Genomic DNA, 72,089 nt, shown 5'->3' with positions numbered 1-72,089 from the left:
GTCACCATATCCAGTCAAACCACAAGTATGCTTCATCTCCTACAACTTCTTGAAGAATTCGCGTCTTACTTGGCATGTGGGTCCTCGACATGTGGCTGTCCAAATCAACATGTGGGACCATGTTCACTGTGATCATACTCATTTCTCACCGATGTTATTTCCCACCTAGGAATTTCGTCATTTCGTATCGATTTTGGGGCATTTCCTACCAATTCCTCGGTAGGAAATACCCGTTTTTCTTGTATTGTAATATGATATTTTATTTTTCTTAAAAATATCATTTCTTTAATATAGATGTGTGCTTAGCCGTTACTAATTTATTTTAATTAATGTTATATACTTCTCAATTTTCTTTATCTCACCCATTGGGTACAAATTATGAAATATTGTTAATTTATTATCATTTTCATAATAATACCAATCTAAAATATATATATATGAATTGAACACATGTATAACTATTCTTTAATACACACAAATGTGAACTCTAGTTATGTATTTTTTGAGCACTAGCTATAAGAAAATATCATAATTTCGTAGAAAGTTTTGGAATTATTAAAATTATGAAATATTCTAAAAATGTTGTATGAATAAAATAAATATTTTTAAAAATTTTACTCATTTATTATTAAATGATGTTAAACTCAGGTGATATATGTAATAACCAACAAAATTTGTACCATGTATAAATCTTAGTATGTTTTGCACAGAATCATCTATATTTTCTTTAATTTTTTCCGGTATATGAAGTACAGTTTAAAGTTCTTCCTAGGCATTTTGATCTATCTAATTATTTGTATGCCATTTAGTATTCATAAGAGGTATTGATTGAAAACCATTCTTATTTTAGCAAACCCCATAGTAAATCTAGTGGATGAAAGGTTAAGAGAAAGCAGCTGGCACACAAGGTTACATATCTTATTAAATGCCTATAATAGAATTAGTATGATCTCTCTTCTCCTAACTTTTCTATAATTGTAAGTTTGAGGATTGATGATTTATGTGGGAGTTATGAAGAAAAAATATATATGTTGATTTAATCTTCAATGAGGACATCCTTTTTCCTTTTGGTATTCAATAATATTAGGAAACAAGATATATTATCACAATGAGGAAATCTGAAATTGTTAAAATGTATTATGAATATATATATATATTCATATATATATATATGAATATATAGGTTTAAGATCAAATACAAAATTCTTAAGTACAAGATTACAATTTTTTTGATTCTACTTATATAACACGGGTTAAACATCATTATTCACTAATAACTTAAATTATAATAAATAAATGTAATTTATTTCTTCGATACTTCTCATTCGCCAATATTAAATTAGTTCACCTAAAAAATATTGGGTACAGAAATTATAAAATATTGTTAAATGATGTTAAATTCGAGTGATATTTGTAATAACCAAAAAGTTTGTACATAATTTGTATCGGATTTATAATCAAAATTTATTGGTCGAGTGTGATTAGTCGGGTGAATTTAGTCTAGTTATTAGTAAGCCCATTTGTAAAAATCTACCCTTAGAGACTTGAGTTGACTGTGTAGTTTGATTTTGAATTCCAGTTCCAGTTTGAACTATCACAACATCAGAGGTCTTCTTTGCTTGCTTATCACCATCATCGGAATTGGTATTCTCCTCGAAACTGATTCAGGTTGACACTTTATCTTTGGTACTATCTCCCCCTTTTTGGCATCTAGACTTTGTGGAAGAGAGCGAATAACATCCAACTTAGAATTTGTTGTAGTCTGACTTGCTTCCAGAGCTGCGAGCTTCTCAGAAATTTGATCCTGCTTAGCTTCCATGTAGAACATCCTCTTGATCAAGCCATTATGTTTGTTTGTTCCTTTAATAATCACTGAAAAATCAACAATATTTTCTCTAAGATCAACATTATCTTTCTTGAGTGTAGAGACAGAAGAATGCAATCCTTTAACTAAAACTGTTGTGGCATTGATAGATGCTTCATATCAGTATTAGAAACCAAATGAACAGAATGATCAACTAGAGTCTGAGCAGATTCCAGAGAGATCTTCTCACTTGGTAGTCCCAAGAGTGATTCCATTCATAAGCCCTATGAGTATTAAGAGTGGGAGCATGACCAGATGATGAACCAAAAATAGACAATTTAGATACTTCTATTCCAACTTTCAGAGCATCATCATCAGGGATCATCATCATCATCAGAATCATCAGACTCAACATCAACACCAGAAAATTTCTCAGGAACATCAAAATCAGTGTCAGGAACTATGCCTTTGAGCTTTAAATTAGGATTTGACTTAGAAGGTTTAGTTGCCTGTGAAGATCCTGAAATACTACTAAAAAAGGCCAATATACATCAGTTATGAACTGATGTCTATTTCCTTCAAAACCAATGTCTACACGGGTGTAGAGAAAAGTATTTTTTTGACATCGGTCCAAAACTGATATGAAATGTCATCCCAGATATCAGTTCCTTCGATTTCACATCGGTCCAGAACCGTTGACAAAAATCACCCCAGGCATCAGCTCCTTGCAATACTGATGTCAAATATGTACATAAACACAGTTTTAGGCGATGTCTGGTTAATATACATCAGCTATAAACTAATTTTTTGTTATTTAAAAACTGAAATTTTCGTAGCTGTAGAGAATGGGCTTTTTATATCAATTTTTTAAAAACATTTGTTATGTAGATAAACATTTTATACATAATTTATAGTTATATAAACTGATGTTAAATATTTGGCTGATTAAATTATAGACATACAAAAAAATAGATAAAATCAAAAACCAACCAATAGTATTGTATTTAATTAACCAATACATAATTTTCATTACCAAACCAATCCAAAGGATTTTAGTAAACAATAGGAAAATAAAAAACATTAGTAATCAAAGCCTAATTTTCTTAAGAATAATGTCAGAAGCATGCGTTAAGAGCATGGACCATGGCAATTTCGATGTCTGTCTTCTTCAAAGCTGGGGCATCATTGTCACCATATCCAGTCAAATCACCCATTGGGTACAAAATTATGAAATATTGTTATATTGGATTACTAATTTATTTTAATTAATGTTATATACTTCTCAATTTTCTTTATCTATCACCCATTGGGTACAAAATTATGAAATATTGTTAATTTATTATCATTTTCTTAATAATACCAATCTAAAATTATATATATTATATGAATTGAACACATGTATAACTGTTCTTTAACACACACAAATGTGAACTCTAGTTATGTATTTGTTGAGCAAACTCTTCTTTCACACACAAATGTGAACTCTAGTTATGTATTTGTTGAACACTAGCTATAAGAAAATATCATAATTTCGTAGAAAGTTTTGCAAATTTTAATAAATTATGAAATATTCTTCAATGGGAGTTATGAAGAAAAAATATATATGTTGAGTTAATCTTCAATGAGGACATGCTTTTTCTTTTTGGTATTCAATAATATTAGGAAAGAAGATAATTTATCACAATGAGAAAATCTGAAATTGTTAAAATGTATTATGAAATTAAAAATAGTATTTACCTTAAATAAGTTTGTTTTGATAAGAGGACACATGAAAAATGAGAATCCAAACTAATATTTTTTTTTAAAACAAATCAGTTTATTCACATCTAATCAATATACTTGTCCCACCTATTCCTCCATTTTTATTCCTTATTGTAAGCTTGTTGTAGCTCCTCTACTCCTCCTTTCTTTGGTCTGCCACTACATATTTCTTACTTTCTTTCCCCTCATTTGCCCTCTCCTACACCAGCATCTCTAATAGAAGCATTGGTTCAAATCTGAAACATAGGATGCCGATCTTGAAAACATATGTTGTCTTCAGAATTTGGACATGAACTAAATATTTTTTGAACATTTTTTTCAAATTATTAATCCTTCAGATTTATTTGGTGAATATTAGGTTTTTGACCGAGTCTACTACTACAAGTCTTTTATAAATATAAAAATACAATAATATTTAGAGAAGAAATAAAGTAAAAATATTTGGATAGTGAGTCTTAGTTAGTAAACTTAAATAGTTTAATTTGAAATTAGCACAATATTGAGGATGCAATCAAATGTCAATTTGTAAAGATTTGCTCACACACACTAACCACCTCAACAAAAGAAAAACTTGATACCACAGTTTATTCATGAGTAGGGCTACAATGAAGAGAGTTATTATGAACAATAGTGGAGATCAACTCGTTTAAGTGAACTCAGTTCGTCTCGTCTCCTTAGTCAAAACGATCTTAAACATGAAAATGAGTTCGGATGAGTAAAGAGTGAAGCCGAGCTTTTTTCTTTTTAAACTAGTACTCGGCTCGTTAAACTCGACAATCGCTTGGACTCGGTCCGGTTTCGATAATAATTTAGCTGGATTCAGCTCGAACTCAGTTAAAATTTTATTTTAATAAATTATTTATAATGATATATATTACAAATGATAAATTATTACTAATCACTAATATATTTATAATATATTTTTCCTCGTCGTTTATTAATAATTTAATTATTATGGAAATGTCGTTCATATTTCGAAATTTAACGCTTAATTTTTTCATAAGAGAACTATCAAACATTGTAATCATGATTTATTTGTCTCCAATTTTTTCATAATTTCATGAACATCATTAAATAACCTGTAATTTAGATACACCCGATTTTAGTAAAATATTAGAACATAATAAAATTTTGACCTCTATATTTTAAAAAGTAATGTACGATTTCTAAAATTAGCATTTTCTAAACAGTGTAAAATAAAATTGGACATATTCTTAAACCTCGACGTCAAAAATAAATATATATAGATTTAAGAAACAAGTGTAGATCGATAATGTTTATATCATTATAAGAAAAGTTTATTAATCAATATTGAACATTACTATTCTTTCGGTCGTTACACTCTGATCATCTCGTTTCATTTTTTTAAAAATAATTAATCTCGGCTCGGTTTAAGAAAGAACTTGACTTGTTTGCAGCTCGATGAGTTTGATTTGATTTGCAAATGTAACTAACTAAGCTGTAAGATTATAGTCTTTGTACCATATTAGACACTTTATTACATATGAATTTACACGTACTTTTTATGAATATTTAAATTAATTGTCGTAAATTTATGTAATTGTATTTTAATTTAAGTTATATACGTGTTAACCAAAGTTTTATATGAGTTTTATTTATTTATTTTTTTGTAATTTGTAATAAAGACAGGTTTGCATGCACCTATATATATGTTGAGTTAATCTTCAATGATGATGATACCTTTTTCTTTTGGTATTCACTAATATTAGGAAAGAAGATAATTCACAATAATAAGGAAATCCTAAATTATTAAAATGTAATAAGAAATTAAAAATAGTACATTTACCTTTAATTAGTTTACTTATTTAAATGAGAATCCAAACTAATGAAAATTTAGAAAAAAATGAGAATCCAACTAATGAAATTTAGAGAAAAAATTACTTTATTCAAATTTAATATATTTGTACCCATATTCCTCAATTTTTATTCCTTGTTTTATGTATCACCTCCTGAAAGATTGTTCTAGCCAGGAGATGCCACCCACACATTCCTCATTTTCCAATTTGCCCCATTCACCATCTCTAAAAGCATGGGTCAATTCTGACTTTTTTGATAGTCCTTTGTTCATAACATTTATTATTTTAATTCAAATTTTTCTATTTAATTTTGAAAATTATGATATATTGTTTATTTAGTTTATGTTTTATTAATTTTGATGATTATCACTTTGATATTCAACGGATCAATAACTAAACAAACTCTAGAATTCAATATGATCTATCTTCTCCTAACTTTTCTATAATTGTAAGTTGAGGATTGATGATTAATGTGGGAGTTATGAAGAAAAAATATATATGTTGAGTTAATCTTCTATGAGGACATGCTTTTTCTTTTTGGTATTCAATAATATTAGGAAAGAGGATAATTTATCACAATGAGAAAATCTGAAATTGTTAAAATGTATTATGAAATTAAAAATAGTATATTTACCTTAAATAAGTTTGTTTTGATAAGAGACACATGAAAATTGAGAATCCAAACTAATAACTTTTTTAAAAAAATTCACTTTCTTCACATCGAACTAATCAATATATCTGTCCCACCTATTCCTCCATTTTTATTCCTTATTGTAGATGGCTAATACCAAGCAAATCCCCTAGTAAATCTAGTGGATGAAAGGTTAAGAGAAAGCCACCGGCACACAAGGTTACATATTTTATTAAATGCCTATAATAGAATTCTATGACCTTATTGCCTATAATAGAATTCAGTATGATCTATCTTCTCCTAACATTTCTATAATTGTAAGTTTGAGGATTGATGATTTATGTGGGAGTTATGAAGAAAAAATATATATATTGAGTTAATCTTCAACAAGGACATGTTTTTTCCTTTTGGTATTCAATAATATTAGGAAAGAGGATAATTTATGAAAATGAGGAAATCTAAAATTGTTAAAATGTATTATGAAATTAAAAATAGTATATTTATCTTAATAAGTTTGTTTTCATAAGAGACACATGAAAAATGAGAATCCAAAGAAATAATCCCTACCCTAGCTTTAAGATTGATTATAGACGGTCAGATGGAGGTTTTCCCATCCCCATTTGTTCCTTCAAACTTTTATATACATCTTCATTAGGAAGTGATAAACAAGAAATAAATCTCAAAATATTTGAAGAAGAATTATAACTAGGTAATTTAAGTGATTATTTCTCTTTTAATTTTTTCCTGTATATGAAGTACAGTTTAAAGTTCTTCCTAGGCATTTTGATCTATCTATTTATTTGTATGTCATTTAGTATTCATAAGAGGTATTGATTGAAAACCATTCTTATTTTATTTGTAGATGGCTGATACCAAGCAAACCCCCTAGTAAATCTAGTGGATGAAAGGTTAAGAGAAAGCAGCTGGCACACAAGGTTACATATCTTATTAATGCCTATAATAGAATTCGTATGATCTATGTTCTCCTAACTTTTCTATAATTGTAAGCTTGAGGATTGATGATTTATGTGGGAGTTATGAAGAAAAAATATATATGTTGAGTTAATCTTCAATGAGGACAAGCTTTTTCCTTTTGGTATTCAGAAATATTAGGAAAGAGGATTAATTATCACAATGATGAGGAAAGCTGAAAATTGTTAAAATGTATTATGAAATTAAAAATAGTATATTTACATTAAATAAGTTTGTTTTGATAAGAGACACATGAAAAATGAGAATCCAAACTAATAATTTTTTTTAAAACAAATCACTTTATTCATATTTAATCAATATATTTGTCCCACCTATTCCTCCATTTTTATTCCTTATTGTAAGCTTGTTCTAGCTCCTCTTCTCCTACAGCCATGAGACGCCATTCATTTACTCCTCCTTTCTTTGGTCTTCCACTATATATTTCTTATTTTCCCATTTTCCCCTCTCGTACACCAGCATCTCTAATAGAAGCATGGTTCAAATATGAAAACATAGGATGCCGAACTTGAAAACATATGTTGTCTTTAGAATTTAGACATGAACTAAAATATTTTTTGAACATTTTTTTCAAATTATTATTCCTTCAGATTTCATTTGGCGAAATATTGGGTTTTTCACCGAGTCTACTACTAGCAGTCTTTTATAAATTTAAAATACAATAATAATTAGAGAAGAAATAAAATAAAAATATTTTGGATCGGGAGTCTTAGTTAGTAAACTTAAATAGTTTAATTTTGAATTTAGCACAATATTGCTCATGCAATCAAATGTAAATTTGTAAATATTTGCTCACACACACTAACCACCTCAACAAAAGAAAAATTTGATACCATAGTTATTCATGAGTACGGCTACAAATAAACAGAGTTATTATGAACAACACTGGAGATCGGCTCGTTTAAGTGAATTCAGTTCGTCTCGTCTCCTTAGTTAAAACGATGTTAAACATGAAAATGAGTTCGGATGAGTAAACGAGTGAAGCCGAGCGTTTTTCTTTTAAACTAGTACTCGGCTCGTTAAACTCGAAATCGCTTGGACTAGTCCGGTTTCGGTAATAATTTAGCTCGGAATCAGCTCGAACTCAGTTAAAATTCTGTTATAATAAATTATTTATAATGATATATATTACAAATGATAAATTATTACTAATCACTAATATATTTATAAATATATTTTTCTCGTCGTTTATTAATAATTTAATTATTATGGAAATGTCGTTCATATTTCAAAATTTAACGTTTAATTTTTTCATAAGAGAACTATCAAACATTTTAATCATGATTTATTTGTCTCCAATTTTTTCATAATTTCATGAACATCATTAAATACCTGTAATTTACATACACCCAATTTTAGTAAAATATTAGAACATAATAAAATTTTGACATCTATATTTTAAAAAGTAATGTACGATTTCTAAAATTAGCATTTTCTAAACAGTGTAAAATAAAATTGGACATATTCTTAAACCTCGACTGTCAAAAATAAATATATATAGATTTAAAAAACAAGTGTAGATCGATAATGTTTATATCATTATAAGAAAAAGTTTATTAATCCATATTGAACATTACTATTCTGTCGGTCGTTACACTCTGATCAGCTCGTTTCATTTTTTTAAAAATAATTAAACCCGGCTCGGTTCAAAAAGAACTTGACTTGTTTGCAGCTCGATGAGTTTGAGTTGATTTGCAAATGTAACTACTAAGCTCCGTATCATATGGTAAGATTATAGTCTTTGTACCATATTAGAACTTTATTACATATGAATTTACACGTACTTTTTATGAATATTTAAAATTAATTGTCGTAAATACATGTAATTGTATTTTAATTTAAGTTATATATGTGTTAACCAAAGTTTTGTATGAGTTTTATTTATTTATTTTTTTGTAATTTTGTAGTTAAAGACAGTTTGCATGCACGTATATATATATATATATATATATATATATATCTATGAATATATAGGTTCAAGATCAATACAAAATTCTTAAGTACAAGATAAATTTTTTTTGATATAAATCTATTCTAATTTTATGTTGAGTTCTTCAATATAAATTGGAATAATTTAATCCAATAAGGACAAACTGGGTATTTGTACAACATCTCGATAAGTCACTATCTAGTTCTCGATAAGAGTCAAGAAAGTGACATCTGTACTTGAGTTCTCTATAGGTCATGAGACTTCTCTACAAGCAAATATTAACAGTTCATTATTCACTTTTTGACAAGTCACATCTCTACCCTATAAATACCCAGACATCTCGACATAACCCCTCTTTACGCTTTGAGATCTCAATTGACCTAGTTTCTGCAAAATTTCACCAATCTCTTTCGTTTCAACTTTTTCTTTCTCAAATCACTTACCCACTAAAACGCAAACTCTTTAATGGTTGCTAACAATATGAGAACTGTTATTTCCAAGGATGGAACCAATTATCTGGCTTTTGTGGATCCAACTCAAGAACCTGATAACTTTAAGTGCTTTGTCAAGTTCATTTCTGATTCCTATATTTCAGGAGGATTAACTGTAAACCCAGAGCTCTACCTGGATGTCTTGAACGATTTCTGGAGCACTGTAGTCATGAACACCGTTGTTCATGAGAATCAAGCAGTTTTCATGATGGTTAACCGTACAATTAGGGGTATTTCTGCGGAGTTCAATGCCGAGGACATCAACAAGGTCCTGTGTATTCCTATAGACAACTTTGTTGAAGCTGCCACAACTCAGGAATTGGTTGAATTCATGGACTTTATCAACTATAGTGAAAAGATGGACATGTCCAGGCTAAACAAGAAAAACTTGAGGAGGCAATGGTAATTTGTTTTTGACTCCATAACCAGGGCATTCACATGCAGGAAACTGGCCATGATAATATTTATGCGAATACTCGAGTTAAGCACCACACATAAAGTGTTAACCTGTTCTGTGTTTATATACTACATAGCTACAATCAATCCCTATCAAATACAAGATATGTTACGGTATAACTCTTCTACTTTCTATACATATCTAAATCAACTTACGATCCTACAAATCAGCACCTCATGATTTATCTCGCAGAATTGACTTATCCACTCAGATCCTGACTAGTAATCTTATCCTGACGGCTTGCCATATCCTGACTGTCAAACAGATCCTGATTGGCTTAACATATTCTAATTCCTCTCTCAGATCTTGACGCCTTGATAAATCGATCCCTGACATAGATAATTATTAAAATTTCTCCGCCAATTTATGCTTTTGCAGAATAAGCATAAATTTCTAAAGTAATGTCTAGTGCCAAAAACCAAAGAGATAAATTGTAGAGTACAAAGCATACTGTATTTTAGACTTTAATTTTTATATTTATTGATAAACTCTACAGTATCTTTGAACAAAAACTTTAAATCTATCATCAAACTTTTTCAACAATATCTCTTCTAATTGATATTCTAGTTTTTCCCATATCCAGATTAATTTGACAGTTGATAGATAGAAGCCCTTAAGTTTATGATGGGAATTCTTGCAATCATCAACTCGTCCAGTGTCACATAACAAGCATTAGAACCATCAGGATTCATGGTTTTTTGTCTGTGTAAGAACATTTTCAATAATAGCTCCTCCTTTCGTCATATTGACTTCTTGCCTTTTGAAATTTATGTATGTGGGAATATATGATCCAAATTAATATTGAGCATCATCCAGTATCTTTTTTCTGATATTGGCAAGAATCATGTTCGACCATAACCTTGAAGTTTCATCTTCAACTCTTAGCAAATAGTGAATGTATTTCAGTTCCTTTGTTGACATGATCATCAGTTCATCAAGTGAAAGAACTTGAATTTGATCATTTTGCAATAAGAGTAAGATCTTCTGTTCAGGTTCTGAACCATCATGTTTGTCAAGTATAATCTTCACAACTTTAAGTCTTTCCAGATGATCAACAATTACTTCCTGACCAGGACTATCAGCAAGAGTTTATATTGGTTCTTGATTTTTGGAAATACTTGAGCTTTTCTTTCTGCTATTTCATGTAACATCTTCTTATCTATACTCCTCCATCTATTCATTTGAGGTCTTTTACGCATGTTCCTGTATGCTTGATTTGCTTTATCAACAGCAATTCTGATTTTTCTTCCCGTGCTCTTTTATCTCTGTCAAAAACCATTTCTTCTTCCTTAAAGTTTTCAGCATTAAAGGCTTCACAATAAGCAGAAAGAATCTCTAAATCCACTCGAAATAGAATTTCTTCTTCTTCAATTTTAACATAATGAGGAGTTACTATCACTCTATCAGTGTCAGGAAAAGAATCAGAACTTGTTTCTTTGTTGTCAGGAATTGAACTTGGAGTAACACGAGCAGCTTCTAAATTAGATCCATGTGATCTACCCTTAGAGACTTGAGTTGACTGTGTAGTTTGATTTTGAATTCCAGTTCCAGTTTAAACTATCACAACATCAGAGGTCTTCTTTGCTTGCTTATCACCATCATCGGAATTGGTATTCTCTTCAAAACTGATTCAGGTTGACACTTTGTCTTTGGTACTATCTCCCCCTTTTTGGCATCTAGACTTTGTAGAAGAGAGAGAATAACATCCAACTTAGAATTTGTTATAGTCTGACTTGCTTCCAGAGCTGCGAGCTTCTCAGAAATTTGATCCTGCTTAGCTTCCATGCTGAACATCCTCTTGATCAAGCCATTATGTTCGTTTGTTCCTTTAATAATCACTGAAAAATCAACAATATTTTCTCTAAGATCAACATTATCTTTCTTGAGTGTAGAGACAGAAGAATGCAATCCTTTAACTAAAACTGTTGTAGCATTGATAGACGCTTTCATATCAGAATTAGAAACCAAATGAACAGAATGATCAACTAAAGTCTGAGCAGATTCCAGAGAGATCTTTTCACTTGGTAGTCCCAAGAGTGATTCCATTCATAAGCCCTATGAGTATTAAGAGTGGGAGCATGACCAGATGATGAACCAAAAATAGATAATTTAGATACTTTTATTCCAGCTTTCAGAGCAGCATCATCAGGATTATCAATGTCTACACGGGTGTAGAGAAACCACAAGTACCCAGTCAAACCACAAGTATGCTTCATCTCCTACAACTTCTTGAAGAATTCGCGTCTTACTTGGCATGTGGGTCCTCGACATGTGGCTGTCCAAATCATCATGTGGGGCCACGTTCACTGTGATCATACTCATTTCTCACCGATGTTATTTCCCACCTAGGAATTTCATCATTTCCTATCGATTTTGGGGCATTTCCTACCAATTCCTCGGTAGGAAATACCCGTTTTTCTTGTATTGTAATATGATATTTTATTTTTATTAAAAAATCATTTCTTTAATATAGATGTGTGCTTAGCCGTTACTAATTTATTTTAATTAGTGTTATATACTTCTCAATTTTCTTTATCTATCACCCATTGGGTACAAAATTATGAAATATTGTTAATTTATTATCATTTTCTTAATAATACCAATCTAAAATTTTATATATTATATGAATTGAACACATGTATAACTATTCTTTAATACAAACAAATGTGAACTCTAGTTATGTATTTTTTTTATCGTAGGTAACCCGCAGCCGCTACCCTTCGGGTGCGCACCGGCTAAACCCTACGGGTTCACGTAATAGCCTGCAAACCACGTGAACCAAGGTAAACCGCATTTAAGCGACAGGCTCTGGATCGGGAGGTATAATCATAGATTCTCCTCCCGTGGGATTCGAACCTGTGACCAAGAGGTTAGTTTTCCTCTCTTTAACCAACTGAGCCAACCCTTGCGGGCAACTCTAGTTATGTATTTTTTGAGCACTAGCTATAAGAAAATATCATAATTTCGTAGAAAGTTTTGCAATTTTTTAATAAATTATGAAATATTCTAAAAATGTTGTATGTATAAAATAAATGTTTTTCAAAATTTTACTCATTTATTATTAAATGATGTTAAACTCAAGTGATATATGTAATAACCAACAAAACTTTGTACCATGTATAAATCTTAGTATGTTTTGCACACAATCATCTTATTTTCTATAATTTTAGAATTATTACCTTTTTATTAAAAAAAGATCCACAATCCAAATATTTTTGAAGACTCCAATAAAAACACGTTGATCGAATGGAGTTTATGATCCCTACCCTAGCTTTAAGATTGATTATAGACCGTTAGATGGAGGTTTCCCCATCCCCATTATTCGTTCAAACTTTTATATACATCTTCATTAGAAAGTGATAAACAAGAAATAAATATCAAAATATTTGAAGAAGAATTATAACTAGGTAATTTAAGTGATTATTTCTCTTTTAATTTTTTCCTGTATATGAAGTATAGTTTAAAGTTCTTCCTAGGCATTTTGATCTATCTAATTATTTGTATGTCATTTAGTATTCATAAGAGGTATTGATTGAAAACCATTCTTATTTTATTTGTAGATGGCTAATACCAAACAAACCCCCTAGTAAATCTAGTGGATGAAAGGCTAAGAGAAAGCAGCTGGCACACAAGATTACATATCTTATTAAATGCCTATAATAGAATCAGTATCATCTCTCTTCTCCTAACTTTTCTATAATTATAAGTTTGAGGATTGATGATTTATGTGGGAGTTATGAAGAAAAAAATATATATGTTGAGTTAATCTTCAATGAGGACATGCTTTTTCCTTTTGGTATTCAATAATATTAGGAAAAAAGATAATTTATCACAATGAGGAAATCTGAAATTGTTAAAACGTATTATGAAATTAAAAATAGTATATTTACCTTAAATAAGTTTGTTTTGATAAGAGACACATGAAAAATGAGAATCCAAACTAATAATTTTTTTTTAAAACAAATCACTTTATTCACATCTAATCAATATATTTGTCCCACCTATTTCCTCCATTTTTATTCCTTATTGTAAGCTTGTTATAGCTCCTCTTCTCGTACAACCATGAGACACCATTCATTTACTCCTCCTTTCTTTGGCCTGCCACTACATATTTCTTATTTTTCCATTTGCCCTTCTCCTACACCAGCATCTCTAATAGAAGCATGGTTCAAATCTGAACACATAGGATGCCGATCTTGAAAACATATGTTGTCTTTAGAATTTGGACATAAACTAAAATATTTTTTGAACATTTTTTTTCAAATTATTATTCCTTCAGATTTTATTTGGTGAAATATTGGGTTTTTGACCGAGTCTACTACTACTAGTCTTTTATAAATATAAAATACAATAATATTTAGAGAATAAATAAAGTAAAAAATTATGGATCGTGAGTCTTAGTTAGTAAACTTAAATAGTTTAATTTTGAATTTAGCACAATATTGATGATGCAATCAAATGTCAATTTATAAAGATTTGTTCACACACTAACCACCTCAACAACAGAAAAACTTGATACCACAGTTATTCATGAGTAGGGCGATAAATAACAGAGTTAGCTATAAATAAACAGAGTTAGCTATGAACAATAGTGGAGATCGGCTCGTTTAAGTGAACTCAGTTCGTCTCGTCTCCTTAGTCAAAACGATCTTAAACATGAAAATGAGTTCGGATGAGTAAAAGAGTGAAGCCGAGCTTTTTTCTTTTAAACTAGTACTCGGCTCGTTAAACTCGAAATCGCTTGGATTCAGTCCGGTTTCGGTAATAATTTAGCTCGGAATTAGCTCGAACTCAGTTAAAATTCTGTTATAATAAATTATTTATAATGATATATATTACAAATGATAAATTATTACTAATCACTAATATATTTATAAATATACTTTTCTCGTCGTTTATTAATAATTTAATTATTATGGAAATTTCGTTCATATTTCGAAATTTAACGCTTAATTTTTTCATAAGAGAACTATCAAACATCGTAATCATGATTTATTTGTCTCCAATTTTTTCATAATTTCATGAACATCATTAAATAACCTGTAATTTACATACACCCGATTTTAGTAAAATATTAGAACATAATAAAATTTTGACATCTATATTTTAAAAAGTAATTTACGATTTCTAAAATTAGCATTTTCTAAATAGTGTAAAATAAGATTGTACATATTCTTAAACCTCGACGTCAAAAATAAATATATATAGATTTAAGTTTATTAATCAATATTGAACATTACTATTCTTTTGGTCGTTAAACTCTGATCATCTCGTTTCACTTTTTAAAAATAATTAACCTCAGCTCGGTTCAGAAAGAACTTGACTTGTTTGCAGCTCGATGAGTTTGATTTGATTTGCAAATGTAACTACTAAGCTACCGTATCATATAGTAAGATTATAGTCTTTGTACCATATTAGAACTTTATTACATATGAATTTACACGTGCTTTCTATGAATATTTAAAATTAATTGTCGTAAAATATATGTAATTGTATTTTAATTTAAGTTATATATGTGTTAACCAAAGTTTTATATGAGTTTTATTTTTTTATTTTTTTAATTTTGTAGTTAAAGACAGTTTGCATGCACCTATATATATATATATCTATATATGAATATATATGTTTAAGATCAAATACAAAATTCTTAAGTACAAGATAACAATTTTTTTGATTCTACTTATATAACACGGGTTAAACATCATTTATTCACTAATAACTTGAATTATAATAAATAAATGTAATTTATTTCTTCGATATCCTTCTCATTCGCCAATACTAAACTAGTTCACCCAAAAAATAATAGGTACAGAAATTATAAAATATTGTTAATTTATTTTGATTTTATTAATAATACCAATTTAAAATTATATATGATATGAATTCAACACATGCATAACTATTGTTTAACACACACGAGTTTGAACTCTAGTTATGTATTTGTTGAGCATAGCTATAAGAAAATATGAGACTTTCGTAGAAATTTTTGCAACTTTTTCATAAATTATGAAATTTTATGAAAATGTTGTACGTATATAGTAAATATTTTTAAAAATTTTACTCATTTATTGTTAAATGATGTTAAATTCAAGTGATATATGTAATAATCAAAATTTACTCATTTATTGTTAAATGATGTTAAATTCGAGTGATATATGTAATAACCAAAAAAGTTTGTACATAATTTGTACTGGATTTTATAATTAAAATTTATTGGTCGAGTGTGATTAGTCGGGTGAATTTAGTCTAGTTATTAGTAAGCCCATTTGTAAAAATCTACTCTTATTTTTAGAAATTAATATATTCTTTTTAAATCTTTGCATATTTTGCACACAATCATCTAGATTTTTATTAATTTTAGAATTATTACCATTTTATCTATAAAAGATCCTCGATCCAAATATTTTTGAACACTCCAATAAGAACACGTTGAGTAGGATTTATGATCGGCACCTACCTTTAAGATTGATTATAGACTGTCAGATGGAGGGGGGGAACTCACAAAACTACACTTAAGAGCCGTCAATTCATGTAGAAACTACTAAGCACATCATTAGCAACTTGTAACTGTTAAATCAAAACATAATTCCCCTGCCCCATATATAAAAACAGTTCCCCCTCCCCATTTGTTCTTCAAACTTTTATATACATCCACTAGGAAGTGATAAAGAGAAAATAAACCTCAAAATATTTGAAGAAGAATTATAGCTAGGTAATTTATTAAGTGACCATTTCTCTTTATTTTTTTCCTCTATATGAAGTACAATTTAAATTTCTTCCCAGGAATTCTGATCTATCTAATTATATGTATGTCATATAGTATTCATCAAAGGTATTGATTGAAAACCATTCTTATTTTATTTTTAGATGGCTCGTACCAAGCAAACTGCTCGTAAATCTATTGGAGGAAAGGTTCCTCGAAAGCCGCTCACACACAAGGTTACATCTTATTAAATGCCTATAATAGAATACATTATGATCTATCTTCTCCTAACTTGATATATCTTCTCCTAACATTTCTGTGTTTTGTTCTCCATCACAGGTTGCTCGTATGCGTGCTCCAACAACTGGTGCCTATAGGAAGCCACATAGATACCGCCCTGGAACAGTTGCCCTTCGGTATATATTTATCAATTCATGTTATTTATTGAAACATCATTTCCTGGTTGTTGCCCAAGGCTAATCATACAGTAATTTCTTGTAGTGAGATCCGTAAGTATCAGAAGACTACTGAGCTTTTGATATTAAAACTTCCATTCCAGAGGCTTGTACGTGAAATTGCTCAAGGAATTAAGGTTAATTAGTTTTTAGTATATTTTTTCAAATAACTTTACCCAAGAGAAACCTTATCTTTGTGTATGGCATGTGCCAAATTTATTTCTAATTTGCAATAGTGAATTTGTTGTTACAGAGTGATTTGTGTTTCCAGAGCCATGCAGTCCTGGCTCTACAGGAGGCATCGGAGGCCTACCTGGTAGGCCTATTCCATGATGCCAACTTGTGTTTAATTCATGCTAAGCGGGTGACAATAATGCCAAAGGACATTCAGCTGGCAAGGAGGATCCGCCGAGAGTGTGCTTAAGCAGTTGATTCTGCGCGAGAGCAGTTTAATTAAAATAGTAGTTGTAATTGTAAGTTTGAGGATTGCTGATATATGTGGGAGTGATGAAGAAAAATTATATATGTTGAGTTAATCTTCAATGAGGAAGATACCTTTTTCTTTCGGTATTCACTAATATTAGGAAAGAAGATAATTCAAATAATGAGGAAATCCTAAATTATTAAAATGTAATAAGAAATGAAAAATAGTACATTTACCTTTAATTAGTTTACTTATTAAAATGAGAATCCAAACTAATGAAAATTTAGAAAAAAATGAGAATCCAAACTAATGAAATTTAGTGAAAAAAATTACTTTATTCAAATTTAATATATTTGTACCCTTATTCCTCAATTTCTATTCCTTGTTGTTTGCATTACCTCATGAAAGATTGTTCTAGCCAGGAGATGCCACTCACACATTCCTCATTTTCCAATTTGCCCCTCTCACCATCTCTAAAAGCATGGGTCAATTTGACTTTTTTGATAGTCTTTGTTCATAACATTTATTATTTTAATTCAAATTTTGTTATTTTAATTTTGAAAATTATGATATATAGTTTATTTAGTTTGTGTTTTATTAAATTTGATGATTATACATTTGATATTCAATGGGATCAATACTAAACAAACTCTAGAATTCATTATGATATATCTCCTAACTTTTCTATAATTGTAAGTTTGAGAATTGATGATTTATGTGGGAGTTATGAAGAAAAAATATATATGTTGAGTTAATCTTCAATGAGGACATGCTTTTTCTTTTTGGTATTCAATAATATTAGGAAAGAAGATAATTTATCACAATGAGGAAATCTGAAATTGTTAAAATGCATTATGAAATTAAAAATAGTATATTTACCTTAAATAAGTTTGTTTTGATAAGAGACACATGAAAAATGAGAATCCAAACTAATAATTTTTTTTTAAAAAAAATCACTTTATTCACATCTAATCAATATATTTGTCCTACCTATTCCTCCATTTTTATTCCTTAATGTAAGCTTGTTCTAGCTCCTCTGCTCCTACAGCCATGAGATTACCATTCATTTACTCCTCCTTTCTTTGGTCTGCCACTACATATTTCTTATTTTCCCATTTGCCCCTCTCCTTCCCGAGCATCTCTAATAAAAGCATGGTTCAAATCTGAAAACATAGGATGCCGATCTTGAAAACAAATGTTCTCTTTAGAATTTGGACATGAACTAAAATATTTTTTGAACATTTTTTTCAAATTATTATTCCTTCAGATTTTATTTGGTGAAATATTGGGTTTTTAACCGAGTCTACTACTACAAGTCTTTTATAAATATAAAAATACAATAATATTTAGAGAAGAAATAAAGTAAAAATATTTTGGATCGTGAGTCTTAGTCACTAAACTAAAATAGTTTAATTTTGAATTTAGCACAATATTGATGATGCAATCAAATGTCAATTTGTAAAGATTTGCTCACACACACTAACCACCTCAACAAAAGAAAAACTTGATATCACAGTTATTCAAGAGTAGGGCTACAAATAAACAGAGTTATTATGAACAATACTGGAGATCGGCCCGTTTAAGTGAACTCAGTTCGTCTCGTCTCCTTAGTCAAAACGATCTTAAACATGAAAATGAGTTCGGATGAGTAAAAGAGTGAAGCCGAGCTTTTTTCTTTTAAACTAGTACTCGGCTCGTTAAAATCAAAATCGCTTGAACTCAGTCCGGTTTCGGTAATAATTTAGCTCGGAATCAGCTCGAACTCAGTTAAAATTCGGTTATAATAAATTATTTATAATGATATATATTACAAATGATAAATTATTACTAATAACTAATATATTTATAAATATATTTTTCTCATCGTTTATTAATAATTTAATTATTATGGAAATGTCATTCATATTTCGAAATTTAACGCTTAATTTTTTCATAAGAGAACTATCAAACATTGTAATCATGATTTATTTGTCTTCAATTTTTTCATAATTTCATGAACATCATTAAATAACCTGTAATTTAGATACACCCGATTTTAGTAAAATATTAGAACATAATAAAATTTTGACATCTATATTTTAAAAAGTAATGTACGATTTCTAAAATTAGCATTTTCTAAACAGTGTAAAATAAAATTGGACATATTCTTAAACCTCGATGTCAAAAATAAATATATATATATATTTAAGAAACAGGCGTAGATCGATAATGTTTATATCATTATAAGAAAAAGTTTATTAATCGATATTGAACATTACTATTCTTTCGGTCGTTAAACTCTGATCAGCTCGTTTCATTTTTTAAAAATAATTAACCTCGACTCAGTTCAAAAAGAACTTGACTTGTTTGCAGCTCGATGAGTTTGAGTTGATTTGCAAATGTAACTACTAAGCTCCGTATCATATAGTAAGATTATAGTCTTTGTACCATATTAGAACTTTATTACATATGAATTTACACGTACTTTTTATGAATATTTAAAACTAATTGTCGTAAATATATGTAATTGTATTTTAATTTAAGTTATATATGTGTTAACCAAAGTTTTGTATGAGTTTTATTTATTTATTTATTTATTTGTAATTTTGTAGTTAAAGACAGTTTGCATGCACGTATATATATATATATATATATATATATATATATATATATATATATATATATATCTATATATGAATATATAGGTTCAAGATCAAATACAAAATTCTTAAGTAAAAGATAAATTTTTTTTTGATATAAAATCTATTCTAATTTTATGTTGAGTTCTTCAATATAAATTGGAATAATTTAATCCAATAAGGACAAACTGGGTATTTGTACAACATCTCGATAAGTCACTATCTAGTTCTCGATAAGAGTCAAGAAAGTGACATCTGTACTTGAGTTCTCTATAGGTCATGAGACTTCTCTACAAGCAAATATTAACAGTTCATTATTCACTTTTTGACAAGTCACATCTCTACCCTATAAATACCCAGACATCTCGACATAACCCCTCTTTACGCTTTTGAGATCTCAATTGACCTAGTTTTTGCAAAATTTCACCAATCTCTTTCGTTTCAAGTTTTTTCTTTCTCAAATCACTTACCCACTAAACCCCAAACTCTTTAATGGTTGCTAACAATATGAGAACTGTTATTCCCAAGGATGGAACCAATTATCTGGCTTTTGTGGATCCAACTCAAGAACCTGATAACTTTAAGTGCTTTGTCAAGTTCATTTCTGATTCCTATATTTCAGGAGGATTAACTGTAAACCCAGAGCTCTACCTGGATGTCTTGAACGATTTCTGGAGCACTGTAGTCATGAACACCATTGTTCATGAGAATCAAGCAGTTTCCATGATGGTTAACCGTACAATAAGGGGTATTTTTGCGGAGTTCAATGCCGAGGACATATCCTGACTGTCAAACAGATCCTGATTGGCTTAACATATCCTAATTCCTCTGTCAGATCTTGACGCCTTGATAAATCGATCCCTGACATTGATAATTATTAAAATTTCTCCGCCAATTTATGCTTTGCAGAATAAGCATAAATTCCAAAGTAATGTCTAGTGCCAAAAACCAAAGAGACAAATTGTAGAGTACAAAGCATACTGTATTTTAGACTTTAATTTTTATATTTATTGATAAACTCTACAGTATCTTTGAATAAAAACTTTAAATCTATCATCAAACTTTTTAAACATTATCTCTTCTAATATGATATTCTAGTTTTTCCCATATCCAGATTAATTTGACAGTTGATAAATAGAAGCCCTTAAGTTTATGATGGGAATTCTTTCAATCATCAACTCGTCTAGTGTCACATAACAAGCATTAGAACCATCAGGATTCATGGTTATGTGTCTGTGTAAGAACATTTTCAATAATAGCTCCTCCTTTCGTCATATTGACTTCTTGGCTTTTGAAATTTATGTATATAGGAATATATGATCCAAATTAATATTGACCATCATCCAGTATCTTTTTTCTGATATTGGCAAGAATCATGTTTGACCATAACCTTGAAGTTTCATCTTCAACTCTTAGCAAATAGTGAATGTATTTCAGTTCCTTTGTTGACATGATCATCAGTTCATCAAGTGAAAGAACTTGAATTTGATCATTTTGCAATAAGAGTAAGATCTTCGGTTCAGGTTCTGAACCATCATGTTTGTCAAGTATAATCTTCACAACTTCAAGTCTTTCCAGATGATCAACAATTACTTCCTGACCAGGACTATCAGCAAGAGTTTATATTGGTTCTTGATTTTTGGAAATACTTGAGCTTTTCTTTCTGCTCTTTCATGTAACATCTTCTTATCTGTACTCCTCCATCTATTCATTTCAGGTCTTTTACGCATGTTCCTGTATGCTTGATTTGCTTTGTCAACAGCAATTCTGATTTTTCCTTCCCGTGCTCTTTCTTCTCTGTCAAAAACCATTTCTTCTTCCTTGAAGTTTTCAACATTAAAGGCTTCACAATAAGCAGAAAAAATCTGTAAATCCACTCGAAATAGAATTTCTTCTTCTTCAAATTTAACAGAATGAGGAGTTACTATCACTCTATCAGTATCAGGAAAAGAATCAGAACTTGTTTCTTTGTTGTCAGGAATTGAACTTGGAGTAACACGAGCAGCTTCTAAATTAGATCCATGTGATCTACCCTTAGAGACTTGAGTTGACTGTGTAGTTTGATTTTGAATTCCAGTTCCAGTTTAAACTATCACAACATCAGAGGTCTTCTTTGCTTGCTTATTACCATCATCGGAATTGGTATTCTCTTCAAAACTGATTCAGGTTGACACTTTGTCTTTGGTACTATCTCCCCCTTTTTGGCATCTAGACTTTGTAGAAGAGAGAGAATAACATCCAACTTAGAATTTGTTATAGTCTGACTTGCTTCCAGAGCTGCGAGCTTCTCAGAAATTTGATCCTGCTTAGCTTCCATACTGAACATCCTCTTGATCAAGCCATTATGTTCGTTTGTTCCTTTAATAATCACTGAAAAATCAACAATATTTTCTCTAAGATCAACATTATCTTTCTTGAGTGTAGAGACAGAAGAATGCAATCCTTTAACTAAAACTGTTGTAGCATTGATAGACGCTTTCATATCAGAATTAGAAACCAAATGAACAGAATGATCAACTAAAGTCTGAGCAGATTCCAGAGAGATCTTTTCATTTGGTAGTCCCAAGAGTGATTCCATTCATAAGCCCTATGAGTATTAAGAGTGGGAGCATGACCAGATGATGAACCAAAAATAGATAATTTAGATACTTTTATTCCAGCTTTCAGAGCAGCATCATCAGGATTATCAATGTCTACACGGGTGTAGAGAAACCACAAGTACCCAGTCAAACCACAAGTATGCTTCATCTCCTACAACTTCTTGAAGAATTCACGTCTTACTTGGCATGTGGGTCCTCGACATGTGGCTGTCCAAATCATCATGTGGGGCCACGTTCACTGTGATCATACTCATTTCTCACCGATGTTATTTCCCACCTAGGAATTTCATCATTTCCTATCGATTTTGGGGCATTTCCTACCAATTCCTCGGTAGGAAATACCCGTTTTTCTTGTATTGTAATATGATATTTTATTTTTATTAAAAAAATCATTTCTTTAATATAGATGTGTGCTTAGCCGTTACTAATTTATTTTAATTAGTGTTATATACTTCTCAATTTTCTTTATCTATCACCCATTGGGTACAAAATTATGAAATATTGTTAATTTATTATCATTTTCTTAATAATACCAATCTAAAATTTTATATATTATATGAATTGAACACATGTATAACTATTCTTTAATACAAACAAATGTGAACTCTAGTTATGTATTTTTTTATCGTAGGTAACCCGCAGCCGCTACCCTTCGGGTGCGCACCGGCTAAACCCTACGGGTTCACGTAATAGCCTGCAAACCACGTGAACCAAGGTAAACCGCATTTAAGCGACAGGCTCTGGATCGGGAGGTATAATCATAGATTCTCCTCCCGTGGGATTCGAACCTGTGACCAAGAGGTTAGTTTTCCTCTCTTTAACCAACTGAGCCAACCCTTGCGGGCAACTCTAGTTATGTATTTTTTGAGCACTAGCTATAAGAAAATATCATAATTTCGTAGAAAGTTTTGCAATTTTTTAATAAATTATGAAATATTCTAAAAATGTTGTATGTATAAAATAAATGTTTTTCAAAATTTTACTCATTTATTATTAAATGATGTTAAACTCAAGTGATATATGTAATAACCAACAAAACTTGTACCATGTATAAATCTTAGTATGTTTTGCACACAATCATCTTTATTTTCTATAATTTTAGAATTATTACCTTTTTATTAAAAAAAGATCCACAATCCAAATATTTTTGAAGACTCCAATAAAAACACGTTGATCGAATGGAGTTTATGATCCCTACCCTAGCTTTAAGATTGATTATAGACCGTTAGATGGAGGTTTCCCCATCCCCATTTATTCGTTCAAACTTTTATATTCATCTTCATTAGAAAGTGATAAACAAGAAATAAATATCAAAATATTTGAAGAAGAATTATAACTAGGTAATTTAAGTGATTATTTCTCTTTTAATTTTTTCCTGTATATGAAGTATAGTTTAAAGTTCTTCCTAGGCATTTTGATCTATCTAATTATTTGTATGTCATTTAGTATTCATAAGAGGTATTGATTGAAAACCATTCTTATTTTATTTGTAGATGGCTAATACCAAACAAACCCCCTAGTAAATCTAGTGGATGAAAGGCTAAGAGAAAGCAGCTGGCACACAAGATTACATATCTTATTAAATGCCTATAATAGAATCCAGTATCATCTCTCTTCTCCTAACTTTTCTATAATTATAAGTTTGAGGATTGATGATTTATGTGGGAGTTATGAAGAAAAAAATATATATGTTGAGTTAATCTTCAATGAGGACATGCTTTTTCCTTTTGGTATTCAATAATATTAGGAAAAAAGATAATTTATCACAATGAGGAAATCTGAAATTGTTAAAACGTATTATGAAATTAAAAATAGTATATTTACCTTAAATAAGTTTGTTTTGATAAGAGACACATGAAAAATGAGAATCCAAACTAATAATTTTTTTTTAAAACAAATCACTTTATTCACATCTAATCAATATATTTGTCCCACCTATTTCTCCATTTTTATTCCTTATTGTAAGCTTGTTATAGCTCCTCTTCTTGTACAACCATGAGACACCATTCATTTACTCCTCCTTTCTTTGGTCTGCCACTACATATTTCTTATTTTTCCATTTGCCCCTCTCCTACACCAGCATCTCTAATAGAAGCATGGTTCAAATCTGAACACATAGGATGCCGATCTTGAAAACATATGTTGTCTTTAGAATTTGGACATAAACTAAAATATTTTTGAACATTTTTTTTCAAATTATTATTCCTTCAGATTTTATTTGGTGAAATATTGGGTTTTTGACCGAGTCTACTACTACTAGTCTTTTATAAATATAAAAATACAATAATATTTAGAGAATAAATAAAGTAAAAAATTATGGATCGTGAGTCTTAGTTAGTAAACTTAAATAGTTTAATTTTGAATTTAGCACAATATTGATGATGCAATCAAATGTCAATTTATAAAGATTTGTTCACACACTAACCACCTCAACAACAGAAAAACTTGATACCACAGTTATTCATGAGTAGGGCGATAAATAAACAGAGTTAGCTATAAATAAACAGAGTTAGCTATGAACAATAGTGGAGATCGGCTCGTTTAAGTGAACTCAGTTCGTCTCGTCTCCTTAGTCAAAACGATCTTAAACATGAAAATGAGTTCGGATGAGTAAAAGAGTGAAGCCGAGCTTTTTTCTTTTAAACTAGTACTCGGCTCGTTAAACTCGAAATCGCTTGGATTCAGTCCGGTTTCGGTAATAATTTAGCTCGGAATTAGCTCGAACTCAGTTAAAATTCTGTTATAATAAATTATTTATAATGATATATATTACAAATGATAAATTATTACTAATCACTAATATATTTATAAATATACTTTTCTCGTCGTTTATTAATAATTTAATTATTATGGAAATTTCGTTCATATTTCAAAATTTAACGCTTAATTTTTTCATAAGAGAACTATCAAACATCGTAATCATGATTTATTTGTCTCCAATTTTTTCATAATTTCATGAACATCATTAAATAACCTGTAATTTACATACACCCGATTTTAGTAAAATATTAGAACATAATAAAATTTTGACATCTATATTTTAAAAAGTAATTTACGATTTCTAAAATTAGCATTTTCTAAATAGTGTAAAATAAGATTGTACATATTCTTAAACCTCGACGTCAAAAATAAATATATATAGATTTAAGTTTATTAATCAATATTGAACATTACTATTCTTTTGGTCGTTAAACTCTGATCATCTCGTTTCACTTTTTAAAAATAATTAACCTCAGCTCGGTTCAGAAAGAACTTGACTTGTTTGCAGCTCGATGAGTTTGATTTGATTTGCAAATGTAACTACTAAGCACCGTATCATATAGTAAGATTATAGTCTTTGTACCATATTAGAACTTTATTACATATGAATTTACACGTGCTTTCTATGAATATTTAAAATTAATTGTCGTAAAATATATGTAATTGTATTTTAATTTAAGTTATATATGTGTTAACCAAAGTTTTATATGAGTTTTATTTTTTTATTTTTTTTAATTTTGTAGTTAAAGACAGTTTGCATGCACCTATATATATATATATCTATATATGAATATATATGTTTAAGATCAAATACAAAATTCTTAAGTACAAGATAACAATTTTTTTGATTCTACTTATATAACACGGGTTAAACATCATTTATTCACTAATAACTTGAATTATAATAAATAAATGTAATTTATTTCTTCGATATCCTTCTCATTCGCCAATACTAAACTAGTTCACCCAAAAAATAATAGGTACAGAAATTATAAAATATTGTTAATTTATTTTGATTTTATTAATAATACCAATTTAAAATTATATATGATATGAATTCAACACATGCATAACTATTGTTTAACACACACGAGTTTGAACTCTAGTTATGTATTTGTTGAGCATAGCTATAAGAAAATATGAGACTTTCGTAGAAATTTTTGCAACTTTTTCATAAATTATGAAATTTTATGAAAATGTTGTACGTATATAGTAAATATTTTTAAAAATTTTACTCATTTATTGTTAAATGATGTTAAATTCAAGTGATATATGTAATAATCAAAATTTACTCATTTATTGTTAAATGATGTTAAATTCGAGTGATATATGTAATAACCAAAAAAGTTTGTACATAATTTGTACTGGATTTTATAATTAAAATTTATTGGTCGAGTGTGATTAGTCGGGTGAATTTAGTCTAGTTATTAGTAAGCCCATTTGTAAAAATCTACTCTTATTTTTAGAAATTAATATATTCTTTTTAAATCTTTGCATATTTTGCACACAATCATCTAGATTTTTATTAATTTTAGAATTATTACCATTTTATCTATAAAAGATCCTCGATCCAAATATTTTTGAACACTCCAATAAGAACACGTTGAGTAGGATTTATGATCCGCACCTACCTTTAAGATTGATTATAGACTGTCAGATGGAGGGGGGGAACTCACAAAACTACACTTAAGAGCCGTCAATTCATGTAGAAACTACTAAGCACATCATTAGCAACTTGTAACTGTTAAATCAAAACATAATTCCCCTGCCCCATATATAAAAACAGTTCCCCCTCCCCATTTGTTCTTCAAACTTTTATATACATCCACTAGGAAGTGATAAAGAGAAAATAAACCTCAAAATATTTGAAGAAGAATTATAGCTAGGTAATTTATTAAGTGACCATTTCTCTTTATTTTTTTCCTCTATATGAAGTACAATTTAAATTTCTTCCCAGGAATTCTGATCTATCTAATTATATGTATGTCATATAGTATTCATCAAAGGTATTGATTGAAAACCATTCTTATTTTATTTTTAGATGGCTCGTACCAAGCAAACTGCTCGTAAATCTATTGGAGGAAAGGTTCCTCGAAAGCCGCTCACACACAAGGTTACATCTTATTAAATGCCTATAATAGAATACATTATGATCTATCTTCTCCTAACTTGATATATCTTCTCCTAACATTTCTGTGTTTTGTTCTCCATCACAGGTTGCTCGTATGCGTGCTCCAACAACTGGTGCCTATAGGAAGCCACATAGATACCGCCCTGGAACAGTTGCCCTTCGGTATATATTTATCAATTCATGTTATTTATTGAAACATCATTTCCTGGTTGTTGCCCAAGGCTAATCATACAGTAATTTCTTGTAGTGAGATCCGTAAGTATCAGAAGACTACTGAGCTTTTGATATTAAAACTTCCATTCCAGAGGCTTGTACGTGAAATTGCTCAAGGAATTAAGGTTAATTAGTTTTTAGTATATTTTTTCAAATAACTTTACCCAAGAGAAACCTTATCTTTGTGTATGGCATGTGCCAAATTTATTTCTAATTTGCAATAGTGAATTTGTTGTTACAGAGTGATTTGTGTTTCCAGAGCCATGCAGTCCTGGCTCTACAGGAGGCATCGGAGGCCTACCTGGTAGGCCTATTCCATGATGCCAACTTGTGTTTAATTCATGCTAAGCGGGTGACAATAATGCCAAAGGACATTCAGCTGGCAAGGAGGATCCGCCGAGAGTGTGCTTAAGCAGTTGATTCTGCGCGAGAGCAGTTTAATTAAAATAGTAGTTGTAATTGTAAGTTTGAGGATTGCTGATATATGTGGGAGTGATGAAGAAAAATTATATATGTTGAGTTAATCTTCAATGAGGAAGATACCTTTTTCTTTCGGTATTCACTAATATTAGGAAAGAAGATAATTCAAATAATGAGGAAATCCTAAATTATTAAAATGTAATAAGAAATGAAAAATAGTACATTTACCTTTAATTAGTTTACTTATTAAAATGAGAATCCAAACTAATGAAAATTTAGAAAAAAATGAGAATCCAAACTAATGAAATTTAGTGAAAAAAATTACTTTATTCAAATTTAATATATTTGTACCCTTATTCCTCAATTTCTATTCCTTGTTGTTTGCATTACCTCATGAAAGATTGTTCTAGCCAGGAGATGCCACTCACACATTCCTCATTTTCCAATTTGCCCCTCTCACCATCTCTAAAAGCATGGGTCAATTTGACTTTTTTGATAGTCTTTGTTCATAACATTTATTATTTTAATTCAAATTTTGTTATTTTAATTTTGAAAATTATGATATATAGTTTATTTAGTTTGTGTTTTATTAAATTTGATGATTATACATTTGATATTCAATGGGATCAATACTAAACAAACTCTAGAATTCAGTATGATATATCTCCTAACTTTTCTATAATTGTAAGTTTGAGAATTGATGATTTATGTGGGAGTTATGAAGAAAAAATATATATGTTGAGTTAATCTTCAATGAGGACATGCTTTTTCTTTTTGGTATTCAATAATATTAGGAAAGAAGATAATTTATCACAATGAGGAAATCTGAAATTGTTAAAATGCATTATGAAATTAAAAATAGTATATTTACCTTAAATAAGTTTGTTTTGATAAGAGACACATGAAAAATGAGAATCCAAACTAATAATTTTTTTTTAAAAAAAATCACTTTATTCACATCTAATCAATATATTTGTCCTACCTATTCCTCCATTTTTATTCCTTAATGTAAGCTTGTTCTAGCTCCTCTGCTCCTACAGCCATGAGATTACCATTCATTTACTCCTCCTTTCTTTGGTCTGCCACTACATATTTCTTATTTTCCCATTTGCCCCTCTCCTTCCCGAGCATCTCTAATAAAAGCATGGTTCAAATCTGAAAACATAGGATGCCGATCTTGAAAACAAATGTTCTCTTTAGAATTTGGACATGAACTAAAATATTTTTTGAACATTTTTTTCAAATTATTATTCCTTCAGATTTTATTTGGTGAAATATTGGGTTTTTAACCGAGTCTACTACTACAAGTCTTTTATAAATATAAAAATACAATAATATTTAGAGAAGAAATAAAGTAAAAATATTTTGGATCGTGAGTCTTAGTCACTAAACTAAAATAGTTTAATTTTGAATTTAGCACAATATTGATGATGCAATCAAATGTCAATTTGTAAAGATTTGCTCACACACACTAACCACCTCAACAAAAGAAAAACTTGATATCACAGTTATTCAAGAGTAGGGCTACAAATAAACAGAGTTATTATGAACAATACTGGAGATCGGCCCGTTTAAGTGAACTCAGTTCGTCTCGTCTCCTTAGTCAAAACGATCTTAAACATGAAAATGAGTTCGGATGAGTAAAAGAGTGAAGCCGAGCTTTTTTCTTTTAAACTAGTACTCGGCTCGTTAAAATCAAAATCGCTTGAACTCAGTCCGGTTTCGGTAATAATTTAGCTCGGAATCAGCTCGAACTCAGTTAAAATTCGGTTATAATAAATTATTTATAATGATATATATTACAAATGATAAATTATTACTAATAACTAATATATTTATAAATATATTTTTCTCATCGTTTATTAATAATTTAATTATTATGGAAATGTCATTCATATTTCGAAATTTAACGCTTAATTTTTTCATAAGAGAACTATCAAACATTGTAATCATGATTTATTTGTCTTCAATTTTTTCATAATTTCATGAACATCATTAAATAACCTGTAATTTAGATACACCCGATTTTAGTAAAATATTAGAACATAATAAAATTTTGACATCTATATTTTAAAAAGTAATGTACGATTTCTAAAATTAGCATTTTCTAAACAGTGTAAAATAAAATTGGACATATTCTTAAACCTCGATGTCAAAAATAAATATATATATATATTTAAGAAACAGGCGTAGATCGATAATGTTTATATCATTATAAGAAAAAGTTTATTAATCGATATTGAACATTACTATTCTTTCGGTCGTTAAACTCTGATCAGCTCGTTTCATTTTTTAAAAATAATTAACCTCGACTCAGTTCAAAAAGAACTTGACTTGTTTGCAGCTCGATGAGTTTGAGTTGATTTGCAAATGTAACTACTAAGCTCCGTATCATATAGTAAGATTATAGTCTTTGTACCATATTAGAACTTTATTACATATGAATTTACACGTACTTTTTATGAATATTTAAAACTAATTGTCGTAAATATATGTAATTGTATTTTAATTTAAGTTATATATGTGTTAACCAAAGTTTTGTATGAGTTTTATTTATTTATTTATTTATTTGTAATTTTGTAGTTAAAGACAGTTTGCATGCACGTATATATATATATATATATATATATATATATCTATATATGAATATATAGGTTCAAGATCAAATACAAAATTCTTAAGTAAAAGATAAATTTTTTTTTGATATAAAATCTATTCTAATTTTATGTTGAGTTCTTCAATATAAATTGGAATAATTTAATCCAATAAGGACAAACTGGGTATTTGTACAACATCTCGATAAGTCACTATCTAGTTCTCGATAAGAGTCAAGAAAGTGACATCTGTACTTGAGTTCTCTATAGGTCATGAGACTTCTCTACAAGCAAATATTAACAGTTCATTATTCACTTTTTGACAAGTCACATCTCTACCCTATAAATACCCAGACATCTCGACATAACCCCTCTTTACGCTTTTGAGATCTCAATTGACCTAGTTTTTGCAAAATTTCACCAATCTCTTTCGTTTCAAGTTTTTTCTTTCTCAAATCACTTACCCACTAAACCCCAAACTCTTTAATGGTTGCTAACAATATGAGAACTGTTATTCCCAAGGATGGAACCAATTATCTGGCTTTTGTGGATCCAACTCAAGAACCTGATAACTTTAAGTGCTTTGTCAAGTTCATTTCTGATTCCTATATTTCAGGAGGATTAACTGTAAACCCAGAGCTCTACCTGGATGTCTTGAACGATTTCTGGAGCACTGTAGTCATGAACACCATTGTTCATGAGAATCAAGCAGTTTCCATGATGGTTAACCGTACAATAAGGGGTATTTTTGCGGAGTTCAATGCCGAGGACATATCCTGACTGTCAAACAGATCCTGATTGGCTTAACATATCCTAATTCCTCTGTCAGATCTTGACGCCTTGATAAATCGATCCCTGACATTGATAATTATTAAAATTTCTCCGCCAATTTATGCTTTGCAGAATAAGCATAAATTCCAAAGTAATGTCTAGTGCCAAAAACCAAAGAGACAAATTGTAGAGTACAAAGCATACTGTATTTTAGACTTTAATTTTTATATTTATTGATAAACTCTACAGTATCTTTGAACAAAAACTTTAAATCTATCATCAAACTTTTTAAACATTATCTCTTCTAATATGATATTCTAGTTTTTCCCATATCCAGATTAATTTGACAGTTGATAAATAGAAGCCCTTAAGTTTATGATGGGAATTCTTTCAATCATCAACTCGTCTAGTGTCACATAACAAGCATTAGAACCATCAGGATTCATGGTTATGTGTCTGTGTAAGAACATTTTCAATAATAGCTCCTCCTTTCGTCATATTGACTTCTTGGCTTTTGAAATTTATGTATATAGGAATATATGATCCAAATTAATATTGACCATCATCCAGTATCTTTTTTCTGATATTGGCAAGAATCATGTTTGACCATAACCTTGAAGTTTCATCTTCAACTCTTAGCAAATAGTGAATGTATTTCAGTTCCTTTGTTGACATGATCATCAGTTCATCAAGTGAAAGAACTTGAATTTGATCATTTTGCAATAAGAGTAAGATCTTCGGTTCAGGTTCTGAACCATCATGTTTGTCAAGTATAATCTTCACAACTTCAAGTCTTTCCAGATGATCAACAATTACTTCCTGACCAGGACTATCAGCAAGAGTTTATATTGGTTCTTGATTTTTGGAAATACTTGAGCTTTTCTTTCTGCTCTTTCATGTAACATCTTCTTATCTGTACTCCTCCATCTATTCATTTCAGGTCTTTTACGCATGTTCCTGTATGCTTGATTTGCTTTGTCAACAGCAATTCTGATTTTTCCTTCCCGTGCTCTTTCTTCTCTGTCAAAAACCATTTCTTCTTCCTTGAAGTTTTCAACATTAAAGGCTTCACAATAAGCAGAAAAAATCTGTAAATCCACTCGAAATAGAATTTCTTCTTCTTCAAATTTAACAGAATGAGGAGTTACTATCACTCTATCAGTATCAGGAAAAGAATCAGAACTTGTTTCTTTGTTGTCAGGAATTGAACTTGGAGTAACACGAGCAGTTTCTAAATTAGATCCATGTGATCTACCCTTAGAGACTTGAGTTGACTGTGTAGTTTGATTTTGAATTCCAGTTCCAATTTGAACTATCACAACATCAGAGGACTTCTTTGCTTGCTTATCACCATCATTGGAATTGGTATTCTCCTCGAAACTGATTCAGGTTGACACTTTATCTTTGGTACTATCTCCCCCTTTTGGGCATCTAGACTTTGTAGAAGAGAGAGAATAACATCCAACTTAGAATTTGTTGTAGTCTGACTTGCTTCCAGAGCTGCGAGCTTCTCACAAATTTGATCCTGCTTAGCTTCCATGCAGAACATCCTCTTGATCAAGCCATTATGTTTCTTTATTCCTTTAATAATCACTGAAAAATCAACAATATTTTCTCTAAGATCAACATTATCTTTCTTCAGTGTAGAGATAGAAGAATGCAATCCTTTAACTAAAACTGTTGTGGCATTGATAGATGCTTTCATATCAGAATTAGAAACCAAATGAACAGAATGATCAACTAAAGTCTGAGCAGATTCCAGAGAGATCTTCTCACTTGGTAGTCCCAAGAGTGATTCCATTCATAAGCCCTATGAGTATTAAGAGTGGGAGCATGACCAGATGATGAACCAAAAATAGACAATTTAAACTCGAAATCGCTTGGACTCAGTCCGGTTTCGGTAATAATTTAGCTCGGAATCAGCTCGAACTAAGTTAAAATTCTGTTATAATAAATTATTTATAATGATATATATTACCATTGATAAATTATTACTAATAAATAATATATTTATAAATATATTTTTCTCGTTGTTTATTAATAATTTAATTATTATGGAAATGTCGTTCATATTTCAAAATTTAACGCTTAATTTTTTCATAAGAGAAGTATCAAACATTGTAATCATGATTTATTTGTCTCCAATTTTTTCATAATTTCATGAACATCATTAAATAACCTGTAATTTACATACACCCGATTTTAGTAAAATATTAGAACATAATAAAATTTTGACATCTATATTTTAAAAAGTAATGTACGATTTTTAAAATTAGCATTTTCTAAATAGTGTAAAATAAAATTGGACATATTCTTAAACCTCGACGTCAAAAATAAATATATATAAATTTAAGAAACAAGTGTAGATCGATAATGTTTATATCATTATAAGAAAAAGTTTATTAATCAATATTGAACATTACTATTCTTTCGGTCGTTAAACTCTGATGATCTCGTTTCATTTTTTTAAAAATAATTAACCTCGGCTCGATTCATAAAGAAATTGACTTGTTTGCAGCTCGATGAGTTTGATTTGATTTGCAAATGTAACTACTAAGTTCCGTATCATATTGTAAGATTATAGTCTTTGTACCATATTAGAACTTTATTACATATGAATTTACACGTACTTTTTATGAATATTTAAAATTAATTGTCGTAAATTTATGTAATTGTATTTTAATCTAAGTTATATATGTGTTAACCAAAGTTTTATATGAGTTTTATTTATTTAGTTTTTTGTAATTTTGTAGTTAATGACAGTTTGCATGTACCTATATATATATATCTATATATGAATATGTAGGTTTTAGATCAAATACAAAATTCTTAAGTACAAGATTACAATTTTTTTAATTCTACTTATATAACTCGGGTTAAACATCATTTATTCACTAATAACTTAAATTTTAATAAATAAATGTAATTTATTTCTTCGATATCATTCTCATTCGCCAATATTAAATTAGGGCACATAATATAATATTTTATTTTTCTTCAAAAAACCAAAAGTTTATTTCTTTAATATAGAAGTGTGCTTAGTCATTACTAAAATTTTGTTAAATTAATATTATATACTTTTCAATTTTCTTTATCAGTTCACCCAAAAAATATTGGGTACAAAAATTATAAAATATTGTTAATTTATTTTGATTTTATTAATAATACCAATTTAAAATTATATATGATATGAATTCAACCCATGCATAACTATTGTTTAACACACACGAGTTTGAACTCTAGTTATGTATTTGTTGAGCAGAGCTATAAGAAAATATGAGACTTTCGTAGAAATTTTTGCAACTTTTTCATTAATTATGAAATGTTATGAAAATGTTGTACGTATATAGTAAATGTTTTTAAAAATTTTACTCATTTATTGTTAAATGATGTTAAATTCAAGTGATATATGTAATAATCAAAATTTACTCACTTATTCTTAAATGATGTTAAATTCTAGTAATATATGTAATAACCAAAAAAGTTTGTACATAAAAAAGTTTGTACGGGATTTTATAATCAAAATTTATTGGTCGAGCGTGATTACTCGGGTGAATTTAGTCTAGTTATTAGTAAGCCCATTTGTAAAAATCTGCTATTATTATTAGAAATTAAAATATTCTTTTTAAATCTTTGCATATTTTGTACACAATCATCTAGATTTTTATTAATTTTAGAATTATTACCATTTTATCTATAAAAGATCCTCGATCCAAATATTTTTGAACACTCCAATAAGAACACGTTGAGTAGGATTTATGATCCGCACCTACCTTTAAGATTGATTATAGACCGTCAGATGGAGGGGCGGGGAACTCACAAAACTACACTTAAGAGCCGTCAATTTATGTAGAAACTACGAAGCACATCATTAGTAACTTGTAACTGTTAAATCAAAATATAATCCCCCTGCCCCATATATAAAAATAGTTTCTCCCTCCCCATTTGTTCTTCAAACTTTTATATACATCTTCACTACGAAGTGATAATGAGAAAATAAACCTCAAAATATTTGAAGAAGAATTATAGCTAGGTAATTTATTAAGTGACCATTTCTCTTTATTTTTTTCCTCTATATATATAAAGTACAGTTTAAAGTTCTTCCCATGAAATCTGATCTATCTAATTATATGTATGTCATATAGTATTCATCAAAGGTATTGATTGAAAACCATTCTTATTTAAGTTTTAGATGGCTCGTACCAAGCAAACTGCTCGTAAATCTAGTGGAGGAAAGGTTCCTGGAAAGCAGCTCACACACAAGGTTACATCTTATTAAATGCCTATAATACAATACATTATGATCTATCTTCTCCTAACTTGATATATCTTCTCCTAACATTTCTGTGTTTTGTTCTCTATCACAGGTTGCTCGTATGCATGCTCCAACAACTGGTGCCTATAGGAAGCCACATAGATACCACCCTGGAACAGTTGCCCTTCGGTATATATTTATCAATTCATGTTATTATTGAAACATCATTTCCTGGTTGTTGCCCAAGGCTAATCATACAGTAATTTCTTGTAGTGAGATCCATAAGTATCAGAAGACTACTGAGCTTTTGATATTAAAACTTCCATTCCAGAGGCTTGTACGTGAAATTGCTCAAGGAATTAAGGTTAATTAGTTTTTAGTATATTTTTTCAAATAACTTTACCCAAGAGAAACCTTATCTTTGTGTATCGCATGTGCCAAATTTATTTCTAATTTGCAATAGTGAATTTGTTGTAGTCTGACTTGCTTCGAGAGCCGCGAGCTTCTCAGAAATTTGATCCTGCTTAGCTTCCATGCTGAACATCCTCTTGATCAAGCCATTACGTTTGTTTGTTCCTTTAATAATCACCGAAGAATGCAATCCTTTAACTAAAACTGTTGTGGCATTGATAGATGCTCTCATATCAGAATTAGAAACCAAATGAACAGAATGATCAACTAAAGTCTGAGCAGATTCCAGAGAGATCTTCTCACTTGGTAGTCCCAAGAGTGATTCCATTCATATGCCCTATGAGTATTAAGAGTGGGAGCATGACCAGATGATGAACCAAAAATAGACAATTTAGATACTTTTATTTCAGCTTTCAGAGCAGCATCATCAGGATTATCATCATCAGGATTATCATCATCATCAGAATCATCAGACTCAGCATCATCACCAGAATATTTCTCAAGAACATCAAAATTAGTGTCAGGAACTATGCCTTTGAGCTTTAAATCAGGATTTGACTTAGAAGGCTTAGTTGCCTGTGATGATCCTTAAATACTACTAGAAAAAGATCAATATACACCAGTTCTGAATTGATGTCTATTTCCTTCAAAACCAATGTCTACACGGGTGTAGAGAAAAGTATTTTTTTTCACATCAGTCCAAAACTGATATGAAATGTCATCTCAGATATCAGTTCCTTTGATTTCACATCGGTCCCGAATCGTTGTTAAAAATCACCCCAGGCATCAGCTCCTTGCAAATATTGATGTCAAATATGTACATAAACATCGGTTTTAGGCGATGTCTCGTTAATATACATCAGCTATAAACTAATGTCTGGTTATTTAAAAACTGATGTTTTCGTAGCTGTAGAGAATGGGCTTTTTATATCAATTTTTTAAAAACATTTATTATGTAGATAAACATTTTATACATAATTTATAGTTATATAAACTGATGTTAAATATTTGACTGATTAAATTATATACATACAAAAAAATAGATAAAATCAAAAACCAACCAATAGTATTGCATTTGATTAACCAATACATAATTTTCATTACCAAACCAATCCAAAGGATTTTAGTAAACAATAGGAAAATCAAAAACATTAGTAATCAAAGCCTAATTTTCTTAAGAATAATGTCAGAAGCATGCGTTAATAGCATCGGCCATGCCAATTTCGATGTTTGTCTTCTTCAAAGCTGGGGCATCATTGTCACCATATCCAGTCAAACCACAAGTATGCTTCATCTCCTACAACTTCTTGAAGAATTCGCATCTTACTTGGCATGTGGGTCCTCGACATGTGGCTGTCCAAATCATCATGTGGGGCCACGTTCACTGTGATCATACTCATTTCTCACCGATGTTATTTCCCACCTAGGAATTTCATCATTTCCTATCGATTTTGGGGCATTTCCTACCAATTCCTCAGTAGGAAATACCCGTTTTTCTTGTATTGTAATATGATATTTTATTTTTATTAAAAAAATCATTTCTTTAATATAGATGTGTGCTTAGCCGTTACTAATTTATTTTAATTAGTGTTATATACTTCTCAATTTTCTTTATCTATCACCTATTGGGTACAAAATTATGAAATATTGTTAATTTATTATCATTTTCTTAATAATACCAATCTAAAATTTTATATATTATATGAATTGAACACATGTATAACTATTCTTTAATACAAACAAATGTGAACTCTAGTTATGTATTTTTTTTATCGTAGGTAACCCGCAGCCGCTACCCTTCGGGTGCGCACCGGCTAAACCCTACGGGTTCACGTAATAGCCTGCAAACCACCTGAACCAAGGTAAACCGCATTTAAGCGACAGGCTCTGGATCGGGAGGTATAATCATAGATTCTCCTCCCATGGGATTCGAACCTGTGACCAAGAGGTTAGTTTTCCTCTCTTTAACCAACTGAGCCAACCCTTGCGGGTAACTCTAGTTATGTATTTTTTGAGCACTAGCTATAAGAAAATATCATAATTTCGTAGAAAGTTTTGCAATTTTTTAATAAATTATGAAATATTGTAAAAATGTTGTATGTATAAAATAAATGTTTTTCAAAATTTTACTCATTTATTATTAAATGATGTTAAACTCAAGTGATATATGTAATAACCAACAAAATTTGTACCATGTATAAATCTTAGTATGTTTTGCACACAATCATCTATATTTTCTATAATTTTAGAATTATTACCTTTTTATTAAAAAAAGATCCACAATCCAAACATTTTTGAAGACTCCAATAAAAACACGTTGATCGAATGAAGTTTATGATCCCTACCCTAGCTTTAAGATTGATTATAGACCATTAGATGGAGGTTTCCCCATCCCCATTTGTTCGTTCAAACTTTTATATACATCTTCATTAGAAAGTGATAAACAAGAAATAAATATCAAAATATTTGAAGAAGAATTATAACTAGGTAATTTAAGTGATTATTTCTCTTTTAATTTTTTCCTGTATATGAAGTATAGTTTAAAGTTCTTCCTAGGCATTTTGATCTATCTAATTATTGGTATGTCATTTAGTATTCATAAGAGGTATTGATTGAAAACCATTCTTATTTTATTTGTAGATGGCTGATACCAAACGAACCCCCTAGTAAATCTAGTGGATGAAAGGTTAAGAGAAAGCAGCTGGCACACAAGGTTACATATCTTATTAAATGCCTATAATAGAATTCAGTATGATCTCTCTTCTCCTAACTTTTCTATAATTGTAAGTTTGAGGATTGATGATTTATGTGGGAGTTATGAAGAAAAAATATATATGTTGAGTTAATCTTCAATGAGGACATGCTTTTTCCTTTTGGTATTCAATAATATTAGGAAAAAAGATAATTTATCACAATGAGGAAATCTGAAATTGTTAAAATGTATTATGAAATTAAAAATAGTATATTTACCTTAAATAAGTTTGTTTTGATAAGAGACACATGAAAAATGAGAATCCAAACTAATATTTTTTTTTAAAACAAATCACTTTATTCACATCTAATCAATATATTTGTCCCACCTATTCCTCCATTTTTATTCCTTATTGTAAGCTTGTTATAGCTCCTCTTCTCGTACAACCATGAGACACCATTTATTTACTCCTCCTTTCTTTGGTCTGCCACTACATATTTCTTATTTTTCCATTTGCCCCTCTCCTACACCAGCATCTCTAATAGAAGCATGGTTCAAATCTGAACACATAGGATGCCGATCTTGAAAACATATGTTGTCTTTAGAATTTGGACATAAATTAAAATATTTTTTGAACATTTTTTTTCAAATTATTATTCCTTCAGATTTTATTTGGTGAAATATTGGGTTTTTGACCGAGTCTACTACTACTAGTCTTTTATAAATATAAAAATATAATAATATTTAGAGAATAAATAAAGTAAAAAATTATGGATCGTGAGTCTTAGTTAGTAAACTTAAATAGTTTAATTTTGAATTTAGCACAATATTGATGATGCAATCAAATGTCAATTTATAAAGATTTGTTCACACACTAACCACCTCAACAACAGAAAAACTTGATACCACAGTTATTCATGAGTAGGGCGATAAATAAATAGAGTTAGCTATAAATAAACAGAGTTAGCTATGAACAATAGTGGAGATCGGCTCGTTTAAGTGAACTCAGTTCGTCTCGTCTCCTTAGTCAAAACGATCTTAAACATGAAAATGAGTTCGGATGAGTAAAAGAGTGAAGCCGAGCTTTTTTCTTTTAAACTAGTACTCGGCTCGTTAAACTCGAAATCGCTTGGATTCAGTCCGGTTTCGGTAATAATTTAGCTCGGAATCAGCTCGAACTCAGTTAAAATTCTGTTATAATAAATTATTTATAATGATATATATTACAAATGATAAATTATTACTAATCACTAATATATTTATAAATATATTTTTCTCGTCGTTTATTAATAATTTATTTATTATGGAAATGTCGTTCATATTTCGAAATTTAATGCTTAATTTTTTCATAAGAGAACTATCAAACATCGTAATCATGATTTATTTGTCTCCAATTTTTTCATAATTTCATGAACATCATTAAATAACCTGTAATTTACATACACCCGATTTTAGTAAAATATTAGAACATAATAAAATTTTGACATCTATATTTTAAAAAGTAATTTACGATTTCTAAAATTAGCATTTTCTAAATAGTGTAAAATAAGATTGTACATATTCTTAAACCTCGACGTCAAAAATAAATATAATAGATTTAAGTTTATTAATCAATATTGACCATTACTATTCTTTCGGTCGTTAAACTCTGATCATCTCGTTTCATATTTTTAAAAATAATTAACCTCAGCTCGGTTCAGAAAGAACTTGACTTGTTTGCAGCTTGATGAGTTTGATTTGATTTGCAAATGTAACTACTAAGCTCCGTATCATATAGTAAGATTATAGTCTTTGTACCATATTAGAACTTTATTACATATGAATTTACACGTACTTTTTATGAATATTTAAAATTGATTGTCGTAAAATATATGTAATTGTATTTTAATTTAAGTTATATATGTGTTAACCAAAGTTTTATATGAGTTTTATTTTTTTATTTTTTTTAATTTTGTAGTTAAAGACAGTTTGCATGCACCTATATATATATAAATATATCTATATATGAATATATAGGTTTAAGATCAAATACAAAATTCTTAAGTACAAGATAACAATTTTTTTGATTCTACTTATATAACACGGGTTAAACATCATTTATTCACTAATAACTTAAATTATAATAAATAAATGTAATTTATTTCTTCGATATCCTTCTCATTCGCCAATACTAAATTAGTTCACCCAAAAAATATTAGGTACAGAAATTATAAAATTTTGTTAATTTATTTTGATTTTATTAATAATACCAATTTAAAATTATATATGATATGAATTCAACACATGCATAACTATTGTTTAACACACACGAGTTTGAACTCTAGTTATGTATTTGTTGAGCATAGCTATAAGAAAATATGAGACTTTCGTAGAAATTTTTGCAACTTTTTCATAAATTATGAAATTTTATGAAAATGTTGTACGTATATAGTAAATATTTTTAAAAATTTTACTCATTTATTGTTAAATGATGTTAAATTCAAGTGATATATGTAATAATCAAAATTTACTCATTTATTGTTAAATGATGTTAAATTCGAGTGATATATGTAATAACCAAAAAAGTTTGTACATAATTTGTACTGGATTTTATAATCAAAATTTATTGGTCGAGTGTGATTAGTCGGGTGAATTTAGTCTAGTTATTAGTAAGCCCATTTGTAAAAATCTACTCTTATTTTTAGAAATTAAAATATTCTTTTTAAATCTTTGCATATTTTGCACACAATCATCTAGATTTTTATTAATTTTAGAATTATTACCATTTTATCTATAAAAGATCCTCGATCCAAATATTTTTGAACACTCCAATAAGAACATGTTGAGTAGGATTTATGATCCGCACCTACCTTTAAGATTGATTATAGACCGTCAGATGGAGGGGGGGGGACTCACAAAACTACACTTAAGAGCCGTCAATTCATGTAGAAACTACTAAGCACATCATTAGCAACTTGTAACTGTTAAATCAAAACATAATTCCCCTGCCCCATATATAAAAACAGTTTCCCCCTCCCCATTTGTTCTTCAAACTTTTATATACATCCACTAGGAAGTGATAAAGAGAAAATAAACCTCAAAATATTTGAAGAAAAATTATAGCTAGGTAATTTATTAAGTGACCATTTCTCTTTATTTTTTTCCTCTATATGAAGTACAATTTAAATTTCTTCCCAGGAATTCTGATCTATCTAATTATATGTATGTCATATAGTATTCATCAAAGGTATTGATTGAAAACCATTCTTATTTTATTTTTAGATGGCTCGTACCAAGCAAACTGCTCGTAAATCTATTCGAGGAAAGGTTCCTCGAAAGCCGCTCACACACAAGGTTACATCTTATTAAATGCCTATAATAGAATACATTATGATCTATCTTCTCCTAACTCGATATATCTTCTCCTAACATTTCTGTGTTTTGTTCTCCATCACAGGTTGCTCGTATGCGTGCTCCAACAACTGGTGCCTATAGGAAGCCACATAGATACCGCCCTGGAACAGTTGCCCTTCGGTATATATTTATCAATTCATGTTATTTATTGAAACATCATTTCCTGGTTGTTGCCCAAGGCTAATCATACAGTAATTTCTTGTAGTGAGATCCGTAAGTATCAGAAGACTACTCAGCTTTTGATATTAAAACTTCCATTCCAGAGGCTTGTACGTGAAATTGCTCAAGGAATTAAGGTTAATTAGTTTTTAGTATATTTTTTCAAATAACTTTACCCAAGAGAAACCTTATCTCTGTGTATGGCATGTGCCAAATTTATTTCTAATTTGCAATAGTGAATTTGTTGCAGAGTGATTTGCGTTTCCAGAGCCATGCAGTCCTGGCTCTACAGGAGGCATCGGAGGCCTACCTGGTAGGCCTATTCCATGATGCCAACTTGTGTTTAATTCATGCTAAGCGGGTGACAATAATGCCAAAGGACATTCAGCTGGCAAGGAGGATCCGCGGAGAGTGTGCTTAAGCAGTTGATTCTGCCCGAGAGCAGTTTAATTAAAATAGTAGTTGTAATTGTAAGTTTGAGGATTGCTGATATATGTGGGAGTGATGAAGAAAAATTATATATGTTGAGTTAATCTTCAATGAGGAAGATACCTTTTTCTTTCGGTATTCACTAATATTAGGAAAGAAGATAATTCAAATAATGAGGAAATCCTAAATTATTAAAATGTAATAAGAAATGAAAAATAGTACATTTACCTTTAATTAGTTTACTTATTAAAATGAGAATCCAAACTAATAAAAATTTAGAAAAAAATGAGAATCCAAACTAATGAAATTTAGTGAAAAAAATTACTTTATTCAAATTTAATATATTTGTACCCTTATTCCTCAATTTCTATTCCTTGTTGTATGTATTACCTCATGAAAGATTGTTCTAGCCAGGAGATGCCACTCACACATTCCTCATTTTCCAATTTGCCCCTCTCACCATCTCTAAAAGCATGGGTCAATTTGACTTTTTTGATAGTCTTTGTTCATAACATTTATTATTTTAATTCAAATTTTGTTATTTTAATTTTGAAAATTATGATATATAGTTTATTTAGTTTGTGTTTTATTAATTTTGATGATTATACATTTGATATTCAATCGGATCAATACTAAACAAACTCTAGAATTCAGTATGATATATCTCCTAACTTTTCTATAATTGTAAGTTTGAGAATTGATGATTTATGTGGGAGTTATGAAGAAAAAATATATATGTTGAGTTAATCTTCAATGAGGACATGCTTTTTCTTTTTGGTATTCAATAATATTAGGAAAGAAGATAATTTATCACAATGAGGAAATCTGAAATTGTTAAAATGCATTATGAAATTAAAAATAGTATATTTACCTTAAATAAGTTTGTTTTGATAAGAGACACATGAAAAATGAGAATCCAAACTAATAATTTTTTTTTAAAATAAATCACTTTATTCACATCTAATCAATATATTTGTCCTACCTATTCCTCCATTTTTATTCCTTAATGTAAGCTTGTTCTAGCTCCTCTGCTCCTACACCATGAGATTACCATTCATTTACTCCTCCTTTCTATGGTCTGCCACTACATATTTCTTATTTTTTGAACATTTTTTTCAAATAATTATTCCTTCAGATTTTATTTGGTGAAATATTGGGTTTTTAACCGAGTCTACTACTACAAGTCTTTTATAAATATTAAAATACAATAATATTTAGAGAAGAAATAAAGTAAAAATATTTTGGATCGTGAGTCTTAGTCAGTAAACTTAAATAGTTTAATTTTGAATTTAGCACAATATTGATGATGCAATCAAATGTCAATTTGTAAAGATTTGCTCACACACACTAACCACCTCAACAAAAGAAAAACTTGATATCACAGTTATTCAAGAGTAGAACAATACTGGAGATTGGCCCGTTTAAGTGAACTCAGTTAGTCTCGTCTCCTTAGTCAAAACGATCTTAAACATGAAAATGAGTTCGGATGAGTAAAAGAGTGAAGCCGAGCTTTTTTCTTTTAAACTAGTACTCGGCTCGTTAAAATCAAAATCGCTTGAACTCAGTCCGGTTTCGGTAATAATTTAGTTCGGAATCAGCTCGAACTCAGTTAAAATTCTGTTATAATAAATTATTTATAATGATATATATTACAAATGATAAATTATTACTAATCACTAATATATTTATAAATTTATTTTTCTCGTCATTTATTAATAATTTAATTATTATGGAAATGTCGTTCATATTTCAAAATTTAACGCTTAATTTTTTCATAAGAGAACTATCAAACATTGTAATCATGATTTATTTGTCTTCAATTTTTTCATAATTTCATGAACATCATTAAATAACCTGTAATTTAGATACACCCGATTTTAGTAAAATATTAGAACATAATAAAATTTTGACATCTATATTTTAAAAAGTAATGTACGATTTCTAAAATTAGCATTTTCTAAACAGTGTAAAATAAAATTGGACATATTCTTAAACCTCGACGTCAAAAATAAATATATATAGATTTAAGAAACAAGTGTAGATCGATAATGTTTATATCATTATAAGAAAAAGTTTATTAATCAATATTGAACATTACTATTCTTTCGGTCGTTACACTCTGATCATCTCGTTTCATTTTTTTTAAAATAATTAACCTCGGCTCGGTTCAGAAAGAACTTGACTTGTTTGCAGCTCGATGAGTTTGATTTGATTTGCAAATGTAACTACTAAGCTCCGTATCATATAGTAAGATTATAGTCTTTGTACCATATTAGAACTTTATTACATATGAATTTACACGTACTTTTTATGAATATTTAAAATTAATTATCGTAAATTTATGTAAATGTATTTTAATTTAACTTATATACGTGTTAACCAAAGTTTTATATGAGTTTTATTTATTTATTTTTTTGTAATTTTGTAGATAAAGACAGTTTGCATGCACCTATATATATATCAATATATGAATATATAGGTTCAAGATCAAATACAAAATTCTTAAGTACAAGATTACAGTTTTTTTGATTCTACTTATATAACCCGGGTTAAACATCATTTATTCACTAATAACTTAAATTTTAATAAATAAATGTAATTTATTTCTTCGATATCCTTCTCATTCGCCAGTATTAAATTAGGGCACATAATATGATATTTTATTTTTCTTCAAAAAACCAAAAGATTATTTCTTTAATATAGAAGTGTGCTTAGTCATTACTAAAATTTTATTAAATTAATATTATATACTTTTCAATTTTCTTTATCAGTTCACCCAAAAACTATTGGGTACAAAAATTATAAAATATTGTTAATTTATTTTAATTTTATTAATAATACTAATTTAAAATTATATATGATATGAATTCAACACATGCATAACTATTGTTTAACACACACGAGTTTGAACTCTAGTTATGTATTTGTTGAGCATAGCTATAAGAAAATATGAGAATTTTGTAGAAATTTTTGCAACTTTTTCATAAATTATGAAATGTTATGAAAATGTTGTACGTATATAGTAAATATTTTTAAAAATTTTACTCATTTATTGTTAAATGATGTTAAATTCAAGTGATATATGTAATAACCAAAATTTACTCATTTATTGTTAAATGATGTTAAATTCCAGTAATATATGTAATAACCAAAAAAGTTTGTACATAAAAAAGTTTGTACCGGATTTTATAATCAAAATTTATTGGTCTACTGTGATTACTCGGGTTAATTTAGTCTAGTTATTAGTAAGCCCATTTGTAAAAATCTTCTATTATTTTTAGAAATTAAAATATTTTTTTAAATCTTTGCATATTTTGCACACAATCATCTAGATTTTTATTAATTTTAGAATTATTACCATTTTATCTATAAAAGATCCTCGATCCAAAATTTTTTGAACACTCCAATAAGAACACATTGAGTAGGATTTATGATCCGCACCTACCTTTAAGATTGATTATAGACCGTCAGATGGAGGGGCCGGGAACTCACAAAACTACACTTAAGAGCCGTCAATTCATGTAGAAACTACTAAGCACATCATGAGCAACTTGTAACTGTTAAATCAAAACATAATCCCCGTGCCCCATATATAAAAACAGTTTCCCCCTCCCCATTTGTTCTTCAAACTTTTATATACATCTTCACTAGGAAGTGATAAAGAGAAAATAAACCTCAAAATATTTGAAGAAGAATTATAGCTAGGTAATTTATTAAGTGACCATTTCTCTTTATTTTTTTCCTCTATATGAAGTACAGTTTAAAGTTCTTCCCATGATTGAAAACCATTCTTATTTTATTTTTAGATGGCTCGTACCAAGCAAACTGCTCGTAAATCTAGTGGAGGAAAGGTTCCTTGAAAGCAGCTCACACACAAGGTTACATCTTATTAAATGCCTATAATACAATACATTATGATCTATCTTCTCCTAACTTGATATATCTTCTCCTAACATTTCTGTGTTTTGTTCTCCATCACAGGTTGCTCGTATGCGTGCTCCAACATCTGGTGCCTATAGGAAGCCACATAGATACCGCCCTGGAACAGTTGCCCTTCTGTATATATTTATCAATTCATGTTATTTATTGAAACATCATTTCCTGGTTGTTGCCCAAGGCTAATCATACTGTAATTATTATGAACAACACTGGAGATCGGCTCGTTTAAGTGAATTCAGTTCGTCTCGTCTCCTTAGTTAAAACGATCTTAAACATGAAAATGAGTTCGGTTGAGTAAACGAGTGAAGCCGAGCTTTTTTCTTTTAAACTAGTACTCGGCTCGTTAAACTCGAAATCGCTTGGACTAGTCCGGTTTCGGTAATAATTTAGCTCGGAATCAGCTCGAACTCAGTTAGAATTCTGTTATAAAAAATTATTTATAATGATATATATTACAAATGATAAATTATTACTAATCACTAATATATTTATAAATATATTTTTCTCGTCGTTTATTAATAATTTAATTATTATGGAAATGTCGTTCATATTTCAAAATTTAACGCTTAATTTTTTCATAAGAGAACTATCAAACATTTTAATCATGATTTATTTGTCTCCAATTTTTTCATAATTTCATGAACATCATTAAATAACCTGTAATTTACATACACCCGATTTTAGTAAAATATTAGAACATAATAAAATTTTGACATCTATATTTTAAAAAGTAATGTACGATTTCTAATATTAGCATTTTCTAAACAGTGTAAAATAAAATTGGACATATTCTTAAACCTCGATGTCAAAAATAAATATATATAGATTTAAAAAACAAGTGTAGATCGATAATGTTTATATCATTATAAGAAAAAGTTTAATAATCCATATTGAACATTACTATTCTTTCGGTCGTTACACTCTGATCAGCTCGTTTCATTTTTTTAAAAATAATTAAACCCGGCTCGGTTAAAAAAGAACTTGACTTGTTTGCAGCTCGATGAGTTTGAGTTGATTTGCCAATGTAACTACTAAGCTCCGTATCATATGGTAAGATTATAGTCTTTGTACCATATTAGAACTTTATTACATATGAATTTACACGTACTTTTTATGAATATTTAAAATTAATTGTCGTAAATATATGTAATTGTATTTTAATTTAAGTTATATATGTGTTAACCAAAGTTTTGTATGAGTTTTATTTATTTATTTTTTTTGTAATTTTATAGTTAAAGACAGTTTGCATGCACGTATATATATATATATATATCTATATATGAATATATAGGTTCAAGATCAAATACAAAATTCTTAAGTACAAGATAAAATTTTTTTTGATATAAAATCTATTCTAATTTTATGTTGAGTTCTTCAATATAAATTGGAATAATTTAAACCAATAAGGACAAACTGGGTATTTGTACAACATCTCGATAAGTCACTATCTAGTTCTCGATAAGAGTCAAGAAAGTGACATCTGTACTTGAGTTCTCTATAGGTCATGAGACTTCTCTACAAGCAAATATTAACAGTTCATTATTCACTTTTTGACAAGTCACATCTCTACCCTATAAATACCCAGACATCTCGATATAACCCCTCTTTACGCTTTTGAGATCTCAATTGACATATTTTCTGCAAAATTTCACCAATCTCTTTCGTTTCAACTTTTTCTTTCTCAAATCACTTACCCACTAAAACGCAAACTCTTTAATGGTTGCTAACAATATGAGAACTGTTATTTCCAAGGATGGAACCAATTATCTGGCTTTTGTGGATCCAACTCAAGAACCTAATAACTTTAAGTGCTTTGTCAAGTTTATTTCTGATTCCTATATTTCAGGAGGATTAACTGTAAACCCAGAGCTCTACCTGGATGTCTTGAACGATTTCTGGAGCACTGTAGTCATGAACACCGTTGTTCATGAGAATCAAGCAGTTTTCATGATGGTTAACCGTACAATTAGGGGTATTTCTGCGGAGTTCAATGCCGAGGACATCAACAAGGTCCTGTGTATTCCAATAGACAACTTTGTTGAAGCTGCCATAACTCAGGAATTGGTTGAATTCATGGACTTTATCAACTATAGTGAAAAGATGGACATGTCCAGGCTAAACAAGAAAAACTTGAGGAGGCAATGGTAATTTGTTTTTGACTCCATAACCAGGGCATTCACATGCAGGAAACTGGCCATGATAATATTTATGCGAATACTCGAGTTAAGCACCACACATAAAGTGTTAACCTGTTCTGTGTTTATATACTACATAGCTACAATCAATCCCTATCAAATACAAGATATGTTACAGGTATAACTCTTCTACTTTCTATATATATCTAAATCAACTACGATCCTACAAATCAGCACCTCATGATTTATCTCGCAGAATTGACTTATCCACTCAGATCCTGATAGTAATCTTATCCTGACGGCTTGACATATCCTGACTGTCAAACATATCCTAATTGGCTTAACATATTCTAATTCCTCTCTCAGATCTTGACGCCTTGATAAATCGATCCCTGACATAGATAATTATTAAAATTTCTCCGCCAATTTATGCTTTGCAGAATAAGCATAAATTCCAAAGTAATGTCTAGTGCCAAAAACCAAAGAGATAAATTGTAGAGTACAAAGCATACTGTATTTTAGACTTTAATTTTTATATTTATTGATAAACTCTACAGTATCTTTGAACAAAAACTTTAAATCTATCATCAAACTTTTTCAACAATATCTCTTCTAATCTGATATTCTAGTTTTTCCCATATTCATATTAATTTGACAGTTGATAGATAGAAGCCCTTAAGTTTATGATGGGAATTCTTTCAATCATCAACTCGTCCAGTGTCACATAACAAGCATTAGAACCATCAGGATTCATGGTTTTTTGTCTGTGTAAGAACATTTTCAATAATAGCTCCTCCTTTCGTCATATTGACTTCTTGCCTTTTGAAATTTATGTATGTAGGAATATATGATCCAAATTAATATTGAGCATCATCCAGTATCTTTTTTCTGATATTGGCAAGAATCATGTTCGACCATAACCTTCAAGTTTCATCTTCAACTCTTAGCAAATAGTGAATGTATTTCAGTTCCTTTGTTGACATGATCATCAGTTCATCAAGTGAAAGAACTTGAATTTGATCATTTTGCAATAAGAGTAAGATCTTCTGTTCAGGTTCTGAACCATCATGTTTGTCAAGTATAATCTTCACAACTTCAAGTCTTTCCAGATGATCAACAATTACTTCCTGACCAGGACTATCAGCAAGAGTTTATATTGGTTCTTGATTTTTGGAAATACTTGAGCTTTTCTTTCTGCTCTTTCATGTAACATCTTCTTATCTATACTCCTCCATCTATTCATTTGAGGTCTTTTACGCATGTTCCTGTATGCTTGATTTGCTTTATCAACAGCAATTCTGATTTTTCTTCCCGTGCTCTTTTATCTCTGTCAAAAACTATTTCTTCTTCCTTGAAGTTTTCAACATTAAAGGCTTCACAATAAGCAGAAAGAATCTCTAAATCCACTCAAAATAGAATTTCTTCTTCTTCAATTTTAACATAATGAGGAGTTACTATCACTCTATCAGTGTCAGGAAAAGAATCAGAACTTGTTTCTTTGTTGTCAGGAATTGAACTTGGAGTAACACGAGCAACTTCTAAATTAGATCCATGTGATCTACCCTTAGAGACTTGAGTTGACTGTGTAGTTTGATTTTGAATTCCAGTTCCAGTTTAAACTCTCACAACATCAGAGGTCTTCTTTGCTTGCTTATCACCATCATCGGAATTGGTATTCTCTTCAAAACTGATTCAGGTTGACACTTTGTCTTTGGTACTATCTCCCCCTTTTTGGCATCTAGACTTTGTAGAAGAGAGAGAATAACATCCAACTTAGAATTTGTTGTAGTCTGACTTGCTTCCAGAGCTGCGAGCTTCTCAGAAATTTGATCCTGCTTAGCTTCCATGCTGAACATCCTCTTGATCAAGCCATTATGTTTGTTTGTTCCTTTAATAATCACTGAAAAATCAACAATATTTTCTCTAAGATCAACATTATCTTTCTTGAGTGTAGAGACAGAAGAATGCAATCCTTTAACTAAAACTGTTGTAGCATTGATAGACGCTTTCATATCAGAATTAGAAACCAAATGAACAGAATGATCAACTAAAGTCTGAGCAGATTCCAGAGAGATCTTTTCACTTGGTAGTCCCAAGAGTGATTCCATTCATAAGCCCTATGAGTATTAAGAGTGGGAGCATGACCAGATGATGAACCAAAATAGATAATTTAGATACTTTTATTCCAGCTTTCATAGCAGTATCATCAGGATTATCAATGTCTACACGGGTGTAGAGAAACCACAAGTACCCAGTCAAACCACAAGTATGCTTCATCTCCTACAACTTCTTGAAGAATTCGCGTCTTACTTGGCATGTGGGTCCTCGACATGTGGCTGTCCAAATCATCATGTGGGGCCACATTCACTGTGATCATACTCATTTCTCACCGATGTTATTTCCCACCTAGGAATTTCATCATTTCCTATAGATTTTGGGGCATTTCCTACCAATTCCTCGGTAGGAAATACCCGTTTTTCTTGTATTGTAATATGATATTTTATTTTTATTAAAAAAATCATTTCTTTAATATAGATGTGTGCTAGCCGTTACTAATTTATTTTAATTAGTGTTATATACTTCTCAATTTTCTTTATCTATCACCCATTGGGTACAAAATTATGAAATATTGTTAATTTATTATCATTTTCTTAATAATACCAATCTAAAATTTTATATATTATATGAATTGAACACATGTATAACTATTCTTTAATACAAACAAATGTGAACTCTAGTTATGTATTTTTTTTATCGTAGGTAACCCGCAGCCGCTACCCTTCGGGTGCGCACCGGCTAAACCCTACGGGTTCACGTAATAGCCTGCAAACCACGTGAACCAAGGTAAACCGCATTTAAGTGACAGGCTTTGGATCGGGAGGTATAATCATAGATACTCCTCCCGTGGGATTCGAACCTGTGACCAAGAGGTTAGTTTTCCTCTCTTTAACCAACTGAGCCAACCCTTGCGGGCAACTCTAGTTATGTATTTTTTGAGCACTAGCTATAAGAAAAATATCATAATTTCGTAGAAAGTTTTGCAATTTTTTAATAAATTATGAAATATTCTAAAAATGTTGTATGTATAAAATAAATGTTTTTCAAAATTTTACTCATTTATTATTAAATGATGTTAAACTCAAGTGATATATGTAATAACCAACAAAATTTGTACCATGTATAAATCTTAGTATGTTTTGCACACAATCATCTATATTTTCTATAATTTTAGAATTATTACCTTTTTATTAAAAAAAGATCCACATTCCAAATATTTTTGAAGACTCCAATAAAAAGACGTTGATCGAATGGAGTTTATGATCTCTACCCTAGCTTTAAGATTGATTATAGACCGTTAGATGGAGGTTTCCCCATCCCCATTTGTTCGTTCAAACTCTTATATACATCTTCATTAGAAAGTGATAAACAAGAAATAAATATCAAAATATTTGAAGAAGAATTATAACTAGGTAATTTAAGTGATTATTTCTCTTTTAACTTTTTCCTGTATATGAAGTATAGTTTAAAGTTCTTCCTAGTCATTTTGATCTATCTAATTATTTGTATGTCATTTAGTATTCATAAGAGGTATTGATTGAAAACCATTCTTATTTTATTTGTAGATGGCTGATACCAAACAAACCCCCTAGTAAATCTAGTGGATGAAAGGTTAAGAGAAAGGAGCTGGCACACAAGGTTACATATCTTATTAAATGCCTATAATAGAATTCAGTATGATCTCTCTTCTCCTAACTTTTCTATAATTGTAAGTTTGAGGATTGATGATTTATGTGGGAGTTATGAAGAAAAAAATATATATGTTGAGTTAATCTTCAATGAGGACATGCTTTTTTCTTTTGGTATTCAATAATATTAGGAAAAAAGATAATTTATCACAATGAGGAAATCTGAAATTATTAAAATGTATTATGAAATTAAAAATAGTATATTTACCTTAAATAAGTTTGTTTTGATAAGAGACACATGAAAAATGAGAATCCAAACTAATAATTTTTTTTTTAAAACAAATCACTTTATTCACATCTAATCAATATATTTGTCCCACCTATTCCTCCATTTTTATTCCTTATTGTAAGCCTGTTATAGCTCCTCTTCTCGTACAACCATGAGACACCATTCATTTACTCCTCCTTTCTTTGGTCTGCCACTACATATTTCTTATTTTTCCATTTGCCCCTCTCCTACACCAGCATCTCTAATAGAAGCATGGTTCAAATCTGAACACATAGGATGCCGATCTTGAAAACATATGTTGTCTTTAGAATTTGGACATAAACTAAAATATTTTTTGTACATTTTTTTTCAAATTATTATTCCTTCAGATTTTATTTGGTGAAATATTGGGTTTTTGACCGAGTCTACTACTACTAGTCTTTTATAAATATAAAAATACAATAATATTTAGAGAATAAATAAAGTAAAAAATTATGGATCGTGAGTCTTAGTTAGTAAACTTAAATAGTTTAATTTTGAATTTAGCACAATATTGATGATGCAATCAAATGTCAATTTATAAAGATTTGTTCACACAGTAACCACCTCAACAACAGAAAAACTTGATACCACAGTTATTCATGAGTAGGGCGATAAATAAACAGAGTTAGCTATAAATAAACAGAGTTAGCTATGAATAATAGTGGAGATCGGCTCGTTTAAGTGAACTCAGTTCGTCTCGTCTCCTTAGTCAAAACGATCTTAAACATGAAAATGAGTTCGGATGAGTAAAAGAGTGAAGCCGAGCTTTTTTCTTTTAAACTAGTACTCGGCTCGTTAAACTCGAAATCGCTTGGATTCAGTCCGGTTTCGGTAATAATTTAGCTCGGAATCAGCTCGAACTCAGTTAAAATTCTGTTATAATAAATTATTTATAATGATATATATTACAAATGATAAATTATTACTAATCACTAATATATTTATAAATATATTTTTCTCGTCGTTTATTAATAATTTAATTATTATGGAAATGTCATTCATATTTCGAAATTTAACGCTTAATTTTTTCATAAGAGAACTATCAAACATCGTAATCATGATTTATTTGTCTCCAATTTTTTCATAATTTCATGAACATCATTAAATAACCTGTAATTTACATACACCCGATTTTAGTAAAATATTAGAACATAATAAAATTTTGACATCTATATTTGAAAAAGTAATTTACAATTTCTAAAATTAGCATTTTCTAAATAGTGTAAAATAAGATTGTACATATTCTTAAACCTCGACGTCAAAAATAAATATATATAGATTTAAGTTTATTAATCAATATTGAACATTACTATTCTTTCGGTCGTTAAACTCTGATCATCTCGTTTCACTTTTTAAAAATAATTAACCTCAGCTCGGTTTCAGAAAGAACTTGACTTGTTTGCAGCTCGATGAGTTTGATTTGATTTGCAAATGTAACTACCAAGCTCCGTATCATATAATAAGATTATAGTCTTTGTACCATATTAGAACTTTATTACATATGAATTTACACGTACTTTTTATGAATATTTAAAATTAATTGTCGTAAAATATATGTAATTGTATTTTAATTTAAGTTATATATGTGTTAACCAAAGTTTTATATGAGTTTTATTTTTTTATTTTTTTTAATTTTGTAGTTAAAGACAGTTTGCATGCACCTATATATATATATATATATCTATATATGAATATATAGGTTTAAGATCAAATACAAAATTCTTAAGTACAAGATAACAATTTTTTTGATTCTACTTATATAACACAGGTTAAACATCATTTATTCACTAATAACTTAAATTATAATAAATAAATGTAATTTATTTCTTCGATATCCTTCTCATTCGCCAATACTAAATTAGTTCACCCAAAAAATATTAGGTACAGAAATTATAAAATATTGTTAATTTATTTTGATTTTATTAATAATACCAATTTAAAATTATATATGATATGAATTCAACACATGCATAACTATTGTTTAACACACACGAGTTTGAACTCTAGTTCTGTATTTGTTGAGCATAGCTATAAGAAAATATGAGACTTTCGTAGAAATTTTTGCAACTTTTTCATAAATTATGAAATTTTATGAAAATGTTGTACGTATATAGTAAATATTTTTAAAAATTTTACTCATTTATTGTTAAATGATGTTAAATTCAAGTGATATATGTAATAATCAAAATTTACTCATTTATTGTTAAATGATGTTAAATTCGAGTGATATATGTAATTACCAAAAAAGTTTGTACATAATTTGTACTGGATTTTATAATCAAAATTTATTGGTCGAGTGTGATTAGTCGGGTGAATTTAGTCTAGTTATTAGTAAGCCCATTTGTAAAAATCTACTCTTATTTTTAGAAATTAAAATATTCTTTTTAAATCTTTGCATATTTTGCACACAATCATCTAGATTTTTATTAATTTTAGAATTATTACCATTTTATCTATAAAAGGTCCTCGAACCAAATATTTTTGAACACTCCAATAAGAACATGTTGAGTAGGATTTATGATCCACACCTACCTTTAAGATTGATTATAGACCGTCAGATGGAGGGGGGGAACTCACAAAACTACACTTAAGAGCCGTCAATTCATGTAGAAACTACTAAGCACATCATTAGCAACTTGTAACTCTTAAATCAAATCATAATTCCCCTGCCCCATATATAAAAACAGTTTCCCCCTCCCCATTTGTTCTTCAAACTTTTATATACATCCACTAGGAAGTGATAAAGAGAAAATAAACCTCAAAATATTTGAAGAAGAATTATAGCTAGGTAATTTATTAAGTGACCATTTCTCTTAATTTTTTTCCTCTATATGAAGTACAATTTAAATTTCTTCCGAGGAATTCTAATCTATCTAATTATATGTATGTCATATAGTATTCATCAAAGGTATTGATTGAAAACCATTCTTATTTTATTTTTAGATGGCTCGTACCAAGCAAACTGCTCGTAAATCTATTGGAGGAAAGGTTCCTCGAAAGCCGCTCACACACAAGGTTACATCTTATTAAATGCCTATAATAGAATACATTATGATCTATCTTCTCCTAACTTGATATATCTTCTCCTAACATTACTGTGTTTTGTTCTCCATCACAGGTTGCTCGTATGCGTGCTCCAACAACTGGTGCCTATAGGAAGCCACATAGATACCGCCCTGGAACAGTTGCCCTTCGGTATATATTTATCAATTCATGTTATTTATTGAAACATCATTTCCTGGTTGTTGCCCAAGGCTAATCATACAGTAATTTCTTGTAGTGACATCCGTAAGTATCAGAAGACTACTGAGCTTTTGATATTAAAACTTCCATTCCAGAGGCTTGTACGTGAAATTGCTCAAGGAATTAAGGTTAATTAGTTTTTAGTATATTTTTTCAAATAACTTTACCCAAGAGAAACCTTATTTGTAGGGCTACAAATAAACAGAGTTATTATGAACAATACTGGAGATCGGCCCGTTTAAGTGAACTCAGTTCGTCTCGTCTCCTTAGTCAAAACGATCTTAAACATGAAAATGAGTTCGGATGAGTAAAAGAGTGAAGCCGAGCTTTTTTCTTTTAAACTAGTACTCGGCTCGTTAAAATCAAAATTGCTTGAACTCAGTCCGATTTCGGTAATAATTTAGCTCGGAATCAGCTCGAACTCAGTTAAAATTCTGTTATAATAAATTATTTATAATGATATATATTACAAATGATAAATTATTACTAATCACTAATATATTTATAAATATATTTTTCTCGTCGTTTATTAATAATTTAATTATTATGGAAATGTCGTTCATATTTCGAAATTTAACGCTTAATTTTTTCATAAGAGAACTATCAAACATTGTAATCATGATTTATTTGTCTTCAATTTTTTCATAATTTCATGAACATCATTAAATAACCTATAATTTAGATACACCCGATTTTAGTAAAATATTAGAACATAATAAAATTTTGACATCTATATTTTAAAAAGTAATGTACGATTTCTAAAATTAGCATTTTCTAAACAGTGTAAAATAAAATTGGACATATTCTTAAACCTCGACGTCAAAAATAAATATATATATATATTTAAGAAACAGGTGTAGATCGATAATGTTTATATCATTATAAGAAAAAGTTTATTAATCGATATTGAACATTACTATTCTTTCGGTCGTTAAACTCTCATCAGCTCGTTTCATTTTTTAAAAATAATTAACCTCGACTCGTTTCAAAAAGAACTTGACTTGTTTGCAGCTCGATGAGTTTGAGTTGATTTGCAAATGTAACTACTAAGCTCCGTATCATATAGTAAGATTATAGTCTTTGTACTATATTAGAACTTTATTACATATGAATTTACACGTACTTTTTATGAATATTTAAAATTAATTGTCGTAAATATATGTAATTGTATTTTAATTTAAGTTATATATGTGTTAACCAAAGTTTTGTATGAGTTTTATTTATTTATTTATTTATTTATTTGTAATTTTGTAGTTAAAGACAGTTTGCATGCACGTATATATATATATATCTATATATGAATATATAGGTTCAAGATCAAATACAAAATTCTTAAGTAAAAGATAATTTTTTTTTGATATAAAATCTATTCTAATTTTATGTTGAGTTCTTCAATATAAATTGGAATAATTTAATCCAATAAGGACAAACTGGGTATTTGTACAACATCTCGATAAGTCACTATCTAGTTCTCGATAAGAGTCAAGAAAGTGACATCTGTACTTGAGTTCTCTATAGGTCATGAGACTTCTCTACAAGCAAATATTAACAGTTCATTATTCACTTTTTGACAAGTCACATCTCTACCCTATAAATACCCAGACATCTCGACATAACCCCTCTTTACGCTTTTGAGATCTCAATTGACCTAGTTTCTGCAAAATTTCACCAATCTCTTTCGTTTCAAGTTTTTTCTTTCTCAAATCACTTACCCACTAAAACCCAAACTCTTTAATGGTTGCTAACAATATGAGAACTGTTATTCCCAAGGATGGAACCAATTATCTGGCTTTTGTGGATCCAACTCAAGAACCTGATAACTTTAAGTGCTTTGTCAAGTTCATTTCTGATTCCTATATTTCAGGAGGATTAACTGTAAACCCAGAGCTCTACCTGGATGTCTTGAACGATTTCTGGAGCACTGTAGTCATGAACACCATTGTTCATGAGAATCAAGCAGTTTCCATGATGGTTAGCCGTACAATTAGGGGTATTTTTGCGGAGTTCAATGCCGAGGACATATCCTGACTGTCAAACAGATCCTGATTGGCTTAACATATCCTAATTCCTCTGTCAGATCTTGACGCCTTGATAAATCGATCCCTGACATTGATAATTATTAAAATTTCTCCGCCAATTTATGCTTTGCAGAATAAGCATAAATTCCAAAGTAATGTCTAGTGCCAAAAACCAAAGAGACAAATTGTAGAGTACAAAGCATACTGTATTTTAGACTTTAATTTTTATATTTATTGATAAACTCTACAGTATCTTTGAACAAAAACTTTAAATCTATCATCAAACTTTTTAAACAATATCTCTTCTAATATGATATTCTAGTTTTTCCCATATCCAGATTAATTTGACAGTTGATAGATAGAAGCCCTTAAGTTTATGATTGGAATTCTTTCAATCATTAACTCGTCCAGTGTCACATAACAAGCATTAGAACCATCAGGATTCATGGTTATGTGTCTGTGTAAGAATATTTTCAATAATAGCTCCTCCTTTCTTCATATTGACTTCTTGCCTTTTGAAATTTATGTATGTAGGAATATATGATCCAAATTAATATTGACCATCATCCAATATCTTTTTTCTGATATTGGCAAGAATCATGTTTGACCATAACCTTGAAGTTTCATCTTCAACTCTTAGCAAATAGTGAATGTATTTCAGTTCCTTTGTTGACATGATCATCAGTTCATCAAGTGAAAGAACTTGAATTTGATCATTTTGCAATAAGAGTAAGATCTTCGGTTCAGGTTCTGAACCATCATGTTTGTCAAGTATAATCTTCACAACTTCAAGTCTTTCCAGATGATCAACAATTACTTCCTCACCAGGACTATCAGCAAGAGTTTATATTGGTTCTTGATTTTTGGAAATACTTGAGCTTTTCTTTCTGCTCTTTCATGTAACATCTTCTTATCTGTACTCCTCCATCTATTCATTTCAGGTCTTTTACGCATGTTCCTGTATGCTTGATTTGCTTTGTCAACAGCAATTCTGATTTTTCCTTCCCGTGCTCTTTCTTCTCTGTCAAAAACCATTTCTTCTTCCTTGAAGTTTTCAGCATTAAAGGCTTCACAATAAGCAGAAAGAATCTGTAAATCCACTCGAAATAGAATTTCTTCTTCTTCAAATTTAACAGAATGAGGAGTTACTATCACTCTATCAGTATCAGGAAAAGAATCAGAACTTGTTTCTTTGTTGTCAGGAATTGAACTTGGAGTAACACGAGCAGTTTCTAAATTAGATCCATGTGATCTACCCTTAGAGACTTGAGTTGAGTGTGTAGTTTGATTTTGAATTCCAGTTCCAATTTGAACTATCACAACATCAGAGGACTTCTTTGCTTGCTTATCACCATCATTGGAATTGGTATTCTCCTCGAAACTGATTCAGGTTGACACTTTATCTTTGGTACTATCTCCCCCTTTTGGGCATCTAGACTTTGTAGAAGAGAGAGAATAACATCCAACTTAGAATTTGTTGTAGTCTGACTTGCTTCCAGAGCTGCGAGCTTCTCACAAATTTGATCCTGCTTAGCTTCCATGCAGAACATCCTCTTGATCAAGCCATTATGTTTGTTTATTCCTTAATAATCACTGAAAAATCAACAATATTTTCTCTAAGATCAACATTATCTTTCTTGAGTGTAGAGATAGAAGAATGCAATCCTTTAACTAAAACTGTTGCGGCATTGATAGATGCTTTCATATCAGAATTAGAAACCAAATGAACAGAATGATCAACTAAAGTCTGAGCAGATTCCAGAGAGATCTTCTCACTTGGTAGTCCCAAGAGTGATTCCATTCATAAGCCCTATGAGTATTAAGAGTGGGAGCATGACCAGATGATGAACCAAAAATAGACAATTTAAACTCGAAATCGCTTGGACTTAGTCCGGTTTCGGTAATAATTTAGCTCGGAATCAGCTCGAACTAAGTTAAAATTCTGTTATAATAAATTATTTATAATGATATATATTACCATTGATAAATTATTACTAATCAATAATATATTTATAAATATATTTTTCTCGTCGTTTATTAATAATTTAATTATTATGGAAATGTCGTTCATATTTCAAAATTTAACGCTTAATTTTTTCATAAGAGAAGTATCAAACATTGTAATCATGATTTATTTGTCTCCAATTTTTTCATAATTTCATGAACATCATTAAATAACCTGTAATTTACATACACCCGATTTTAGTAAAATATTAGAACATAATAAATTTTCACATCTATATTTTAAAAAGTAATGTACGATTTTTAAAATTAGCATTTTCTAAATAGTGTAAAATAAAATTGGACATATTCTTAAACCTCGACGTCAAAAATAAATATATATAAATTTAAGAAACAAGTGTAGATCGATAATGTTTATATCATTATAAGAAAAAGTTTATTAATCAATATTGAACATTACTATTCTTTCGGTCGTTAAACTCTGATCATCTCGTTTTATTTTTTAAAAATAATTAACCTCGGCTCGATTCATAAGAAATTGACTTGTTTGCAGCTCGATGAGTTTGATTTGATTTGCAAATGTAACTACTAAGTTCCGTATCATATAGTAAGATTATAGTCTTTGTACCATATTAGAACTTTATTACATATGAATTTACACGTACTTTTTATGAATATTTAAAATTAATTGTCGTAAATTTATGTAATTGTATTTTAATTTAAGTTATATATGTGTTAACCAAAGTTTTATATGAGTTTTATTTATTTAGTTTTTTGTAATTTTGTAGTTAATGACAGTTTGCATGTACCTATATATATATATATCTATATATGAATATGTAGGTTTTAGATCAAATACAAAATTCTTAAGTACAAGATTACAATTTTTTTGATTCCACTTATATAACTCGGGTTAAACATCATTTATTCACTAATAACTTAAATTTTAATAAATAAATGTAATTTATTTCTTCGATATCATTCTCATTCGCCAATATTAAATTAGGGCACATAATATAATATTTTATTTTTCTTCAAAAAACCAAAAGTTTATTTCTTTAATATAGAAGTGTGCTTAGTCATTACTAAAATTTTGTTAAATTAATATTATATACTTTTCAATTTTCTTTATCAGTTCACCCAAAAAATATTGGTACAAAAATTATAAAATATTGTAATTTATTTTGATTTTATTAATAATACCAATTTAAAATTATATATGATATGAATTCAACCCATGCATAACTATTGTTTAACACACACGAGTTTGAACTCTAGTTATGTATTTGTTGAGCACAGCTATAAGAAAATATGAGACTTTCGTAGAAATTTTTGCAACTTTTTCATAAATTATGAAATGTTATGAAAATGTTGAACGTATATAGTAAATGTTTTTAAAAATTTTACTCATTATTGTTAAATGATGTTAAATTCAAGTGATATATGTAATAATCAAAATTTACTCACTTATTCTTAAATGATGTTAAATTCTAGTAATATATGTAATAACCAAAAAGTTTTGTACATAAAAAAGTTTGTACGGGATTTTATAATCAAAATTTATTGGTCGAGCGTGATTACTCGGGTGAATTTAGTCTAGTTATTAGTAAGCCCATTTGTAAAATCTGCTATTATTTTTAGAAATTAAAATATTCTTTTTAAATCTTTGCATATTTGCACACAATCATCTAGATTTTTATTAATTTTAGAATTATTACCATTTTATCTATAAAGATCCTCGATCCAAATATTTTTGAACACTCCAATAAGAACACGTTGAGTAGGATTTATGATCCGCACCTACCTTTAAGATTGATTAGAGACCGTTCAGATGGAGGGGCGGGGAACTCACAAAACTACACTTAAGAGCGGTCAATTTATGTAGAAACTATGAAGCACATCATTAGTAACTTGTAACTGTTAAATCAAAATATAATCCCCACTGCCCCATATATAAAAACAGTTCCTTCTCCCTCCCCATTTGTTCTTCAAACCTTTATATACATCTTCACTACGAAGTGATAATGAGAAAATAAACCTCAAAATATTTGAAGAAGAATTATAGCTAGGTAATTTATTAAGTGACCATTCTCTTATATTTTTTTCCTCTATATATATAAAGTACAGTTTAAAGTTCTTCCCATGAAATCTGATCTATCTAATTATATGTATATCATATAGTATTCATCAAAGGTATTGATTAAAACCATTCTTATTTAAGTTTTAGATGGCTCGTACCAAGCAAACTGCTCGTAAATCTAGTGGAGGAAAGGTTCCTGGAAAGCAGCTCACACACAAGGTTACATCTTATTAAATGCCTATAATACAATACATTATGATCTATCTTCTCCTAACTTGATATATCTTCTCCTAACATTTCTGTGCTTTGTCTCTATCACAGGTTGCTCGTATGCGTGCTCCAACAACTGGTGCCTATAGGAAGCCACATAGATACCACCCTGGAACAGTTTGCCCTTCGGTATATATTTATCAATTCATGTTATTATTGAAACATCATTCCTTGGTTGTTGCCCAAGGCTAATCATACAGTAATTTCTTGTAGTGAGATCCGTAAGTATCAGAAGACTACTGAGCTTTTGATATTAAAACTTCCATTCCAGAGGCTTGTACGTGAAATTGCTCAAGGAATTAAGGTTAATTAGTTTTAGTATATTTTTTCAAATAACTTTACCCAAGAGAAACCTTATCTTTGTGTATCGCATGTGCCAAATTTATTTCTAATTTGCAATAGTGAATTTGTTGTAGTCTGACTTGCTTCCAGAGCTGCGAGCTTCTCAGAAATTTGATCCTGCTTAGCTTCCATGCTGAACATCCTCTTGATCAAGCCATTACGTTTGTTTGTTCCTTTAATAATCACCGAAGAATGCAATCCTTTAACTAAAACTGTTGTGGCATTGATAGATGCTCTCATATCAGAATTAGAAACCAAATGAACAGAATGATCAACTAAAGTCTGAGCAGATTCCAGAGAGATCTTCTCACTTGGTAGTCCCAAGAGTGATTCCATTCATAAGCCCTATGAGTATTAAGAGTGGGAGCATGAACAGATGATGAACCAAAAATAGACAATTTAGATACTTTTATTCCAGCTTTCAGAGCAGCATCATCAGGATTATCATCATCATCATCAGAATCATCAGACTCAGCATCATCACCAGAATATTTCTCAGGAACATCAAAATTAGTGTGAGGAACTATGCCTTTGAGCTTTAAATCAGGATTTGACTTAGAAGGCTTAGTTGCCTGTGATGATCCTTAAATACTACTAGAAAAAGATCAATATACACCAGTTCTGAACTGATGTCTATTTCCTTCAAAACAATGTCTACACGGGTGTAGAGAAAAGTATTTTTTTTTCACATCAGTCCAAAACTGATATGAAATGTCATCTCAGATATCAGTTCCTTTAATTTCACATCGGTCCGGAATCGTTGTTAAAAATCACCCCAGGCATCAGCTCCTTGCAAATATTGATGTCAAATATGTAACATAAACATCGGTTTTAGGCGATGTCTGGTTAATATACATCAGCTATAAACTAATGTCTGGTTATTTAAAAACTGATGTTTTCGTAGCTGTAGAGAATGGGCTTTTTATATCAATTTTTTAAAAACATTTATTATGTAGATAAACATTTTATACATAATTTATAGTTATATAAACTGATGTTAATATTTGACTGATTAAATTATATACATACAAAAAATAGATAAAATCAAAAACCAACCAATAGTATTGCATTTGATTAACCAATACATAATTTTCATTACCAACCAATCCAAAGGATTTCAGTAAACAATAGGAAAATCAAAAACATTAGTAATCAAAGCCTAATTTTCTTAAGAATAATGTCAGAAGCATGCGTTAATAGCATCGGCCATGCCAATTTTCGATGTTTGTCTTCTTCAAAGCTGGGGCATCATTGTCACCATATCCAGTCAAACCACAAGTATGCTTCATCTCCTACAACTTCTTGAAGAATTCGCGTCTTACTTGGCATGTGGGTCCTCGACATGTGGCTGTCCAAATCAACATGTGGGACCATGTTCACTGTGATCATACTCATTTCTCACCGATGTTATTTCCCACCTAGGAATTTCGTCATTTCGTATCGATTTTGGGGCATTTCCTACCAATTCCTCGGTAGGAAATACCCGTTTTTCTTGTATTGTAATATGATATTTTATTTTTCTTAAAAATATCATTTCTTTAATATAGATGTGTGCTTAGCCGTTACTAATTTATTTTAATTAATGTTATATACTTCTCAATTTTCTTTATCTATCACCCATTGGGTACAAGATTATGAAATATTGTTAATTTATTATCATTTTCATAATAATACAAATCTAAAATTATATATATTATATGAATTGAATACATGTATAACTATTCTTTAATACACACAAATGTGAACTCTAATTATGTATTTTTTGAGCACTAGCTATAAGAAAATATCATAATTTCGTACAAAGTTTTGGAATTATTAATAAATTATGAAATATTCTAAAATGTTGTATGAATAAAATAAATATTTTTAAAATTTTACTCATTTATTATTAAATGATGTTAAACTCAGGTGATATATGTAATAACCAACAAAATTTGTACCATGTATAAATCTTAGTATGTTTTGCACAGATCATCTATATTTCTTTAATTTTTTCCTCTATATGAAGTACAGTTTAAAGTTCTTCCTAGGCATTTTGATCTATCTAATTATTTGTATGCCATTTAGTATTCATAAGAGGTATTGATTGAAAACCATTCTTATTTTAGCAAACCCCTAGTAAATCTAGTGGATGAAAGGTTAAGAGAAACAGCTGGCACACAAGGTTACATATCTTATTAAATGCCTATAATAGAATTAGTATGATCTCTCTTCTCCTAACTTTTCTATAATTGTAAGTTTGAGGATTGATGATTTATGTGGGAGTTATGAAGAAAAAATATATATGTTGAGTTAATCTTCAATGAGGACATGCTTTTTCCTTTTGGTATTCAATAATATAGGAAACAAGATATATTATCACAATGAGGAAATCTGAAATTGTTAAAATGTATTATGAAATTAAAAATAGTATATTTACCTTAAATAAGTTTGTTTTGATAAGAGACACATGAAAAATGAGAATCCAAACTAATAATTTTTTTTTAAAACAAATCACTTTATTCACATCTAATCAATATATTTGTCCCACCTATTCCTCCATTTTTATTCCTTATTGTAAGCTTGTCTAGCTCCTCTTCTCCTACAGCCATGAGATTACCATTCATTTACTCCTCCTTTCCTTGGTCTGCCACTACATATTTCTTATTTTCCCATTTGCCCCTCTCCTACAACCAGCATCTCTAATAGAAGCATGATTCAAAATCCGAAACATAAGGATGCCGATCCTTGAAAACATATGTTGTCTTTAGAATTTGGACATGAACTAAAATATTTGTGTGAACATTTTTTTCAAATTATTATTCCTTCAGATTTTATTTGGTGAATATTGGGTTTTGACCGAGTCTACTACTACTAGTCTTTTATAAATATAAAAATACAATAATTTTTAGAGAAGAAATAAAGTAAAATATTTTCGGATCGTGAGTCTTAGTTAGTAAACTTAAATAGTTTAATTTTGAATTTAGCACAATATTGATGATGCAATCAAATGTCAATTTGTAAAGATTTGCTCACACATACTAACCACGTCAACAAAAGAAAAACTTGATACCAGAGTTATTCATGAGTAGGGCTACAAATAAACAGAGTTATTATGCACAATACTGGAGATCGGCTCGTTTAAGTGAACTCAGTTCGTCTCGTCTCCTTAGTCAAAACGATCTTAAACATGAAAATGAGTTCGGATGAGTAAAAGAGCCGAGCTTTTTTCTTTTTAAACTAGTACTCGGCTCGTTAAACTCGAAATCGCTTGGACTCACTCCGGTTTCGGTAATAATTTAGCTCGGAATCAGCTCGAACTCAGTTAAACTTCTGTTATAATAAATTAGTTATAATGATATATATTACAAATGATAAATTATTACTAATCACTAATATATTTATAAATATATTTTTCTCGTCATTTATTAATAATTTAATTATTATGAAATGTCGTTCATACTTCAAAATTTAACGCTTAATTTTTTCATAATGAAACTATCAAACATCGTAATCATGATTTATTTGTCTCCAATTTTTTTATAATTTCACGAACATCATTAAATAACCTGTAATTTACATACACCCGATTTTAGTAAAATATTAGAACATAATAAAATTTTGACGTCTATATTTTAAAAAGTAATTTACGATTTCTAAAATTAGCATTTTCTAAATAGTGTAAAATAAGATTGGACATAATATTAAACCTCGACGTCAAAAATAAATATATATAGATTTAAGTTTATTAATCAATATTGAACATTACTATTCTTTCCGGTCGTTAAATTCTGATCATCTCGTTTCATTTTTTAAAATAATTAACCTCAGCTCTGTTCAGAAAGACTTGACTTGTTTATGAGTTTGATTTGATTTGCAAATGTAACTACTAAACTCTGTATCATATAGTAAGATTATAGTCTTTGTACCATATTAGAACTTTATTACATATGAATTTACACGTACTTTTTATGAATATTTAAAATTAATTGTCGTAAAATATATGTAATTGTATTTTAATTTAAGTTATATATGTGTTAACCAAAGTTTTATATGAGTTTTTTTTTTAATTTTGTAGTTAAAGACAGTTTGCATGCACCTATATATATATATCTATATATGAATATATAGGTTTAAGATCAAATACAAAATTCTTAAGTACAAGATTACAATTTTTTGATTCTACTTATATAACACGGGTTAAACATCATTTATTCACTAATAACTTAAATTATAATAAATAAATGTAATTTATTTCTTCGATATACTTCTCATTCGCCAATATTAAATTAGTTCACCCAAAAAATATTGGGTACAGAAATTATAAAATATTGTTAAATGATGTTAAATTCGAGTGATATTTGTAATAACCAAAAAAGTTTGTACATAATTTGTATCGGATTTTATAATCAAAATTTATTGGTCGAGTGTGATTAGTCGGGTGAATTTAGTCTAGTTATTAGTAAGCCCATTTGTAAAATCTACTCTTATTTTTAGAAATTAAATATTCTTTTAAATCTTTGCATAATTTGCAAACAATCATCTAGATTTTTATTAATTTTAGAATTATTACCATTTTATCTATAAAAGATCCTCGATCCAAATATTTTTGAACACTCCAATAAGAACATGTTGAGTAGGATTTATGATCCGCACCTACCTTTAAGATTGATTATAGACCGTCAGATGGAGGGTGGGGAACTCACAAAACTACACTTAAGAGCCTCAATTCATGTAGAAACTACTAAGCACATCATTAGCAACTTGTAACTGTTAAATCAAAACATAATCCCCCTGCCCCATATATAAAAACAGTTTCCCCCTCCCCATTTGTTCTTCAAACTTTTATATACATCCACTAGGAAGTGATAAAGAGAAAATAAACCTCAAAATATTGAAGAAGAATTATAGCTAGGTAATTTATTAAGTGACCATTTCTGTTTATTTTTTTCCTCTATATGAATTACAATTTAAAGTTCTTCCCAGGAATTCTAATCTATCTAATTATATGTATGTCATATAGTATTCATCAAAGGTATTGATTGAAAGCCATTCTTATTTTATTTTTAGATGGCTCGTACCAAGCAAACTGCTCGTAAATCTATTGGAGGAAAGGTTCCTGGAAAGCAGCTCACACACAAGGTTACATCTTATTAAATGCCTATAATAGAATACATTATGATCTATCTTCTCCTAACTTGATATATCTTCTCCTAACATTTCTGTGTTTTGTTCTCCATCACAGGTTGCTCGTATGCGTGCTCCAACAACTGGTGCCTATAGGAAGCCACATAGATACCGCCCTGGAACAGTTGCCCTTCGGTATATATTTATCAATTCATGTTATTTATTGAAACATCATTTCCTGGTGTTGCCCAAGGCTAATCATACTGTAATTTCTTGTAGGAGATCCGTAAGTATCAGAAGACTACTGAGCTTTTGATATTAAAACTTCCATTCCAGAGGCTTGTACGTGAAATTGCTCAAGGAATTAAGGTTAATTAGTTTTTAGTATATTTTTTCAAATAACTTTACCCAAGAGAAACCTTATCTTTGTGTATGGTATGTGCCAAATTATTTCTAATTTGCAATAGTGAATTTGTTGTTACAGAAGTGATTTGCGTTTCCAGAGCCATGCATTCCTGGCTCTACAGGAGGCATCGGAGGACTACCTGGTAGGCCTATTCCATGATGCCAACTTGTGTTCAATTCATGCTAAGCGGGTGACAATAATGCCAAAGGACATTCAGCTGGCAAGGAGGATCCGCGGAGAGTGTGCTTAAGCAGTTGATTCTGCAGGAGAGCAGTGTAATTAAAATAGTAGTTGTAATTGTAAGTTTGAGGATTGCTGATATATGTGGGAGTGATGAAGAAAAATTATATATGTTGAGTTAATCTTCAATGAGGATGATACCTTTTTCTTTCGGTATTCACTAATATTAGGAAAGTAGATAATTCACAATAATGAGGAAATCCTAAATTATTAAAATGTAATAAGAAATGAAAAATAGTACATTTCCCTTCAATTAGTTTACTTATTAAAATGAGAATCCAAACTAATGAAAATTTAGAAAAAAATGAGAATCCAAACTAATGAAATTTAGTGAAAAAAAATTACTTTATTCAAATTTAATATATTTGTACCCTTATTCCTCAATTTCTATTCCTTGTTGTATGTATTACCTCATGAACGATTGTTCTAGCGAGTAGATGCCACTCACACATTTCTCATTTTCCAATTTGCCCCTCTCACCCATCTCTAAAGCATGGGTCAATTTGACTTTTTTGATAGTCTTTGTTCATAACATTTATTATTTTAATTCAAATTTTGTTATTTTAATTTTGAAAAATTATGATATATTGTTTATTTAGTTTGTGTTTTATTAATTTTGATGATTATCAATTTGATATTCAATGGGATCAATACTAAACAAACTCTAGAATTCAGTATGATATATCTCCTAACTTTTCTATAATTGTAAGTTTGAGAATTGATGATTTATGTGGGAGTTATGAAGAAAAAATATATATGTTGAGTTCATCTTCAATGAGGATATGCTTTTTCTTCTTGGTATTCAATAATATTAGGAAAGAAGATAATTTATCACAATGAGGAAATCTGAAATTGTTTAAAATGCATTATGAAATTAAAAATAGTATATTTACCTTAATAAGTTTGTTTTGATAAGAGACACATGAAAAATGAGAATCCAAACTAATAATTTTTTTTTTAAATAAATCACTTTATTCACATCTAATCAATATATTTGTCCCACCTATTCCTCCATTTTTATTCCTTACTGTAAGCTTTTTCTAGCTCCTCTGCTCCTACAACCATGAGATTACCATTCATTTACTCCTCCTTTCTTTGGTCTGCCACTACATATTTATTATTTTCCCATTTGCCCCTCTCCTACCCTAGCATCTCTAATAGAAGCATGGTTCAAATCTGAAAACATAGGATGCCGATCTTGAAAACATATGTTGTCTTTAGAATTTGGACATGAACTAAAATATTTTTTGAACATTTTTTCAAATTATTATTCCTTCAGATTTTATTTGGTGAAATATTGGGTTTTTAACGAGTCTACTACTACAAGTCTTTTATAAATATAAAAATACAATAATATTTAGAGAAGAAATAAAGTAAAATATTTTGGATCCTGAGTCTTAGTTAGTAAACTTAATAGTTTAATTTGAATTTAGCACAATATTGATGATGCAATCAATGTCAATTTGTAAAGATTTGCTCCACACACTAACCACCTCAACAAAAGAAAAACTTGATACCACAGTTATTCAAGAGTACGGCTACAAATAAACAGAGTTATTATGAACAATACTGGAGATAGGCTCGTTTAAGTGAACTCAGTTTGTCTCGTCTCCTTAGTCAAAACGATCTTAAACATGAAATGAGTTTGGATTAGAAAAAGAGTGAAGCCGAGCTTTTTTCTTTTAAACTAGTACTCGGCTCGTTAAAATCCAAATCGCTTGGACTCACTCCGCTTTCGGTAATAATTTAGCTCGGAATCAGCTCGAACTCAGTTAAAATTCTGTTATAATAAATTATTATAATGATAATATTACAAATGATAAATTATTACTAATCACTAATATATTTATAAATATATTTTTCTCGTCGTTTATTAATAATTTAATTATTATGGAAATGTCGTTCATATTTCGAAATTTAACGCTTAATTTTTTCATAAGAGAACTATCAAACATTGTAATCATGATTTATTTGTCTCCAATTTTTCATAATTTCATGAACATCATTAAATAACCTGTAATTTACATACACTCGATTTTAGTAAAATATTAGAACATAATAAAATTTTGACATCTATATTTTAAAAAGTAATTACGATTTCTAAATTAGCATTTTCTAAATAGTGTAAAATAAAATTGGACATATCTTAAACCTCGACGTCAAAAATAAATATATATAGCTTTAAGAAACAAGTGTAGATCGATAATGTTTATATCATTATAAGAAAAAGTTTATTAATCAATATTGAACATTACTATTCTTTCGGTCGTTACACTCTGATCATCTCGTTCATTTTTTAATAATAATTAACCTCGGCTCGGTTCAGAAGAACTTGACTTGTTTGCAGCTCGATGAGTTTGATTGATTTGCAATGTAACTACTAAGCTCCGTATCATATAGTAAGATTATAGTCTTTGTACCATATTAGAACTTTATTACCTATGAATTTACACGTACTTTTATGAATATTTAAAATTAATTGTCGTAAATTTATTGTAAATGTATGTTAATCTAACTTATATACGTGTTAACCAAAGTTTATATGAGTTTTATTTATTTATTTTTTTGTAATTTTGTAGATAAAGACAGTTTGCATGCACCTATATATATATATAAATATATGCATATATAGGTTCAAGATCAAATACAAAATCTTAAGTACAAGATACAATTTTTTTGATTCTACTTATATAACCCGGGTTAATATCATTTATTCCCTATAACTTAAATTTTAATAAATAAATGTTAATTTATTTCTTCGATATCCTTCTCATTTCGCCAGTATTAAATTAGCACCTAATATGATATTTATTTTTCTTCAAAAAACCAAAAGTTTATTTCTTTAATATAGAAGTATGCTTAGTCATTACTAAAATTTTGTTAAATTAATATTATATACTTTTCAATTTTATTTATCAGTTCACCCAAAAAATATTGGGTACAAAAATTATAAAATACTGTTAATTTATTTTAATTTTATTAATAATACCAATTTAAAATTATATATGATATGAATTCAACACATGCATAACTATTGTTTAACACACACGAGTTTGAACTCTAGTTATGTATTTGTTGAGCATAGCTATAAGAAAATATGAGACTTTTGTAGAAACTTTTGCAACTTTTTCATAAATTATGAAATGTTATGAAAATGTTGTACGTATATAGTAAATGTTTTTAAAAATTTTACTCATTTATTGTTAAATGATGTTAAATTCAAGTGATATATGTAATAACCAAAATTTACTCATTTATTGTTAAATGATGTTAAATTCCAGTAATATATGTAATAACCAAAAAAGTTTGTACATAAAAAAGTTTGTACCGGATTTTATAATCAAAATTTATTGGTGGAGCGTGATTACTCAGGTGAATTTAGTCTAGTTATTAGTAAGCCCATTTGTAAAAATCTTCTATTATTTTTAGAAATTAAAATATTT

The 72,089-nt window shown here is 29.3% G+C and overlaps 5 protein-coding genes across 5 annotated transcripts; all 5 read left to right on the top strand.

The window, feature by feature from the left end:
* Positions 1–16,748: 16,748 nt before the first annotated feature.
* Positions 16,749–17,185, top strand: LOC141700618 (histone H3.3-like). The gene is made up of 3 exons (XM_074504322.1): positions 16,749–16,820; positions 16,924–17,000; positions 17,086–17,185. Exons 1-3 carry the CDS (start codon positions 16,749–16,751, stop codon positions 17,183–17,185), a joined length of 249 nt encoding a protein of 82 aa, XP_074360423.1.
* Positions 17,186–27,482: 10,297 nt separating this feature from the next.
* LOC141700617 (histone H3.3-like) lies at positions 27,483–27,919 on the top strand. Its single transcript, XM_074504321.1, has 3 exons — positions 27,483–27,554; positions 27,658–27,734; positions 27,820–27,919. The coding sequence occupies exons 1-3, from the start codon at positions 27,483–27,485 to the stop codon at positions 27,917–27,919; spliced, it is 249 nt and encodes an 82-aa protein (XP_074360422.1).
* A 14,270-nt stretch (positions 27,920–42,189) lies between these two features.
* On the top strand, positions 42,190–43,047 carry LOC141700616 (histone H3.3-like). Its single transcript, XM_074504320.1, has 4 exons — positions 42,190–42,261; positions 42,365–42,441; positions 42,527–42,617; positions 42,731–43,047. Exons 1-4 carry the CDS (start codon positions 42,190–42,192, stop codon positions 42,899–42,901), a joined length of 411 nt encoding a protein of 136 aa, XP_074360421.1. The 3' UTR covers positions 42,902–43,047.
* A 12,875-nt stretch (positions 43,048–55,922) lies between these two features.
* LOC141700615 (histone H3.3-like) lies at positions 55,923–56,359 on the top strand. The gene is made up of 3 exons (XM_074504319.1): positions 55,923–55,994; positions 56,098–56,174; positions 56,260–56,359. The coding sequence occupies exons 1-3, from the start codon at positions 55,923–55,925 to the stop codon at positions 56,357–56,359; spliced, it is 249 nt and encodes an 82-aa protein (XP_074360420.1).
* An 11,584-nt stretch (positions 56,360–67,943) lies between these two features.
* LOC141700614 (histone H3.3-like) lies at positions 67,944–68,656 on the top strand. The gene is made up of 4 exons (XM_074504318.1): positions 67,944–68,015; positions 68,119–68,195; positions 68,279–68,377; positions 68,488–68,656. The coding sequence occupies exons 1-4, from the start codon at positions 67,944–67,946 to the stop codon at positions 68,654–68,656; spliced, it is 417 nt and encodes a 138-aa protein (XP_074360419.1).
* The last annotated feature ends 3,433 nt before the right edge of the window (positions 68,657–72,089 follow it).

The sequence above is a fragment of the Apium graveolens genome, unplaced genomic scaffold (assembly GCF_009905375.1).
Source record: "Apium graveolens cultivar Ventura unplaced genomic scaffold, ASM990537v1 ctg2599, whole genome shotgun sequence".
Taxonomy (NCBI): Eukaryota; Viridiplantae; Streptophyta; class Magnoliopsida; order Apiales; family Apiaceae; genus Apium; species Apium graveolens.
The sequence above is the reverse complement of the archived record's forward strand: the minus strand, read 5'-3'. Positions and strand labels throughout refer to the sequence as shown.

Excerpts from the sequence above, each read along its gene's own strand:
- LOC141700618 (XM_074504322.1), top strand. The coding sequence starts at position 16,749 with ATGGCTCGTACCAAGCAAACTGCTCGTAAATCTATTGGAGGAAAGGTT. Across the intron at positions 16,821-16,923 it reads GAAAGCCGCTCACACACAAG|GTTGCTCGTATGCGTGCTCC; the intron begins GTTACATCTTAT and ends TCTCCATCACAG. Across the intron at positions 17,001-17,085 it reads CCTGGAACAGTTGCCCTTCG|TGAGATCCGTAAGTATCAGA; the intron begins GTATATATTTAT and ends AATTTCTTGTAG.
- LOC141700617 (XM_074504321.1), top strand. The coding sequence starts at position 27,483 with ATGGCTCGTACCAAGCAAACTGCTCGTAAATCTATTGGAGGAAAGGTT. Across the intron at positions 27,555-27,657 it reads GAAAGCCGCTCACACACAAG|GTTGCTCGTATGCGTGCTCC; the intron begins GTTACATCTTAT and ends TCTCCATCACAG. Across the intron at positions 27,735-27,819 it reads CCTGGAACAGTTGCCCTTCG|TGAGATCCGTAAGTATCAGA; the intron begins GTATATATTTAT and ends AATTTCTTGTAG.
- LOC141700616 (XM_074504320.1), top strand. The coding sequence starts at position 42,190 with ATGGCTCGTACCAAGCAAACTGCTCGTAAATCTATTCGAGGAAAGGTT. Across the intron at positions 42,262-42,364 it reads GAAAGCCGCTCACACACAAG|GTTGCTCGTATGCGTGCTCC; the intron begins GTTACATCTTAT and ends TCTCCATCACAG. Across the intron at positions 42,618-42,730 it reads AAATTGCTCAAGGAATTAAG|AGTGATTTGCGTTTCCAGAG; the intron begins GTTAATTAGTTT and ends AATTTGTTGCAG.
- LOC141700615 (XM_074504319.1), top strand. The coding sequence starts at position 55,923 with ATGGCTCGTACCAAGCAAACTGCTCGTAAATCTATTGGAGGAAAGGTT. Across the intron at positions 55,995-56,097 it reads GAAAGCCGCTCACACACAAG|GTTGCTCGTATGCGTGCTCC; the intron begins GTTACATCTTAT and ends TCTCCATCACAG. Across the intron at positions 56,175-56,259 it reads CCTGGAACAGTTGCCCTTCG|TGACATCCGTAAGTATCAGA; the intron begins GTATATATTTAT and ends AATTTCTTGTAG.
- LOC141700614 (XM_074504318.1), top strand. The coding sequence starts at position 67,944 with ATGGCTCGTACCAAGCAAACTGCTCGTAAATCTATTGGAGGAAAGGTT. Across the intron at positions 68,016-68,118 it reads GAAAGCAGCTCACACACAAG|GTTGCTCGTATGCGTGCTCC; the intron begins GTTACATCTTAT and ends TCTCCATCACAG. Across the intron at positions 68,196-68,278 it reads CCTGGAACAGTTGCCCTTCG|GGAGATCCGTAAGTATCAGA; the intron begins GTATATATTTAT and ends TAATTTCTTGTA.